Source organism: Ctenocephalides felis, unplaced genomic scaffold (assembly GCF_003426905.1).
Source record: "Ctenocephalides felis isolate EL2017-DRISC unplaced genomic scaffold, ASM342690v1 CF-g0.4_SCAFFOLD_00845, whole genome shotgun sequence".
In the NCBI taxonomy this organism is placed as follows: domain Eukaryota; kingdom Metazoa; phylum Arthropoda; class Insecta; order Siphonaptera; family Pulicidae; genus Ctenocephalides; species Ctenocephalides felis.
Genome location: NW_020536999.1, coordinates 25,501,783 through 25,553,672, shown reverse-complemented (window position 1 = coordinate 25,553,672; position 51,890 = coordinate 25,501,783). Strand labels below are relative to the sequence as shown.

The 51,890-nt window shown below is 28.5% G+C and overlaps 3 protein-coding genes across 5 annotated transcripts; 2 read left to right on the top strand and 1 right to left on the bottom strand.

The window, feature by feature from the left end:
* The first annotated feature begins 6,414 nt into the window (after positions 1 to 6,414).
* On the top strand, positions 6,415 to 33,840 carry LOC113375798 (proton-coupled amino acid transporter-like protein pathetic). Of its 3 annotated transcripts, none has more exons than XM_026615745.1 (6): positions 6,415 to 6,537; positions 25,432 to 25,517; positions 30,898 to 31,038; positions 31,113 to 31,385; positions 31,446 to 31,985; positions 32,065 to 33,840. In XM_026615745.1, the coding sequence occupies exons 1-6, from the start codon at positions 6,493 to 6,495 to the stop codon at positions 32,471 to 32,473; spliced, it is 1,494 nt and encodes a 497-aa protein (XP_026471530.1). In that variant the 5' UTR covers positions 6,415 to 6,492; the 3' UTR covers positions 32,474 to 33,840. The 3 variants fall into 3 exon arrangements, with proteins under 3 accessions (XP_026471530.1, XP_026471538.1, XP_026471536.1); XM_026615753.1 differs by lacking the exon at positions 6,415 to 6,537 and adding an exon at positions 20,777 to 20,936; XM_026615751.1 differs by lacking the exon at positions 6,415 to 6,537 and adding an exon at positions 20,777 to 21,474.
* Positions 33,841 to 35,528: 1,688 nt separating this feature from the next.
* Positions 35,529 to 36,380, top strand: LOC113381005 (putative zinc finger protein 66). Its single transcript, XM_026620009.1, has one exon. It carries the CDS (start codon positions 35,529 to 35,531, stop codon positions 36,378 to 36,380), a length of 852 nt encoding a protein of 283 aa, XP_026475794.1.
* Positions 36,381 to 38,235: 1,855 nt separating this feature from the next.
* Positions 38,236 to 42,395, bottom strand: LOC113373220 (GTP-binding protein 1). Its single transcript, XM_026613526.1, has 12 exons — positions 42,006 to 42,395; positions 41,734 to 41,845; positions 41,470 to 41,650; positions 41,197 to 41,375; positions 40,956 to 41,119; positions 40,608 to 40,846; positions 40,396 to 40,540; positions 39,876 to 40,058; positions 39,656 to 39,791; positions 39,472 to 39,594; positions 39,230 to 39,399; positions 38,236 to 38,819 (listed from the first exon to the last, which is right to left on the bottom strand). The coding sequence occupies exons 1-12, from the start codon at positions 42,114 to 42,116 to the stop codon at positions 38,514 to 38,516; spliced, it is 2,049 nt and encodes a 682-aa protein (XP_026469311.1). The 5' UTR covers positions 42,117 to 42,395; the 3' UTR covers positions 38,236 to 38,513.
* Positions 42,396 to 51,890: the final 9,495 nt, after the last annotated feature.

Here is a 51,890-nt window from a genome sequence, read left to right as displayed (position 1 = left end):
GGTATACTTTCAAATCGTTCTAGAAAATAAAAGATGGGCCTGTGCAGTCAATAGTAAATTGTGATTTACTTACCTTTGGACTAAATCTATTGCATTTTAAACCCTTTGACTGGTGCAAAATATTATATAATCAGTGCAAATATTACTTCATACTAAATAAACTGCGTAGCAAGCAATAAAATGAAATAGGATTCAATGAAGGTTTCTCAGATTTCATTTATCTAAACCCTCATATTTAATTATATTGTTATCTTATTTTTATGTAATCTTATCAGCTTAAGAGAGTCACAGTGGAAAACAACAGATCGCGTTTCCTCGGTAATTCGATGACGACTACGATGACGATTGCTGGCGCAATTCTTGATAAATTATAGTAATAGATATTTAGATATCTAATAATCTTGGGAAGCTCAAATTAAATAATTCTATTTACTGCTTAAAGTTCCTCAGAAAGTCGAGACAACGATTGGTACATTTGTTTATTAAATCTCTTAAAATGATAACTTTTAAACCGTTTGATAGATATACATGATGTTTTTTGGAAAAATTTAAAATCGATAATACTGTACTGTATGTTCCTAAAGCAATTCGGTGTACTTGAAAGTAGACAATAGATCTAAGGCTTAGATTCTAAGCAGACGTTAAGAATATATGTTCATGTATTTATATTATTCTTATAACTTTTAAACCTATGGATTTTTATTTTTGCAATGTGCACAAAGTTAAAAACCGTGTTATATTGCCTGGCACTATTTAGCCAGCTTTAAAGCAACTCGGCATACTTTGAATTTTATCTTGCCAATATATAAAACTTCTTACATATATTTTAGCAGCTTTTGAACCATTCGATGTTTATGACAATGTTTAACGTTACATGATCCTAAAGCGGTTAAAACTACTCTAAAATGGTTTCAGAAAATAAAATACTGCAGAAAAGTAAAAAAAACCAAGTAGTTTGAATATTTCTAAAACAAGTAATTTTTCAAACATTCTACTGATATAAATGATATAATCAGAAACTACGTATAAAAAGAAATTTCATCTACTTTAATTACAGTTTATTGGTACATTTATCTATTATATCTGTTGTACCCTTTATATCGTACATTCGAAGTATGCGCAATATTTCATAAAGATGTTTAAAAGTCAATTATCTACAATAGTGTCTAATATTTCATAGCCCTTTAAAATCCCAATTGAAACTACAATTGAGCAAACCGAGGTGCTTTAAGCGAATTTATGCAATTCTCTATTGTATCTCAAGTACCATTCTTTTGATATGAGTGATACGTTTAGTATATTTGTACGAAATTAAATTATACATATAGTAATGTCTAATGGTATATAATGCCCTACAGCAACTCAGCATACTCTTTCATCTTCCTTGAAAATCCATAACTCATTGAAATGCGCTGTTAACATCTATTGCTTGAATTCATTATTTGTAAATTTGTTTATTAAATCTCTTGTAACTTTTAAATTATTTGATAGATATTATTGGCGTGTTAATATGCATTTATATATTGTTAATTTTTATGATTTGCAATCCGACTCTGTCTTTAATTCGTACCTGTCATTTTAATTCGACCAATTTTTTCCGCAACGATCGGCCGAATAAACTTTCCATGAATGGAGATCACGTTTCGCACAACTCTAATCGCAAATTGCGAAAAAGTTTCTTCTTCGAAATTCTTGAATGAACGAAAATAAAATAATAATAAAAATTAATAATGATGAATGAATAGAGGTGTATTTACATAGGCGTATTATTTAATAAAAATTTCCATAGGTGATTCATATTAATCAGTCAGTAATAGTTTAAGATTTGTTAACGATGTAAGCAAATACAGGCAAGGTTTAGTTTCATGTGCAATTTTAAAGTGTACTGAGCTTCAATATGATCATTTAATGATAGACATTATTATATAGCAATTTGCAATTTCGTTGAACACATCATTTGAATCAATCGAATGTTTTATAAGTAACGGTAATTGCAATAGATAAAAGCTCCCAGTCAAGTAAAAGAACAAAGGTGCATGCCCTGAACGCAAGTTCGTTCAAAATGAATATTCGATTAAAAATTAGAGTATACCGAGTTATGATTCGGTTTTCCAAAGTTGATTTGCAAGTTACAACAGATACATTCAATAAATACATAAATCATTATTTCAAGCACTTGACTATTACTACTATACTATAGACAGTACACATGGCCTATTTGCGCATATCTTAAAAATTCGAATTCGCAATTGAGACGCAAATTGGCAAAATCGTTTACGTCACTCCGGTACGAAAATCAAATTAACAAATACGACCATGTGTTCCTATTATATATTGTTTCGTATGCGAAGAATCCGTATTAAGACTAATGAAGTCGTTCAACCAAGAAATTGGTCTGACAATGACCACTCGAAAACATTTCAATTTAGAGACAAGGACAAACTGAGAAAGGACACATAGAGAAGAAGAAGACATACACCAGAGAAAAGGACACACACGAGAGAAAAGGACATACACATAATATATTTATCCATGTGACCTCCAAGGCCGAACGGCAGAATAGATCATCATCATCATCATCATAAGTTGTTTTTTCGTTTAATCTTATGACCTAAAATGCGCAATTGTTGTCCAATTGGTGGTCCAATTTATGGATCAACCTCAGTCTAAGACAACGTCCTCGAAATTGTCAGACAGGAAGAAACTACCCGTCATACCTTGGTCAAATATTAATAAGAAAATTATATGTCATGGCTTATGAAGTAATTGATAATTTTGATAGCAATAAAATGATCATAAGCCCTAAGACTTGCTGAGGTTGAAGATAACATTATCAAATTTTTATAGGTTTATAAACATAATGTACCCTTCATTTATATATATATATTCATAATTATTATAGACTCATGGAATTGATAGATCAACTTTCATAAATTGTATAGGCTTTTGGTAATGGATAACCTCCCTAAATTTTTATAGGATATGAAAATGTTGGATAACCTCTCTAAATTTTTATAAACTTGTTTTAATTATGGTTAACCAAAAATGTGGATTTTTGTACAATAGTTATATCAGCTATTAAGATAAATTCGATGCGTGTAGGATTAGTATGAAAAGAATAAAAAATAGAGAAATCTTATCTGAGAATAGACGTATTAATTATCATTATTATTAATTAGCACAAAGTCCAGTTACCAACAAAAGATCCTTAGCTATTATCATATACCGATATAGATATATAGATCGAAACCGGTAAATCCGGAATTGTTATATATATATATACATACATATATATATATATATATATATATATATATATATATATATATATACTCATATATAATCTTAAGCAATTAATCTTATTTATACAATATTAAATTATCATAATCGTAACATTTGCATTTTATTGCAAAAATTATAAAAGTTTTCACTTCACGCACCAACGGAGAGGACCTTGAACAAAGAATTATTTCATCATATTTAATCTTTTTGGATCAGAGACACGGATATTGTGGACTTTAGGAAATATTAAATTTCATTCTTGAAGCATATCCTTATGTAACTGTAATAGTTTTATTACGACAAACTTAGTATATATTATTTTTTATAGTATACATTATTCTATAAATAACCAGTGATTATACATGTATATATCCAGTTATATATGTATGTATATATATATATATATATATATATATATTTATCAATGTGTGTGTGATATATAAATGTGTATACATTATACGTTTGTTTGTATTACGGTTTTACACAACACTTGTGTATATATGTGACGTCTTCCATAACTTTCAATTAGATTGCTCTTAAATATATATGTAGTATATATATATATATATATATATATATATATATATATATATATACATATAAACGTTAGTTTTCGGTCAAAACCCAATGGAAAAAAATTCGAGCAAATTTTACAGTCAAACGCGTTGTAAATAAATTATTTTGTAGTCGTAAACCGGTATCAGTATTTATTTGAGGTTTTAGTTATTCACACATTCGGTTATTATGTCATTCATTTAATCATTTAGTCATTGTGTTATATAGAGTTATTCATTTGTTTCCGTCATTCATTAGTCAGTCATTCATCACCTATTTGGTTATTTAGTTATTCAATTACTTTTGTCACTAAAATAAAATATCATCTTTCAGTTAGTCATTTCGTTATTCAGATCTTTCCGTTAATATTAGTTATTTAGTTATTTTATTACTTTAGCCACAAATTCTATATAGCACTCTATTATTCAGATTATTTCATTTTTCAGTCATTTGAATACTCAGTTATATATTTATTAATTTGGTTATATATTACATAGGTTGTTCCCATAATTCATTACTCATTGATTCATTATTCATTATAGTTAATTGCCTGTTATGTTATTCATTTTGTTATTCATCTAACCAAATATTTAACCCTCCCTATATTCAGTTATTCAGTTATTAATAAGTTAATTTTCAAGGACAATCGCATATTTGGTTATTTATTTTTCATTCATTCATCAACACATTCATTTAGTAATTTCATCTGAATCAATATTGAAAAATTTGATTTTTTTGATAATAGATAAAACATGAACATATAAATCATTTAATGAATAAATTATATAAATGAAAGTCATCCCAACAAACCCAACATTATATAAATTAGAGCCATCCCAACAAACTGATGCATTGTGACGCCACATTATCCCTTAGCCCCATTTTTGAATTATTCCAGGGAATTGAACGGAACAAAAACTATTCGATAGAATACGTGTTGATTCCAATACTAATTAGAGACAACCAAGCTATAATTGTCATGTCTTTTAACTTTTTGAATAAGAAACCGTTAATTCTATTCGAGCCGTAGTGTTGGAATTTAAAATTCAAATTTATGTTGTTGTTTTGTTTTGCGAAAGAGTTTCTGGAATTATAATATTAACGATCTTAAGCAAAATGTGTAATGGAGGAGAGAATTTAATTGTAGATTTTGAATTAATTACAGAATATACATCTTGATATATATATATATATATATATATATATATATTTTGTATGATTCTGAATTTGATGTTGACATATGTATTAACAAAGTCTAATAATCGGGCATAACATCAATAAAAAACTTTTTTTTATTGACGTTTTTTATTGATGTTATGCCCGATTATTAGACTTTGTTAATATATATATATATATATATATATATATATATATATATATATATAATCAATTTATTTATATTTTAATAGCAAGTTCATTAGTCTTCTCAGTTTTTTTCGTTTGTTTCCGAGGTAAAGTAGAAAAAAAAACGTTCATTTATTTTGGCATTGGATCGATCTCCGAGGTTCTCTGCATGATTTACACACTCGAATGAACATTGGAACCCTGTGTTATTGAACAGTCATATTCAGATCAGACACACGGACACACATACAAATGAATGGACCCCAATAAGCTAGGTGAAGAAGGGCTGAGACCCCTAGATTCAAAATCCTATAGATTGTTCACTAATTGTAAGTCGTTTTGGCCGTTTCTTCGCTCTTGTGGCCTCCGTAATAAATGCTTCTTGAATTAGTTTTTTCTTGATTATATATTTATTATCTACAATTGAAGTAGATATAACTGAATATGTCAAAAAGTAATTCAAAGTATAGCATAAAAAATTTAATATGAACTTTATTCAAATGTGTCTACTATGAGAGCAAATACTAAAATTAATATCAATGTTAAAACTTTGCAAGCAGCATAACATCATGAAAGCGAATGCTAAGGTAATAATAATATTTTGAAGAACCTCAAAAAGATCCAGAGCTTGTTCTATTACATCTCATCTCGAGTATGTCATATCCCGAAGTATTCATAATAAAACGACTGATACTAAAACCGATGGATCTCCTGAGTAACAAACAATTTTATACAGATCCCCGGCTGCAGGGCGAGTTTTTCGAATCGAAATCCGAAGGGTCAGCAAAAAAGAGAGTGCAAATGCCGGACATGTGCGAAAATTATCAATAAGTCTAGACGAGAAGGGATCTGTGGGGTAAATGTACAGGGTGTCTCGAAAGAAATTTGTTTTATGGAATTATTTAGGAACAAGAGTAAAAGTTGATCCTTATATAAAAGTTGTATAAATTTATATCCAACGGTAACACCACTAACCGAGTGTTATCACTAATTACATCAGTACGCCACTGGTCCCCACACTGACACCACAATACCACTACACCAGCGCCAGCGCACGTGCAACACATTTGTTTACACGCACACACCTCCATCGAAACTCTTCGGAGTGGTGCGTACCCGCCGCGAGTTCGAAGCTCGCACATTCTTGTACAAACCGCCGAACGAAAAGGTACTAAAAAAATCCAAGATAACAACATTAAAAAATTCGTTTTAAATTTTCAAAAAGTCATTTACAGTCAGTGTGCTCTGGTGCGGTAGAAAAAATCAATTTTGGATTTTTTTTAGTGGTTAAAAAGTGTGAATTTTGGAAAAATGCATAATCACGGACCGAACGAGCGGCTCACGCCGGGTTACAAGGTAAGAGGGTGCCGTGGTGCACGCGGTGCAGTTTTATCGATTTTTTTGAAAAAAATATTTTGAGGGGGTTGTGCGCGAAATTGGATGGATTTGCCACTATGTGCTTATTATCACAATAAATACTAAAATTTGATAAATTGATGAATTATTTTTTTAAATTACATTTGACTGTATGTGTTTTTGTTACAAAAAATCCAGGACGTACCATTTGTATTACAATGTTCGATTTTTATATTTGCTATTATAATAAACACATTGGAGAAAAACATATTTAAATTTATGATTTAGGCCAAACTGTGCGGCTAACACAGCTCTTTCAATGAATCACTGTACTTTGTCGATGGAATTTTTTTAAATTTTAAACTCTTATCAATTTTAGTATTTGCATGATAGATGCATTAATATATAACATATCTAATTTATATATTGTGATACAAACGGGTGTCATGGAAAGCTCAGAAATATTACAACAAATTAAAATGTTGGATTTTTACAGCCCCGCACAAACACTTATTTTATGAAATCCTTTATTACTATAATTTTCTAAAAAAGCTCTTTGATTTCATTATTTGTCTGAATAATATATGTAATATATGGATAAATTTATTAAGTTTTTGATAAAACCTATAAGTTTTAGTACTTATAATAAGACACACTTTGAGGAACTAAATATCAAAATCATGAAGTTATAGGAAAAACGGTGTGCTTGAAAATGGATAATAAGAATCTCAAGTATAATATATCATTATATCTATTATAATTCAAAATTTTGTAAAAAAACTAAATTTTACTACTTGCTATCATAATAGAATTTAACTTTATAACACTTACGCGCTTGTTATGTAAAATCCACAATTAATCAAAGCTCTGTTAAAAAATCGCCCTAACAGCCCCTTTTTTTAAATTATACTATAGCTTATTAAATGTGATATTCAATGGTATGGTTGATTAGAGTTTACACCTGTAGCACATTTTGATAAAACCCTGTTTAACAGAAAACTTCATTGGAAAACGATTTTTTGATTTGTGTTATAATAGATACTTTAAGGAATAATATATCAAAATTGCAAGCTTGAGCTTCTAGCACACGTATTTATTACAAAACTAAAAGATTTGAGTTTGTAGTACAATCTATACGTACCATTTATACTAAAGAATATGTAAAAATCTCCAAAGACAGAGATTAAAGAATTACATTAGGCAAATACTAAAAAACAAATAAAATCTTTATTTATTCTTGAATTTATTTATCGCTTATTTATATTCTTATCTATGTGGCATACGAATTAAATGTGTTACGCATATTTAATTAACCGCACGGTAAAACCATTTAAAAAATTTAAATTCCCATTTAATTTACAACTAAATCTATTGTTTTTAAATTATTCCACATTCGTAATTAAACTAGTGGTGTATGGCCTAAGGCGAAATCGCCGTTGAATAAAATTAATATTAATAATAATATAAACTACATTTTAGAATCTTGAAAGTTGCATCATTTATATGCATGGTAAAAAACCTAGCACGAAATATAGAGCTTAATTTTAATTGAAGAATTGCATTTAGTCTTGCACTTAAAATGATTTGTTAAGTTTTAATTTTATTTATTCGTACGATTCGCTTAAGTAAAAATGTGGTATTCCAGAAAAGAAACAACCCTACTGACTTTCACACTTTTCATTTAATTTAAATCTCCGAACGATATGCGAGAAACAAAAAGGACTCTGCTGACAAAAAAATCTAAATTACCATGGACTCTACAAACTTCTGCACTTCTAGTCCATGTCTCCAAAACATAAAAATAAAACTTCATTTAAATCTTAAATTACAAGAAGTAGAAATAAAATCTTTTGTCTACAATTAATTTTCTAAAAATCCTCACATGCCGGTACGGAACCCAGAGTTCATGTAAAAGCTTTTCTTTTTATTGATTTCTGTTTTATTGTCTCACGTGAGACTTTACGATGGAAAATTTATTAATTTTATAGCTCAATAAAATTTATTATGACTCAAAATGTTAATTAACTTTATTATATATCGTTATAAAAGATAATTTGTCTAATTACACATTTAAATCGTGAAGTCGATACGTTCTGTACAGCTATTTGCAAATGATCAATGACATTGTTAAGTACATCTTCTATTAACAGCACGTCCTGTAGATCTCTTTAAAAAGGACATCCAACGGTAGATTACATGTTTACATCATACTTGCTGTCAAAATAAACATTTTAAAATATAATTTATTATAAGTTAGAAAGTCGTAGCACAAATAGAGCGTCCTTCATCAATCTCTTTGTAAAAAGCCATAAAACAAAATTTTTATATATTTTGTAAATTTGCAACTATAGAAACTATTTTTAGTGTTTGGCAAATTGGCACAGGACCCAAAAATGTGACATTGAATACATACATATTATACTAACATACATATATGTATATATGTATTTATTTTTATAAAAAAAATTCCTATCGACAATTTTGATAATTTTCATCCACACATTTACAACATGTGGACATACGTCTTTCTAAATTGTTTGAACAGATGTTACGAATCTTGTGTAACTAATTTCTTATAATATATATATATATATATATATATATATATATATAAGCATGATATTAATCACTTACAAGTTTTACAAATAATTTATCAATTTATTAAAAAAACATTGTATGTTTAGATTAAAATATTTTTATTTATGTAGTATTTTGATAAAAACTGTCATAATACAAATGTTGTTAAAAAACTTATCGATTTTATCATTTGTTGTCATATTAGAAGCTTTAAGGTATAACATATTCGAATTACAAGTATGTAGAACAAAAGAAGCGTCCTATAGAGTTCCTTGAAAGCTCATTACACCCTCCACCAGTTAAGTACTAATATACACTGTGATTGGGTTTCCTTTCCAGTTTGATAAAAAACCATTAAACTTGGATTTTTTTTCAAGTGACCCATTGATTTCAGTACTTGTTATTAAAGTAGATCTGTGTAGATATTACTATATAATTTTAAGATTGTAGTGCAGACTGTGCGTCCTACAAAGCTCTTTAAATAAAAATAAAGGCTTTAGTACAAACGGTGTCCTGTAAAGTTCTTTCGTTCGGTATATTAAATATTATCCACATTAAGCATTATAAATATCTATGTGGTATATATTTAACCAAAATACCACATAAACCACATGTATTATCTGAACGTTTCAATGTTACAAGTCTTTGCTTAATAACACAAACGTTTGTTCTTCATACAAAGTTTAACATTGAGAGACGGCAAAGTTACATATTTGCGAAGAAGATTAAGTGCGAAAAATCTCACAGTAAATCAAATATTTACTGCGCCGAAGGCAGGTCCATGACGTACCGTTGCACATATTCATAAACAAAGCCAGAGTTACAAAACCCAAAGGTAATTGATGGAATTCTTTATAAATCGAAAATATTTTAAAGGACTCGTCACTTTTTCATTTCTCCAATTATAAAGTTGTAGTACAAACAGTGGGCCCTGCTGAGCTCGATGGTTCTCTTCCACATGTACACAACTAAGTTCGATAAATCAATCGAGTTTTTAATGGAAATCTCTAGTGAAGGCAGGTCCAAGGTATACATCTACCTAAACAGCATACTTCGGAAATTCATTAATAGCTGATAGGGTTCCGCACCCAATATTTTAGATACGTATCTTTACACAGAAATATAATAATATTTTATATGATACATGTAGTTTCCTGGAAATTTGTATATGTACATATAAACGAGTGTATGTATACTTATATATTATCTAATCAATAGTTCAATTTCCTCTTTTTTATCGCGAAAATTCTAAAATAGTAAGTTATCACCAGTTAAAAATCGCACGTTCGTGTTATTTTTGTCGCAAAATGCCAATTGAATATTTGGTTCGTAAACCAAGAGGAGAAAATAATGAAAATTTCAAGGAGCTCTGCAGGACATGCTGATTGTACTATAAACTTGTAATTTGGATATATTATTTCGGGAAATATTTATTACAGCAACAAACAATAAAACTAATAAGTTTTCTCGTAAAATTTTGAAATATGAGAGTTTATATTTAAATCAAACTAGTGTTCCTTACTGTACTTTATGAGACTTATTTAATGCATTCTACAGGACTCACCATATGTACTAAAACTTTGTTACTTTTACAAATTATAAATATCTATTATAATAAGTATCTAAATTATAAATAGAAAAGTTAGGAGTTATAAGAGATTTTATCAAATTTTTTGTCATATGTAAAAAGGTTATGAACGATAATCATCGCTATAAATATTTATGAATTTTTAACAAATACTAAAATTGATTTATCATTTAATACAAATTCAAGTTGTAAATATTTTTAACAAGTTAATCATTGTCTGAATTGCTTCGACCGAGTTTTTCGGTGTTCTACAGGACACCACAGTTTATAATTCGAGTACATTATATCTCACAGTATCTGTTATACAACTAATACTAAAAAGATAATATTGTTAACAAAATTCAAAGCTTTTTTATCATGCCTCTCATAAGTAAAACCTTTATCTTAAATTGACAAATTAGTATCTTTTTGTATTTGATAGCAGCTCTGATACATCTCTGTACCCAGTATTTACCTATAATTATATAAAAACATAAAAATACTGCATAATCTTGCATTTCCAGTATTAGCTTTGAATCAGTCATCTTTTTATCTTTGCTTTTTATCTTGGAAATCTTGGAATTTGCACCTATTCATAAAATATATGACACGGTTTATTGAATGAATCATATCTATGCCAAAAAAATTGTTATCAGACCGTTTTACTATTTATGGTAAATACCTGCATTTATAGTAATTCAGAGATGCATTTAATTTAATTTAATAATTTCTTTGTAAATGATTCGATTGACTGATCTGTTCAGAACATTAGTATACATTAAATCTATAATTCGATATAATCATAAACTGCAAACAATTGAAGATTTTCAAAAAGAGTCACGGTCTATATACTCGTATATTGGAACTGCAAACCTGGCCGAAGGTACATTTACCAATCTTATCTTTCGTAACTTTTAAACCATGCGATTAATGTAACAATAATTTTTTATACATTTGTTTATAATTAAATATGAATCAATTTTGTCTAACACATCAAGATCGTCCAAAAAATCGGTATACTCATAAATGGCGTTAGAAAACAAAAAGCTTCAGAGGTATTTGAACTATGTGCATGATATGAAGAAATACCAAATATATGGTTACAATTGTCCATTATATTTTTCATAACTTTTGAAATATTTGATTTCAACGTACATAAATAAATAATCTACAACTTTGTATAACACCACAAATCCCTATGACCACTCATCATTCTCATAACGTGTATTAGTATATATCCGTGTATGTCAGCGTACCGGTGTGTGAAAAAGTTCAAAAAAAGTCTCGGGTTAATGAATTGATTTGAATTTCGCAAAAAAAGTTCATACGATTGCGAATATGTGTATCATAAGTTGGTCATAAGACTTTTGTATGTCGTCATAGCACATGACTCAAGAGAAGACACACACAGACACAGGGCCAATTGTATCCACGAGGAAGACTATATTTAGTTGTAATTTCGCACGCGAATTTTTTTCCATTCACATCCACGTATTGAATTTTTCAATACATATATTTATATATACAAATTAAAATTCATACCTAGTTTTATTGATATATGAGTCATACACACATGTCTTTTTTTATTTGATCTATGGAATTAATTTAGTGTCAATAGTTTAAAAACCGTACATAATTTGATAAAGTTCATGATAACTCGAAATATTTATATTGTCAATATAAATATTTGTTGTAATAAAATATACTTTAAGGTATAACATATCCATAGTAGTAAGAAATGTGCCTCCTGTACATACCTTGAAAAACTCATTACCAACTTCATCAGTTAAAGAGACAATTCAGCAGACTGCACCGTTTGGTAATTCAGCGTTTGCACTCAATATTTTGATAAAAATATTTTTAAACCAAATTTTCATTAGGTAATTAATTAATTATTACTTTTTATTAAAATACACATTTACAAAAAACGTGTTTAAATTTTGAAGGTATAATGTAATTAATTGTAACAACTTGTCAACATTCTCTGGTAAATGTAATTATATATAAAGTGCAGAATGATATTAAAATTGAAAAAAAAATTTTTTTGAGGGTATAATGCAAACTTTATTTTAAAGTGCATATTTTATATGGTGGCTCCAAGAGCTTTTAATAACGCGTATTTGTGTACAAAAACCAACTTTGACACAAACAGGCAGTATTGATACTCATCCTGACCAAAAGCTGTACTGTTAAAACATGAATCTGAAGTCTAAATATTAAATTCCGATTTTTTTCTTGATCTACTGGAAAGTTCCCAAATACATTGTCTACGATTGAAATTTTCCATCACCAAAGTTTCATGTTTATTGACGAAAGACGCTCATAAGCAAGAAGAGGGCGATCGAAGAAATTCTTCACGAATCATAACCATAAACAAGGATGATCGAGGACAATAGAACAATAGTTGTCATCAAATTTTACCAGTTTGGATATCATTGTGTTTATTTTAGGAAAGTTACAGGAACTGTAACTGTCAGCAAGGTGTCAAATTCATTTTTTGGAAATATTAGACACATGATATCCTAGGTTGAAGATACTTCGATAAAGAATAATTCTTTCAAGCATGTGTAATCGTTTTTGGAACTATATCTTAAGGGGCACAGGAAGCTATGGGTTTTTCAACGAGCTCTACAGGACACACTCTTTGTGTTAGCGTCTTCTAATTCGGCTATATTATACCTCAAAGTATTACGACAAATATTGATGGGTTTTATAGCAAAATTTTGTGTTTTTGTCGACTATGCAATAGCATATTTTTATGGAGCTCTGTTGAACGCACCGTTTGCTCATGTGCTTGTCTATTTTAGTAACAAATACTAAAATCAATGGTCAAATTATTCAAAATCAATGTTATAATTTTTTTTATCAAACTGCACATACGTATATTTATTATATAAGTTAAATATTAATGAGTTTTTCAACGAGCTCTACAGGAAGCACATGTCTGTATCCTAGACGTGAATGGATACAAATACTAATCATAACCTCAATAAAGAAAGTAATGACTTGTTCAATGGCACAACGTTTTATAATAAATATTGCAAAAAATGCCATAAGTAATGATCACAGACACAGGTACAAATGTGTGCGAGTAATTTTCATATTTCCATTTGTACGTTTTTACATAATGTTATTTATATATTTTATTTTCCTCGTTCAAGGTCCTTTTGATAAGCGAATATATTTCTTTATGCGTCGTCTATACGGAACAAATGTATCGAATGGCAGATCGATTGTTGCAAAATTATTTATAATTTATTCAGTTGCATAAATAATGCAAAATGTTCTTCTTTTTGTTGAAAAGGTCAGGAAGTCATGTGAGGAATAGAATATATACATATATTTGTTAAATATTTATAATTTTACTTGACTTGACGACGTCATGTACTTTGCATGCAATTGTTTCTCATGTAATGGAAATGAATACATTTAGTTTTAAAATAGACATATTAGAGTATTAAATATTTAAATTACAAATAGTTCCAAAAATCTCCCAATAATTTACCAATTTTATCCTGAGTTAATTTTTTCATTATATTTTGAATTATCTTACATTTCTAAATCTTGTTAAAAATTACACTATTTTGTATTATGGTTGGTAATAAAATACTAAAATTACAACATGATGATCTAAAAATCTAAAATCAATCCACAATTTTATTTCAAGCTATCAAAGTTCGAAGTATGTTCAAACGGTGCCATCTGAAAGTTTGTCTATAATTTTGAAAACAATTTGCAATTTTTATTATTTCGTGTTATAGTAGATAGTTTGAAGTACAAAATACTAAAATTGCAAGGTCGTCACTATTTTCAGCATGGTTTTATTATTTAAATTATAATTTCGCGTGCACGTAATTATTAATTGTGACTCAGAGTTAGATATATAATTAATGGCGGAAAGAAAATTATATATATATATATATATATATATATATTAATAATTTGTTGTTTTTGAATATGCTCTGTGGGCTTGACAGAAAACCTGAAGAGAGACAAACGTTGTTCTCAAAAAGTTTTTAGTTAAATTAATTTTTTTTATTCATCTTTATATTTTGTTTCATTCATACCCATGTCTATCTTTGTTTAATGAATAAAGAAAAATCTAACTCAAAAGACAAAATACAAAATAGTAAGGGAAGGGAAAATTCAATCCAAGAAATCTAAAATCTAAGAAATAAGATTTCTTGTTAACTTTGTTCAAAATATATATTTTTTACATATTGTTATAACATATTCATAAGCCTTGTATAAATGATTATGTTGTTTCGTATAACATATTTCTGACAATAAAAGTCTTTTCTGTAAATAAGACAATAAAAGTCATTTTGGTGTTTACAGCTATTGTTTTCAACCTATTTTTATGACTGGCACAACCGTCCTGAGGGTGTTGTGACACTCGTCTTTTTTGTATGAATTGATTTTATGACTAATCAATCGTATTTAAGGACAGTATTTCAGTATTTTCACGTAGACAAATACTCGAATTGCCATTTAATTTACTTTTGTCCCAGCCTTCTGGTAATTTAACAAAATAATTGCTGATCAGAAAAGTGGCACAACCGTACCCAGTCTCCACTACAGTGTAAAAATAATTTTTATATATATATATAATACAAAAACAATGTATATGTGTACATATGTATGCGTGTGTGTAAATTTTATGTATTTTTCATCGTTTCAAAGTAATATGAATATCTAACGGAGATGGACATAAAATAGAAATTAGATTTCTCTTTTGAAGACCCACAGAGATGCATTTCTTTAAAAATTAATTGTTTTATAAAAAATCTTAAATAAAATATTTTTGCAATATGCTTGCAAAAAAGTTGGTTCAATATAAAATAAATAGAGTTGTTGATTCTAATGATACTTTGATATTTATTTATCCTTAATTTATATTATCATGATTCTTGTCATATAGATAAATTCATTGATGATTTGTTGAATCAGTCATTGTGTGTTAAATTAAAAAAAAATTGACTAGAAATTTAAAAAAAGTCAAAAATCGATCCAAATTAGTTTTGGATAAACGGGAAAAAACTATTCATGAACGAGCCTTGTAACGTATATAGGCAGTGGCGTGTGTCAGGAAGACACACTTATCACCTTTTCATGTAGCATACAGACGTAAATGTTTATATCTAATATTATATCAAAATATTACCTGGTTCGGCCCTGCATCGATCCGTGTGCCATCACGCGGTTCTAATTTCGGTCCAATTCCGTACAAATGCATCCGCGCGCATACAGAATCGTGTGTGCTTTATTATCTATCATCTATTCATTCTATTTTAGTTTAGCACATAAAATTAGATACATTCAGATGATAATGGACATTCAGAGATATCTTTTGGAAAAGAACAAGGAATCGAGGTCTTTTTTTAGTCTTTTGGCGAGGGAAGTACTTTTACGTATGCTTAGATTTTTGCTTGGGTCTCAATAATAATGATACCGGTCCAAACAGACCATCGAAAGGCAACATTGTTGGAAGGATCTATCAATTAAGATGATCTTTCTTCGTTTCCTTTAATTGGGGTCATTCCTACTCCTTATTTCTATCTATGAGGTCTGTGAAGACATTTTTGCAAATATGCTGATGGCGTACCAAACAACCCCTTTGTCAACTTCTCTTTCGTTAGTGTATCTTGTATAATCAATAATACATGTGTTAAGATTTGTAATACGAACTTTTCTCATAAATTTATTAAAGAAAGAAAGGGTTGGTGAACTTGAAAAATTTCCTAGGATTTCATTTATGTTTCTTATTATTAATTTTGTAAAGAGCTTTCTAAGACTTTTCAGTACCGAGTACACATAATCTCACTATATATAAATATGCATTTGTTATATATTTGCCATATATATAACGTAACATTGTAACTTTCACAATTTATGATGTATTCACATTTTGCCTACAAATAAATTTGCGCTCATGTTACGTTTAATAAGATGCACATAAATACCATAAACTACGACACGACATGACAATATATTCATATATAATACATAATTATATATGTATATTAAAATTTAGTCAGAAATCTGACAGAAAATTTCTAAATGAAAAACATTATTATATTTCCACAATTGTTTTCACGTTCTAATTTAATCTCATGGAGTTTGTGGAATCTTTAAAACCTATTCCAAAAAAACAAGTTTTCTAAATGATCTTATATGCCGAAAACCCTCAAACTTGTCGAAAACATCAAAATTATAAAAAATTTGAAGAACTCTTTGATTTTGTTATTGAACCAATTGTCCCTGAATATATTATACAGTTTTTTATATGAAGTCAGAGAGGATAAAACAAAAATTATCTACTATTATCTTTAACATCTATTCCCCAGCTCCCTTTCTACTATATTTTCTTTAAATGCGTATGCGTTATTTATATTCATACATTATCTACACACCGTCAGCGATGTATTGAATGACCGGCGCGCAAAAACCGGTTACAACCAGATCTGTTAGTGTTTCTCAAAGTTTCTCCACATCCATACAAACACACAGTTTGTTCGATCAGTTTTTGATCTGTTCGAATCGGACGAGCTTTTAAGATTTTAGGGCGATTTAAGAAAAAATCATCCTTGTGGCCATGCGTGAACATAAGGGATTCAAGGGACTCTGAATCTAATTCAGAAATGATAATCTCTATAACAGTGGTCAGGGAACCGGGGTAAAGTACCAGAGATGTGGTAAAGATGGAATTTTTTGGGGGTAATAAGTATGTATTTTTAATTGATATTTACTGTATTTGCTACGTAGTTGTCCGTATGAGGGTAATCTCTCTTCGCCATGGGGGTAATATGAAACGAGACAAACATATTTTGGGTTAATGATTCTAAAGTTTTCCGACCGCTGCTCTATAGTATCCATGACGTCAGCAAATACTAAAATTGAAGATTTTTTTATTACCACGATATATGAACAATTGTTTAGGTAATTACAAAAAGCCTCGATTTATATGATTAAACAAGAGGTTAATTGTTAAATTAATTGTAGGCGTACTATTTGTACTACAATGCTTGCTTGCAGCTAATATAACAACAAATACTATAATTAATAAATCTTTCGATCCTTTATAATTTTTCAGAAAAATATATATCATACGTTTTGAAGCTTTGTGCAAGTTTATTTGCGATTCGAGTATTGTGATTAGATAATCCGGCGTTTGAAAATTTTCCGCTTTTCATTTTTGCACGAATATTATTATTATTGATAACTCACACATACACACACATTATATATATAACGTTAATTATAACATTCTATTTTTTTTAAAAAAAATACTCACTTTCAAACATAAGCATATGCAATTTACAATTCAAATCTAAAAAAAGCACTACCATTATCATGTTAGTTTGTATAAAGAAATTGTCATGAACGTACGCGAGTTGTAATTTTTAGGCGAGTTTGTATGATGGAACTGCTTTTTGTGGACGCTACCAGTAATTCTTCATAAGAGCCCGTTTGTTAATCTAGTGATCGATTTTTAAGATTTTTGGACCATCCCCTTTCCCTTAATGATACTTTGTGATATTTAAAATTAGCCCCCACCCCAACCCAACATCACATGTAATTTCAATATCTAGAGAAAATCGCGAAGTTTTTGAAAAGGATAATGGATTTATTTTTCAATTCAGGTAAACACTAAATACAAGTTATATTTTACTAGATCCTCCCCTCCCCACTATGATATCATGTGATTTTTTGTCAAACCCATAGATAAAAGAAGAAGTAAAACCCCTACCTCACTTATAAGTCTGTCGTGGTGATTAATGGACCTTCCCCAAGTTTGAATAGAATAATCCTTTTATCATTTTGTATGAAATGATACAAATATCATTTCTACCGATTATAAATGATCATTTCTACGTATGCACCTGAACTTCACAAAATTTGTATGAAGGAGTCGCTCTGTACGTAGTATGTACACGAGCTTCTTCTCTCAATAAGTTTTCATGAGAGAATCGCTATGTACGCACACTAGTTGTAATCTGGATGTTATTTTGTATATAGAATCTTACAAAAGTTCCAGGTGTTCAAAAATAACTTGTGGAAGTACCGTGTACTACAATCTTGTAATTTGGGCATGTGAATCTTTAAAGAATGTGTTACGACAACAATTACTAAAATCAATAAGTCTTCTAATTTTTGCACAATAAAGGCCATATTTGGTTCAAGAAGCCGCTTGAATTGCAATGTTGCAAATTTAGTATTTCTCACATATCAATTATGAGATTTTTTTTAAATTACGGTGCTTTTTTTAATCATTAGATTTTTACAAACCGGTTTGAAATTACTTGCAAATTTAAGTTACCAAATTCTAATCAATATCTATTTATCTATCGATTCGTCGCGGTGGATGAGTTCAGTGACATATGTCGTTGTTTTCTATCGCAGAAGTAGCAGAAGAAGAGGATTTATTTAATGTGAATACAAAATGCGCATGTGAAACGACAATCTAAATATAAACTAGATATTAACATACAAGTTGCCTAAATGTCCACGTGGAATCTGAAAACATTAGGGTTAGGTCACATAGATAATATTCAAGGTTGTAATTCAAATCCTGCGAGAGTCATAATTTAAATTCTGCTCAAAAATTATCAATTTTAGTATTTGATTGATTATCAACATACTTTTTTTGAAAATAGTAACGCGCACTAACAATGAGTGCCAGACGCCACATAGTATTTAATTACAGTTTCATGTTCAGTTTTAGCCTTATGTGCAATTTGATTACTTACTCATCACATTCCTTTCGATAGTTTTAACTGGATTTTTTCAGAAAATGTTCCACGACACAGACTAGAATCGTATTCAAGATAGTAATAGAAACCTATAGTCTGTCAAGGCAGACGAACTTGATTACTATGATTTCATTAATTGAATTTCGCGAAACTAAACATTTGGTTATCTAATTTACTGATCGATTGATGATTTTTTGCAGAAAAAATATTTAGTGAATAATAAAAGATCCAATTGATATTAGAATCATATAGGACTCTCGTGTTCTTGTTAACTTCCTTTAGGGTAAGTTATAGTAATGGGCCAAAAATCGAAAATGAATTTTTTTTACATATCTTTACACTTGAGAGGTTTGGCATGTGTTGACGGAACAATGGTTTTTGGAGAATAAAAAAAATTTTTGAACAATTTTTTTTGAATATCGAAAAAAATTTGGATTTTAATTTTGATTCTAGCTAATATACTTGAAATAAATAATTTTAACTTTAGAATTAAGTTTATAACCATGGCATTGAACGGCTCAGAAGAAAACGTCCCCTTTTCGATATTCTTCAGTAATATGTATAATTTCTCGTAAGCTTAATTAAATATTTCCACAACAGAACTACATTTATAAGCTAGACATATCCAACATCGAATTGGATTACCAATGTGACCTTTCGACCCTTTTTCTTTATTTAATATACCATCAAAATTACTGAATGTTGTATAAGAACGACAGATTGTAATTCGCAAATGTAAATAAAAAAAAAGAATTCAGTTTATATAATTCTTAAAATTTTTTTTTTTTTTTTTTTTTTTTTGTAACAATTTATTTTTGTTAATCAAGACTTTAATGTCTTAGAATTATGAGACAAGATTCTTCATTCTACTCCCCTTCGAAGTGGATCAAGTTTTGTTAATTTACTTTTCATGTAATTTCATGTACAATTTATAAAAGCTTTTATATTTTGTCTATAAAATACGAACAATGAAATTTACAGTATTTATAATAATATATTTGAAAACATTTAATATTTTTCGAATATTTTATTACAGTACGGGAAGTACCATACACCACTAGTTAAAGTTTTATAATTTTTTAAAAAATGGTCAAACCCAAGTTTTTGTACAAAATTTTACACGGTGGAGTAAAAACTATAGACTTTTATGTAACAATAATTAATGAAATTTTGCGGAACAAAATGGCAATCAACCAGAATCATGTGATATGTATTTGTTTCAAGTTCCAAAAAACATGAAACTTGTTTTTTAAACTATCTGCGTCTCTCATTTATCTACTAAATTCTTCGAGACAAGTGACAGTGTACATAAAATGTAAATTTAGAATTTCGATCTCCCGTCCTCCCGTCCATTCTATATTTTCGTCTCGTCTCATCTCTCTCAGCGACGGCGACAGCGACAAGATTTTGAGTTTTAGTGCAAGCGCGAACACCAGACGCGGTACACCACCGCCACCACCAAAAAGGATAAAAATTAAACCGCCACCGAGTAATCGATACAAGTAATAATCATACACGCGCCTCCTAATAATCATTCGTAACACACTAACAATAAGTATCAGCACCACCATTAATAATATAAACCACCACAACCCCACACCCCAAAAGATACGTCCCATTATATCCATCATAATAACCGATGACATTTTTGCATCATAATTCAAAAACCGTAAATTCACAACCGTAACAAATCAAGAGGACCGAAAATTTGTGCACCACCATACTGCCATCATCAACAAAACCACATTTTTGCACCACCATTCTAAACCACCTAATAGAACAAACCACATACTCACACCTTGACATTCATTCTCACCATAATATACATCCCTAATAATCTACCACCCCACTAATTATTGATACCGCCATCATTTGCCACCGCTAAATAATTGTCACCACCACAATTCAGGAAAATTTATGAAACTTTATCCCAAAAAGCTGCAGTTGAATTTTCGTGACGCGTGAAGTGTAAAATAGTGTTTTTGGTTACGTAATATTTTTGTGGATCATTTTCGGATACTTTATTTTTAACACGAGCAGGTGAATAGGATACATATAATATATTGTACTATATATAGTACAATGGTATAAATAGTTTAAATAAATACATTGATTTGAAAGCAATTTTTTTGATTTGGGCTTTGTACCCGAAATCTTATATATGTCCAAAAAGCTCAAGGCGCACCGTTTGTATAACGAATTTGCAAAACGACAAATAATAAGGTTTGCAGGATACAGTCTCATTATTGCAGTTTGTACTACAGTCTCATTATTTCTCAAAGTGTATATTATTTTGACATATAATAAAATCAAAGTGTTTTTTTTTTCAAATTTTTGAGTACTAAAGGATTTTGCAAAACAAGTGCATGTGTATAGTGTGAAAACGTTGACCGTTGAACGATATAATTGAGATCTACAGGACGTACCGTTTGTACTAAAATGTTGCAATTTAAATATATTATTCTTCAAAGTGTGTATTATATGGACTTATTTAAAATATAAGTTTTCCTGCAAAATTTTGAGTTAAAACTAAAGATTCTGCTAAAGTTTGGACTTGACCTGTTTTGTATGTAAATATTGTACGTATTTAGCTAGCTGCACAGGGCACACAGTTTGAACTACAATTTTTAAATTTCGTTTTTATAAAAAATCTATTAAACTAAAACAACTGAAGTTTCTTTGAATTTATAAACTGTGCACTAAAATAATTTACAACATTTGATATTGAACACCACTCTGGATATTTGCACAAATTCTTCATAATCATTTATTTTTTGCAAGGTCTGTTAAATAATAGAAACACAGGCGGACAGACGGACGGAAAGTTCTTATTTAACACTTAACACTTACAATGCGTATTAGAAGTTTCAGTAATTGGTGTTAAAAACTATTATTGATTTTGTAATTAAAATTTATTTCTCTAGTCGGGAAACAAATATCACGTGGAAATTGTTGACGAAACGTATAATATATACATTAATAATATATACATATACATACACACACACACATATATGTATAAATAATATGCACTATTTTCTTCCTTTTTTCACATTCTTTTTACAGTTACGCATATAGCATAGTTTACTCAATTTTTTTACAACTCAAAATTTTTGTAAAAAGTCACCAATTTCATTATTTATGGTCGTAACAACATATCTAAATTTCATCATTACAGTACAAATGGTACGTTCTGCAGAGCTCATTAAAAATGTTATCCGTCACTACATTATTATTGCCTTTTCGCCTCTTATTGTTAGCTAGATTTGGGGAAAATAGTAATTGTTTTACGTTCTGTAAAGCTTCTTGAAAATATATTTATTTAGTGATCCAAATCCAAAATGATATTTAAGAAATCCCTTAAAGTAGTATTTGTCATCATAGTAGACACTTTGAGGAATATAGTAGCCAGTAATCATCAAGTTGTAGTACCAGCAGTGCTTTCTGCAGAGTTCTTTGAATAAGAACAATGACAATCTCATGTATAATATGTAATTGTCAAGTGACTCTATTTATTATCTCTTATAATTTAAAAAATTGCAAAGTATACCAATTATTTGTTGCCATAATAGATGGTACATCTTGTAGAGCTCAAAATTAGGACGTATTTAAGTAGGTATCGTTTTTGCCAACATATGCAATAAAAATATTATAAATATTTGTTATAAAAATCATTCACAATACTAATTCCGTTGTAATAAAAGTTTTGGAGTACCACATATTAAAATTACAAGTTTGCACCACAAACCATACGTCCAAAAGCTCATTGAAAGCTTCATTGAGATTTTAGTTGGACCATCTACATTTTTTTATGCCGTTTAATAATAAAGTATTTGATTAATTAATATTAATGACGCATTAGACATACATGTTCAAATTGAAATAAAAAATTAATGCTGTGCATTTAAGTATGATTAATCATATTTAATAGCCAGTTGAGGTTCAATTAATTTGTGCATTTATTTATTATATTTATTGTAACGAATGAAATATGAAAAATTTAGAACCGTTTGAATGATCTATAATAATAATATGTAACGCTATAAAAGTTCCAACTAAGTCTAATATCGACAGTTTTAGAACCGCTGAGTAGGAACCGCAGAAGTTTTACGATCGCAAATAATCGTTTAGCAAAATATCGATTGCTATAAATTCGTGGAAGATTTTTTTTACGATCGATTCAACGATCGATAATAATTATGCATTCTTTATTTCATAACGTTTTTTGCTAAGCGTTAAATTACACAATTTCAGAGAATTGGAATAGATTATATTATGGGAATTGATTTTTCTGCAATACTAACTAATTAGATTGCCTTGAGGGCAGATTTATGTAATTCTCCTAGTGAAAAAAGCACAGGTGGATCACATTTCTAATAATTTTACAGAATTCAGTGCTTGTACTACTACCTTTTCATGTTATTTCTCGAAGTGTCTATATCCACAAATAATAAATTCAATATGTTTTTAGAAAAAAGAGTGAATTAAAATTTAATAAAACAAGTATGTATGTGCGGGTGTGAACGCTAAAATAACATGCCTTAATATTTTTGAGCTCTGCAGGACATACCATATGCTCAATTGTGATACAATTCACATATGTTACTCCACTTACTATCTATTTTGATATCAAGTGCTAAAATTAATACAATTTTTAACAAAAACCTTATTTTTACTTTAATTTTTGTTTTGTTTTATTTATCATAGCATCTATACGATAAGTACATTTAGCTACACGTATAGACAATTTAAAAAGATGGCGTGTGAAGGATAACTTTCTTATTTATATTTCATGAATATTGTGTATAACACATTTCTAATATATTTGTTATAAAAATTAGTACCAAAATTATTGATTTATTAAACAAAATTAAAAACCTCATAATATAATATGTGTATAAAGAATTTTAAAGCAATATGCACTCTACAAGTATTTTGTTGTAATTTCTCTCTGGAAGTATTTTTTGCTCCACGCCAGTGGATACATGCTTATGTAAAAAAAATAAAAAAATATTTTAAAGTGCAAGACTGAAATGTCGATCATCTTTGATAAATTAATTATTAATTTCATTCATCTAATGAATTTGTTTATAGAACAGGAAGTTCTAAAAATTTGTCTTAAGGCACTTCAGGCCTTTAGATTTTTTGCAAGGTCAGAACAAAAAATTAAGAAAAAACCTTGGCAGTCACGATTCCATTAAAATTCGTAAAGTAAATTTAACACGTCGATTTATAAACAATCATCTGCTTACAGCCCCGTTGAAACGATTCAATTAAAGTTAAGTGCAGAATTAACGCACTTAATAATGCTAATTGTGAATAATTCATATTGAATTTGCAATGTTTAAGTGATTCTAAATTTAATTTAACACCAAGGAGGAGTGACGACAACGAAAATAAATTCGTAAACAAATCTTAATTGTTATTATTGCGTTTGTAAATTGCATAAACAAATTTTGCAGCGTGATTAAATAGAGATTCTTGAAAGATTTTTCTGATCTTATGTTTCTACAATCTCCAGATACAGAGGGGCTTAATCATATTGACTTAATGCATTCTTGAATATTATTATTATTTTTAGTGCAGTTTGCTAAAATCGTTTAAATGTTTGTACTTTTGTTATAGAAATTATAAATTTGATTACCTAAAACCTAAGACGTCGATCTACTTTTACACTCATACCTGTAAATTCTTTTATTACTATATATTTTGTAAATTTTGCAACTTTATCATTAGTCGTAATAACAGAGTCTTCAACAAATGATAAATTAAAATTTCAAGTAGTATAAATTTCAAGGTTGTAGTACAAATGGTATGCCCTGTAAAGCTCATTGAAAGTATCATTAACCTTTTCAATGAGTTAAGAATAAATCCACAGATTCAACTTCAAATTTCAATCCATAAATTAATTTACATATAAATGTTTCTCAGTCTTTAATTTATTTTAATTTGCATATGAATGCTTGTCAATCTTTAATTATCGATTATCTTTTCCAGAAAACACAATTGCGACCGATGATCGCCGAATACAATCCAAAAAAACAAGGCGTAAAAACGGAGCTTTCGGACCTTGTGATGGTGAAGTAAGTTCTCCAAAATATTTTTTCTAAAATAAAACACAAGCCCCCTTATCACAACAAAAACAACATAAATGCAACAAATCTGCAGCTTTTTTTGTGCTAATCCGTGTTGCATCATCATCAGCTAAAAAAAACATTTTTTTCTTTCTAATCACCATTAAATTTTTCTCCATAAACATAATTATTTTTCTTAATATTAGAAACAAAAAAAATGTGGCAGAAATTTCAGAAAATGTCCTTGTAATGAACGATTTGTTTAGCTTTTGATGTAATGATGTTTATTCAAGGGTCGTATCCGAAATTTTTGTCTGTGCAAAAACACGCAAAAGTATTATTTTTCTAAAAAATATACATTACGGGTTTTTGTATTTTTTTAAATTTAGACACAATGATATATGAGTTTTTTATATTTGTAGCACAGCTCGTTTTACTTGAATTAACGCAAATAAAAAATTAAATTTATTTTATTGATTAAATTAATTAAATCTAACCATGTTGCATCGATTTGTTTATGAATTACGTTATACATAATTTATAATAATTTAGCTTTTATTGATCTAAATATTAGTAACACGAGCTGCCAATTTTAATTCCAAACTATTTGATTTTTTTTTGCAAATCTGCTGATCAGGTTACAAAATCGAAAAAAAAAATTCTTAATTTTTTTAGTCATAGTTAATTTTTTATAATTTTATAATTTTTAACTTACATTGTTTTAATTTTCGAAAAACCATTCCATACGTTTTGCTAAAATTCGTATTTTTATTATAAACTCAATTACAATTTATTATAATTTTGTAAGTTTTTCATAAATTTATATAATTACTTTTTGCAAAATTTGTTACTTTCTTATAATTTTCTCATATTTTTATTAAGTTTTATACTTATTATCATAATTTTCTATTTACATTTCAAAAAAAAAAATATTTCCATTTCATTTATATATTTCTTATTCTTATTTATAAAAAAGTTATAAAAATCCCATCAATTGCAAAAATCTAAACCAAATTAAAAATGATAATTACCATTTTATGAATTATTTTTGAGAAACCTAGATTTTGTATTTATTTTTTCGACTTTTATCAAAGTTTGATTTTATTATAAAAACTTTTATTTAGTCAGCTGGTTTTGTAGTTATGTTAAACAAATAAAACAAAAATTTTAAAAAATTATATAGGATTATCGTTAATAAATAACTAATTCAATTTTGTTTTATTATTAATCGGAATATTAAATAATTAAATAATTAAAAAAACTCATGTATCGTTGCCATTTTCTTATACCATACATATCATTTATACTAAAGTTTTATAACGCGAATAAAATAAATGAAAAAAGCATTCGATCATTACTTCTTTTACACAAGTGTATTTATAATTTTGCGTACTATTTATAATACAACTGCTTTAATATTTTATTCGCGATATAAAACACAAGTTTATTTCTATATCATATGCATCCATAATATGTCAATTCTTTTGTCATAGATTAAAAAAAAATACGTGAAGATTTTTTTAAAATTCTGTAGGGATGATTTTTTTAAATAAAAAAATGGAAAAGATCGCGAATTTGTTTTTGTTTATTTTTCACACGCGATTGGTTTGTGTCCCACGTGACAATTTTTTTTTTGACTTGGAGAGATATTTTTTGGGTTTTCTGCGAGGCCATAAGTATTATTTCAGAAATATTAAAAATTTCTTAAATTAAAACAATCTTGTGTTCCAAAAATTATAAAATTTTCATTCACAGTTGCCTAATACCATACAATCCAAAACCTTATTCAAAACATATATCTAGGATATTTTATTTGAGAATTCCTAGAGTCCTAGAGTTTGATCAAATCTAAAAAATCCAAGAATTCATTGAAATCCTAAAATTCCATCAAATTCCCGACTTACATGAAATACAAGATTTCCATAAAATTTTATAAAACTTTATTATTTCATCAAATCCAAGATTTGGAGACTTCAAAGATACCGTAAAAATCTAATTCGATTTCTATAAAAAATATCATTTCAAATGCAAGACTCCATAAAATTTAAGAGGCAAATTCTATAAAACCCAGAAATTCCAAAAATCAAAGAATTCCAGAAAGCTTAAAACAAATTTAAGTTCCTTAAACCGAGAACATCCAACAGATATCTCCAAACTAATTTGCAATTTTTTGCCTATTTTTCTATTTTATTTCACTTTAAAAAAATTGCAAAGTTGTCTCGCAGGATACAAAACCTTCGCCAAAATATAAAAATTAAAAAAAAAACAAAAGAAAAAAATTTATCGAAGCAGTTTCTGAAGCAGTAACACGAACGAAGACACAACGACAACAGCAAGATGGCTAGAAAGCAAATTTGCCGTCAGAAAGAAATGCGAGCAAAAAGGTTTTTTTTTTCAAAAAAAAAACAGGCCGCAGCAAAAAATTTCTGACGCAAATTAAAAATTTGAACGAGGAGAAGAGGATAAATGAACGAACGAAAGAACGAAAAGATCCGGTATCTAAATCTAGACTATATATATATAAATATAGTTAAATATTCTTCCTTTTCTTCTTCAATATTAGTATTATAATTAGTCGATAGTATTATTCGTTTTATTTTATTTAGATTCTTTTCCGATTGCCCGATTGCAGGAGACAAAACCAAAAGTGTTTTCATGATACTAACAATCAATAAACTATCGGCGATGAACATACCCTGTAGACTCTTGGATATATAGTATTAATATTATTATTGGTCCGGAATAGAATTCTCAGATCATGAATATTTTTTGTTTTTTTTTTCAATTTCGCAAAAAATTGCATTTCTATTCCATCTGTCTGTGATCTGAAATAATAATAATATCTGTGCCTCTGTATTCCTTTGGGTTACTTTGCGAAATAGATAAAAGTTGAAACGATGAAAAGAAAATATATATGGCGGAGAAAATTATATGTTTACGTCGACGACGAAGTCGATATGTAAAAATATGTCATGAAAATTTATATATATATATATATATATATATATATATAATCTTATGTTAGATAATTTAAAAAAAGTCTTACGTGAGACAAACATATTTACTCTCCATTCAAAAATCGCGCGTCATATAAAAAAATTATTTATGCGTCTGAAAAGTCTTTAATTCTCACTGGGACATGATAAATAAAATAATATTACTTGAAACAAATCTTATTGAGATATAAATAAATGAGTTCGTTCTATACTGAATATCTCACGTGAGATAATAAAAATAATCGGCGGCATCCGAGTGGAAAGGGTTCAACTTCATCACTAGACATAAATAATATACATTAAAAAATCTTACTTAAGAAATGAAATATACTATTTGAATACAATAAAAATCGCACATAACTTACTAAAAATCTGTGAAACATTAAAAATTATATGAGATATAGATTGTGGATTTGATTGTATGTTATAGTCTCACATGAGACTATAAATGTGTATAATAAAAACATCTAAATTGAAATATAAAGAAATAACGTATACACGTTCGAAATAAATAAGTTAGATATGATTTTAAAAAAATCGCTGAAACCTCACATGAGATAAATAAAAAAATCTTTATCACGTATCTTTTTCGGTGCAAGATCACCTGCGTCATACGCTTTCATCGCTTTTGATTTTATTTTTTGTGAATCGCAACATTCGCCAATTTCGAATATAAAAAATAAACTTCGTTTCTTATATTTTTGCAACAATAACTCATTATTTCTTATCTCTGACATTTTGTTTCCATTGACGTTTTATGCAAAACAATTTTCGTTTCGGCCAAGTAAGTACTCAGGAAGATTGCGCAAGCGATTTATTAATAAGCTCGCGAATTTTTGGCAAGTTCGCAATTTGCGAATTATTTTGTTTTGTTGTTATTTTCGAGTCAAGTGGCGACCACGATTCGAATCTACGTAATAATATGTTTATTTATAAATATATTTCGAAAGCTACGTAATATCCAAAAGAAGGACATGCTTGAGTACATCGCGCCGAAACGTATTTTATCCACTGAGAAAAATCTCACTTGAAGTATAATCACATCTGATCATTACTTTACATCTAGATGAGACACCAAAATACTTATCTAGTTTCATTAGTGAATTTCCTTCTACAACGTGTTATATTAACAATAGGATGGATAAAGTCTTCAAAAAACACAAGCAAAATACTTTTACGAAACCCACAGTGTCGAAGTTAGAATCATAAGTTATTACTTGTATTAAAAAATCTGCAAATTATTTTAGGTCCAGAAATAAAATATTCCAGAAGTAAAAATTTTACCATAACTGGCGATCTGTATCATGAAAACGCATTTTGTTTTGTTTTTTATTTTTTCAAAAAAGAATATTTATAAGTTTCATTTCATTTCCTTTAAATTCGTGCCTAAAATAAATAAGTCCTAAGTAATTATCCTGATATCATCTTTAACTTAAGTAGCCTTAGGAAGCAAATTATTTTTAGTTATCATTCATACTTTGTAGTGCAAATTAATAAATTCATTTTAACAATAGAATAGAGAAATTAGTTTGATTCGAATTGTTTTAATAAATTTATTGCTTTGTTGTTATTTATTAATATTAGATAATTAAATTTAGATAAAATAGTCAATTTAGTCAAAACTAATCATGTTTGAGGCCACTACTGAGATTAGCTAGCCATTAGTTAAGTATGACAGGTTTAAGTATCCTTTAATTTACTGGAAGATCTTAGTCCTAAATTTTAAGGTCAATATAATCATTATTTTATGAATTAGTTTTGGTTAAATTGCCTAACAAACCACTTTTCTCCAATAAAAAATGGAAGATGAAAATTAGAACAAAAAGTGATGTGACTTTTAATTAGAGGATAGAACCTGATGACGATAAAGCAAAATTCAATCAATTTCAAGTGCAGGTTCCATCCACTAATCTTGAATATTTGTAACACATCCTATGTCGATTTCTGATCTTCAATTTCTATTTTGTTGACATAAAGCATTTTTTGTTCGTTTTCTTTTGATTTGGTGAAAACGCAAAACGATTCAAATTTCAAATCCTAGAGACATTGGAAATAGATTTAAGGCTAGTCGTTGTGTGTCAACTTCTGGATTTGTGAAAAAAACATCGCTGTGCGTTTTCAGAAAAATCCTCGATTAATTTTAATTGTGTGTGAAAATTTATCAACAGCCTGACATCCTAAAATATGCTAAAGATTGAACCCTGCTGCTCTTTCAGCAAATTTTACTCAACTCAACATCCTAAAGTAAGATTATTCTGCTTACAACAATTTTACCATTTTACCAAATTTCACATATATTCATTTCAAAACACAATTTTTTAATATTTTTGTAAAAAAAATCTTTTCATTACATTAACCCGTTCCGTGCCTGCCGGGACGAATTTTTTTTATAGATACAAATGCGAACAGAACGATGTCCCGATTACAACAGTGGCGGGTTCCACCCTTCCGCTGGTGGAGATGCCAACCCATGCGGATGAGGAAGAAGGGGATTACGATCCGTTCGAGCACCGGAAATTGGCTCATCCTACATCGTAAGTTATGGATTTTGAATTTTTTCGAAACCTAACCTATTTGAACCTATTTAACCGTATTTGTTATTCCCCAGGGATCTGGACACACTAATCCATCTGCTAAAAGGCTCCCTAGGCAGTGGCATCCTGGCGATGCCTTTGGCTTTCCTCAACGCTGGTCTATGGTTCGGTCTATGCGCCACATTCATCGTCGGCGGTATTTGTACGTACTGCGTCCACATTCTTGTGAAATGCGCTCACATCCTGTGCAGGAGGACCCAGGTTCCTGCACTCGGATTTGCTGAAGTCGCCGAAGTTGCCTTTCTGGCTGGCCCAGAGGCTGTTCATAAATTTTCGCGACTGGCTAGGTAAGAGAGTAATAATATATCGAGGTAGGAGAGAAATTGATGTTGGTCTTATGTTTTCAGGGCTATGATAAATATGTTCCTGGTGATAGATCTTCTAGGATGTTGCTGTGTTTATATAGTCTTCGTCTCGACAAATATCAAACAAGTAGTTGATTATTATGCCGATGGTAACCTGGATCTTCGCGTCTATATGGCGATGCTACTGCCAATTTTGATAGTCATGAATTTAGTCCGTAATTTAAAATATCTATCGCCTTTCTCTATGATTGCTAACGGTCTAATGGCAACTAGTATTGGTATCACATTCTACTATATAACTCAAGATTTGCCAGCTGTCGAAGACCGGCCGGTGTTCTCTCAGTTTCATCAATTACCATTGTTCTTTGGTACCGTGATCTTCGCTTTGGAAGGTATCGGTGTAGTTATGCCTTTGGAAAACAACATGAAGACACCAACTCACTTTATTGGATGTCCTGGAGTGTTGAACATTGGCATGTTTTTCGTCGTCTCCTTGTACGCGGTTACTGGATTTTTAGGATATCTCAAATACGGCAATGATACACAAGGCAGCATCACTTTGAATTTACCCAAAGACGAAGTGTAAGTACAGTGAAAATACGATATGTCCAAAATGGTTCTAATATTTGCATTTATTTCAAATTATCATCCATATCCTTAGACTTGCTCAATCTGTGAAAGTGATGATCGCCGTAGCAATCCTGCTGACCTATAGTTTGCAGTTCTACGTCCCTATGGAAGTCATTTGGAAGAACGTCAAACACCGTTTTGGTGCCAAAAAGAACGTCGCCGAATACACTTTGAGAGTAATCCTTGTGACTGCTACAGTGGCAATCGCAGCAGCCATCCCCAATCTTGGACCATTCATCTCCTTAATCGGTGCCGTCTGTCTGTCTACATTAGGACTGATGTTCCCCGCCATCATTGAGCTGGTGACGTATTGGGAACGCCCAGGATTGGGTGTCTACAATTGGCGTTTGTGGAAGAATGGTTTCTTGATATGTTTCGGCATTCTGGGTTTCGTCACGGGCACCTATGTCAGTATACAAGAGATAATCGAGGCTCACTAACCTCGCATGATGACTGACGACTTGCCAGAGGGGAACTCTATTTTTTTCGTTCGGTAGTTGTGATTTTATTTACACTTTTTATAATGGTTCTTTCGGCAAATTCGCTGGTCGAAGATACGTCTATTTTAATAGATGAGGTGAGACGAGTGGATCTAGTTAGAGTTTTTTTACTTCTCGTCAAAAGATCCTTATGCTGCTCTTTCTAGTTCGTAATGAAAACATTGTAGTCAACAATTGTAATACTATATTATATTTACGTTAAATAGTTATAACCAGAGGTATGAATATTTATATTTGTAAGTTACGAAAATAAAAAATTCGCAAAAAAATGAATAAAAGAAAAAAATCAATAGAAATATCCAAGTCATAAATTTATATAGTTTAACGTCAAAAAAGATCCAAACCATTCAAGGGGATTGTCTATTGGTCGTGTGAGACGTTTTTTTCACGGTGAGAAACAAGCAAACTGGTTGTGGGTCTCAAATATAACGTGAATGTAAATTATTATTATCTCATACAAACAATTTAAATGAGATATCTCTAGATTCTTGTGCAACTAATGGACGTCCCCCAATAAACTAAAAAAAAAAACAGCCACTGGTTATGCTACAGACAGACCTTCGGCCTTCATCATATTTATAAATCTTTATATATATATGATATGTAAAAAATCATATATCTCACCTTGCTCGATGCAAATATCCAATATAGAACCGAAAAAAATTAAAAAAAAAAAAACTTGGCTAAGTTTTATTTAGCTGCCTATCGATAAATAATGTTGACACTGTGATTCGCTTTCGTTGTGTAGAAACGAAGGTGATAAACTAATAAAGAATTTATTAAAAAAAAATAATTATAAATAGGTACACAGAGTATTTGCCAAAATTATTGTTTTTTAGGTATAATCTTGTGTATTGAATACAATAGGCTGGTTCTGGGATAAGCTTGATCTCTAACTCACAGAGAACAAAATAACTTGAATTAAAGACAGCATCGAGATTAATCTGTTACTTGAAACAATGCATCAAGCTTATCCCAAAATAAGTGTATTGATTTTATTTTTATATAGATATAAATTTAGGTCTTAAGATTTAGGGTAAAAAAATATTTGAAAAAAAAAACAAGACGCTGATTTGTAAGTTATACGAAACTCAAAAAAATAGCTTTTCATAAAACCAAAGTATGAAAAAAACCGTTAATACATATCACAAAATAAATAAAGCGAGCTAAAACTAAACAAATTTAGTTTTATAAAGATGCTCATATTATATATAATGAAATTTAAATAGATTACTATGCCTTGAGATATAAAAAAGTATCAAAATATAATTCATTGAGAGAGTGAAATATAAAAAACATAACCCGAGTAACACACAAATGTATGTATTCAAATTTCTTTTGCTGAGGTTTTCAATTGCCATTGATACATATCATTGAAGATCAAATAAATAATTAATATAGATCCTTGAAATTTTTATATTATCGGGAAATACTCATGACTTTGGTTTATCTCTTCTATAACATCTGATCAAGTATTAAAAACTTGAATGAAAAATAGATATATTTATCTACCTCAAAATATTTCAAACAAATTTTAGTAACAATGCATTTTTACAGTTGAAAAATTATTTATACTATATTTATGTTTGATTCTCACACAAGAAACGTATGACTGACAATCATAGTTTTAAGTTTAAAAGACAACATGTGTATATATATATATATATATATATATATATGCATATATATCTTGTTAAAAAAAATATTGTAGATGATTTACGATGATGCTGTGAAAACTATATTCTTAATTTTTTTTAATTTAAATTATTTAAAAATCTTCAATCTTCGATATTCATCATTAAAATCACAACACAAATAGTTTTAATTTCAAAAAAATAAATAATTTTTCATATCATACTTTTCTAGATTTATTTCATGTAAAAAAATCATATATATATATATATATATATATATATATATATATATATAAATATATAAATATTTAATTAACTGTTTATTAACTTAATTCTATATGAATATATGTAGAAGCAAGATTTTTGCATATTCGAAAAGTAAATCATCTAAATTCAGGAAAACGGCAGCTATATCTTTTCTTTGAGCAAAAAAATAGAGTTCAGTAAAACAATTTTATCATTCTCGCACATTTCATGCAATCTCACAGACATTTTAACATGATCGCTAAAGTGATTGAATATTTTAAATTAATTTTAAATTATTGTTATCAGTTTTATATTGACAAAAAGTATTAAATAAAAATAAATAAAAATCAAAAATATGTGTCTATTATAACAACAAATACCATTATTCCATTCTCACTAGCATAACTTTACACTTGGGTTTATTGTGAAGAATTTTACAGGACACCTTACAGTATATGTCTGGCTTTAATTTTAAGATCTCTAAATTAAATTAGATATTAAATTCTTTGGTTTGTCTATTACTAAAACAATTAATAAAATTGATAAGTGTGTCAACGAGATTTTGGGTTAACTAGGGATTTAAAAAAAAAGTTTTTAATTTGATATTTTGAAATAGTAGTAAAAATTCAAAAGTTGAAATAAAAATTGAGAAAAGTGGTTTCGAAAAAGTTTTAAAACTTGAAAAAAAAATGAGATTTATAAAAATTCGAGCCATATTTTGCAGTTTTTAGAAACTTAGAAACGTTCTCGAACATTTATCATAATAATTATCACAAATATCATAATAATTTTATATATACATTAATGTATCACAATACTATATACTATATCTTTATAATATAATTTTTATATTTTAAAATATAAATTTAAATTTAGCGGTCGTTTTGTAAAAATATAGTGTCTCTATGGTTCTGCCGCAACAAGAGTCACGTGGTCACTTGTTTGTCCCAAATTCTTACCAAATGTTCTATGCTTGCGAAAAGTCAAAATGAAAAGTTAGGTTAGGATTTAGTTGTATATTTATAACTGTTATAATTATAACTAATTTTTATTATAATTAATGTGCAAAAACCAAGTATAGTTATATAAGGTATTAGTTTATTATTTTGTTAAAAATGAACGACAATACAATTTTAATACAAAGGATAACAGTGGAATCTAATGATAATTTATCAGAAAACGATTTTGAGATAAAAACGGAACCTCTTGATGAATGTAGCGAGCAAATACTATATTCCAGCACTGTCGTCAAAGAAGAATATTCAAATGTGGAAATAAAGATAAAACTAGAACCTGACTGCGAAATCGACATTAAAGATGTGATTTCAGAAGCGGAATCCCCAGATCGTCAACAGGTGATCAAAGGCGAAGAAGTCGACGTCTTAGACACAAAACAATCACTTGATCAATATAAGGCATTATTCACCCCCGATATGTTCCTGACCTCAAACCACCTAAGAAAACGTGACCAGCGCATACACGTATGCAACATTTGCGACCAGAAATTTAACAGACTCTTCCTTCTTGATTTGCACTTAAAGGCCCACAGACGACGCACGTCCTACCAATGTATTTACTGTGACAGAGATTTTTTAAAACCTAGTTGCCTCACCACCCACATGAAAGTCCATGAAGACAGTAGGAACTACAAATGTGAAATATGTGATTATCGATTTGAAAAAGAGTCAACTTTAAAAAATCATATGCGAGTGCATGTAAAAGAGAATACTCTCAAATGCGACGTGTGCAATAAAACTTTTAGGAGTAAGAGTAATTTGAATCGACATAAGATTTTTCATGTTGTTAAAGAAAGGAAGAGGTTGGCTGCTCTGGAAGCACGGAAAAATGGGCAAGAAGTGGAAAAAAGATTTAAGTGTGATAAGTGCGATAAACGGTATAGAGCTAGAAGAGATTTGAATAACCACCAAGAAAAGATACACAACGGGGAGCAAAACACTGATAAGTAAACAACAATGGAAATAGTTTAATCTAAATTCATTTAGTTGACACTTTAACTGTGATGATCCTTAGAGGTTTGCTTATTTGATATTTTAATTTTAGCGAGTTGCTATATTTTTATGTTTATTTTAATGCTATATTTTTATGTTTATTTTAAGTAATCAGAACTCATATAATGAATAAATGTACTCTTTGTGTGATGTAAATTGAGAGATTCATAGTTTTATGAATGATATACATATAAAATTAGTTTTAAATATAACATTTAGAATATACATAAGAAATTGTATAAAATTTTTTGTAATAAATATTCTATAGCAAGCAAGTCTCGTCTGAATAAAAAATTATATATGTAACATAATATTACAATAAGTTTTTCAAAAATGTAGACTGGTGTTTTATTTCATTTTACACATAGTTAAATTTGTGTTTATAGTTTTGCATTTACGGCCTTAGCTGTTATAAACCAAAAACAAATTAGGATAAGATCAGATTACTTATTTTCAACATAAATGCATTACTATAAAAAACAATACTTATTTGAAATTCAATATTAACTCACCTAGTAAACAACAGGAATTTTGCACAACACTTTTTAATTTGATTAAAAGTTATATTTCACAGTTATAAATGCTAATAAATATAATTCTACTTTACACAAAAAAAAATCACTCTGATACTGAAAAAATTTAAATATAAATAAATGTTAACAAGTACATGCTGTTAGAACTTTATGCAACACTGCCCAATTTACGAAAAAGTTATTAAAATTTGATATATTCAAAAGCATTATTCAGACTAATTCAATTCAATTTCTATTTATTTCAATACAAATTTAATCTTTTTAATAAAAAAAAATTAACAAACAGACATATCACTTGTCAAAAAACGAGTCAGCCATTTCCGTATACAGACGTACCAACGCACAACGGAATCTATATGAAGTTTTTCATATCCATTTTAATCATTTTATTAATATTTATATATTTTGTTTTTTTTACTATTTACTACATATGCTCACACTAATTTGTGTTTCATATAACTATAATAGTAATGAAATATATTATACAAACATGCTGACCTACTTAACATACAAATCTGAGCAGTTGTGAAGAATTTAATTGCAAAAACATCAGCTGGATAAAATCAGCCTAGACAATATTAGAATATGATATATACACATCAAAATCAGTACACTTTTCTAAATTCTATAGATAATTACTTTTTAAAAACTTATGCATTTACAAGTATTCATCAATAAAACCTATTCTTGTCTCAAGGAACTTCATATTTACAAATATTATAATGTTTCAGCTGCATAGATCTACATACTCATGGAGATACATATATAATATAATTTAAGTACTAGATTTAAAATTCATATATTTATTCAATATTATACATTCATTATATGTATTTATATATTTGTGCTTTTGTGTAACATCGAATGAATTATTTAAGTAATTTGTAATTATGTAAGTGTTTATCACATATATCTTATAGAAAAATATATAGTTATTGATTAATATTATTACAACTTAAAAACCCGGCTTAGAATAGATCCTTATATATATATATATATATATATATATATACAAGTTTTTGTTTTATATAATAATCTAAACATATAATTATATCTTTTACATTTCATATTTGATTTATTACAATGAACATATTAAATCATTGAAAAAGTTTTCAACAAATTCAGAGCTTTGCAAACAATGTAAACTCAATTCATCATGGATATGTGTAATTTCTAAAAACAATTTTACAAATTCGAGATCTCTGTGTAGTCAAGTTCAATTTCATAATTAATATATATCATAATTAAATCATAAAATTGGTTAAAATGTCCATGTTTTATATTTTTCATTCAATTTCATTCATGCAGTACTGCGTACAATGTTTTGAATATTTTTTTTTTGAGTTTTACCTTTTATGAATATTTTTCTTTTGGTAGAATTGCTTAGTAATGAGATCCTGAATGAGTTTGTTGTTAAAAACAATAGTTGAAAAGCCTGTTCTATGAAAAATCTCTTTTGTTTAAATATTATCCTATATCGACTCAAATTTTTATGAAAAACTATTTAAAACAGCAAATTAAATGTATTAAGATAAAATATATATATATGTCTATTATCTCATTGTACTTTCGTCCCCCTCGTGACATTATTAACATTCACTGTACTGTTTGTACAAGCTGCAGCAGTCCCTGTTTGTTGTTTATTTTCATGTATCAAATTCTGTGTATTTTGTCCCAAAACATTCCCAGGATTATTATTAGCACTAGTCGATTGGGAATTGGTAGTATTTGCTGAGACCGGCGCTCTGCCTCTGTTGCCCCTTCTCGTTCGGGACTTTTTGGTTTGCCTCTGGTGATGATTTGACAAATCCCTCTTGTCTGATTGAATGTCGAATGTCGAATCTGTTGATGTTACGTCCGACGCCTGAAATGGTAAAAAAAATGTGAACCACATTTATGCTTTATACTTTTTTGCATCATATTATTTTGCTATACTACTTATAATGCAGTGTAATGGGTAATGCTTTTATTTGCTAAATTTGTTGTAAAATTTAAATGGCTTCTCCAACCTGTACATAGTTGTTCACAAATTTCTACAAAATTTGTATACCTTAAAATCTAAAAAAAACAATTCATGCTCTTCTTTCATTAATTTCTTATATCTTTTACTGTGAACCATTGAATTAATATGAATGAGTTACAAGACAGAAATGTTTAGGAATAAACTGTTACAAATATACCAAAAAACAAAAAATCCTATGCAACACAACTTAATTCAAGCAATGTAAGTATAAATGCATCACATTTAAAAAATCATCTATCAATCATACTAACTTGTGGCAAAGCTTCATTAAGATTCTCCTTCTGCTGAGTCTTTTGAGATGTCCTTGCTTGCATTTTATTAGGTTTTGCTCTGTTCTGTAACATACTATGGGTCGTTGGCAATAACTTCAAAACATTACCCACCGCTTTTGTTCTGCCTTCACGAAAAACCATCCTCTGCCCTAAAGAATCACATTTCAATTAACAAGAATAAGAAAAATTAAAATCAAGCACTTTATATTTTGATGTGTTACCTGGTTTAATGTATTCAGGATGTTTGATGAATTTGAATCGAACCAAAGCTTTGTCTCCGGTTCGTAAACAATCCTGGGACATTGTTAAAATTGAAGCAGTTTGTCGAATGCTACCACAATGAACTAGAATAAAAAATTCAATTGTGCATCATATAAACCTAAATTTTATTTGTAAGGCTATTACCCATTGCTTGATATCTAGAACTGATTGTTGTTGGATGATGAAGCACCAAAATTTCACCTTCAAACTCCCAACAGGCCTGTGGTTGTAACTTAGGTGAAACCATCACCATTCCTTTACGAATTTGGTTTCTTTTAATCTGCACAAAAAATTCATTTTTATATAAACAATTGAGAATTAAATCCAAGCCATCATATTACATAAAATGACAAGTCTTATATACTTTTTTTAATGCAAAACTAGCTGTTTGCCCTCCTCGAACTTCCTTGACAGCCATCCTCTTACGATGAATACTTTTTACTGCAATTGGTTGGAAATGACCAATTGGATCAGGACCCAATAATAATACATCGTTTAATCGAATGACACCTTGCAGAGTTGTACCGGAAACAACTGTTCCAACACCCTAAAAAAAAATAAGTTTATAGATGGATAGATACTTTATTCAAATTCAATATTTACAATTTAAGTCAATACAATTATTATTTTTATCACAATACTATAAAATAACTAAACTAATATCAGTTATGTTCATAAACAACTCTATGATTAACCTAATGAAATTAATATTTATCTTGAATATATATATATATATATATATATATATATATATATATATAGATTTATATATATATATATATATAGATTATATATATATATATATATATATATATATATATATACATATATTAATAATTAATTAATATACATTTTTAGATGTATGTTTATATTATATAACTCACAGGTACTGAGTATGTATCATCAATTTGAAATTCAGCAGGCTCATCATCATGCGAAGGCATCCTTGTTGTCAGTAAATTCAGAAACATTTTTAATAAATCCAAATTTTCTCCGTTGACATTAGATACTTGGAAAATCGGACACAGCCTGAAAAATACACAAAAAATAGTACACATTTTAATAGGCACACTCTTAATAAATTTCTTTCACATACCTCTCCGAGACAAAATTAGTGGCACTCAAAACCACATCATCTGGTGCCTTTACCATAACCGGTACCTTCCTGCAACCTGGTGACTTTAATATTCTAACTAATAGTTTTAAGTTGTCCTGAAGAATATTCGGGGGGCACATGTCTATTTTTGTAACGACTACAAACACTGGAACAGATAAAGCTAGAGCTAGCCCCAAGTGCTCTTTTGTCATACCGACAATACCAGCATTTGCACCAATCTATAAGAATAAAAAATATTCCTATTGGGCCACTGTGCTATTTATTTACTAAATTTCTCGCAACCTGCAAAATGGTTATTATAATATAAGTGGATAATTTATTCCTTACCATAAGCATTCCAAAATCAGGTGCATGTCCTGTCATGCCAAAAACAGTAGTTTTGAGGTATCTTTCATGACCGGCCAAGTCAATAAATGTAATAATCTTTGCTGATTTTTCACAAATTTTTACCCAGTCCAAAGCTCCATGATCAGGTTTATTAACAACATTACCTAGAACAAAAAACACATCATGAAACAAGATATTACATAAAATTTAATACAGAAACATTTATATTATTTTTGCAGACCTATGCTATCAAAACCAAGTATGTCATTCCCTACAGAACTGGTACGTCCACTTTCCATTTCATGCTTGTGTCTAAAAAGTCTCTGTCGAGCATGGCCTCTGCCATTGTCTAGTTCTCCATGTGTTAAGACACCTAATAATGTTGATTTACCAGCATCCACATTTCCTACAACAGCAACTCTAAACAACATACAAAAAAATGAATATTATTTATTGTATTATTGCATTTGTTATATATAAATAATTTAGCATTATAAGCATTTTATTTATTAACCTTATTTCCATAAAATCAGACTGGTCCAGCCGTTTCCTAATCAAGTATTGTCCTGTGGTTCCTGATTCAGCTTTGCGCTGCCTCAATTCCACACAATCTGCATCAATTGTTTCCGATAGTGATTGCAGAGTAGCTAAAGAAGCACAGTATTCTTCAGGTTGTAAACCACTGTCACTACCATCTAAAAAAATAAACACATGTATCGAATATATAATACAAGTTTTAAAATATTGATTGAAGGTGAATGACATTTTACAAACAGACCTTCTCCAATCCCAATATCATAAATAGTTTCTCCCCTGCCATCCTCAATTCTATCTTTAAGCCTTTGCAGCAAAAGCTCATACTGTTCCTCAGATGGACTCACCAAAACATCCTAAATAGAAAGTTCAAATAAAAAACAAATATATATATATATATATATATATATATATATATATATATATATATATATATATATATATATATATATATGTACATATATATGCATGTATATAATAGATTGCTTGTGATTTGATTCATTATAAAACATTTACCTTAGCCCGAATGATCGAATAATCAATTGTGGGCATTGCAGCAACTGTCTGTGCAATGGGACTGGACATATTTTCCATTTTTTTGCCTGCTGTTACTTTTAAATCATCCATTGTTTATATTTATTTACATTTCTTGACGACTTTACAATTTTTTTGAAATTAAATATTATTTTATGAATTTAAAGACAAATCCATAATCTATTTTTTTTTTATTTTAATATTTTTCACACGAGTGCAGTTTAATATTGTTTCTTTATCTTAACCATATTGAGTTTAAAAATAACTTTTGTCAATTTTAAACGAATTGCATCATAATTGTGCAACAAGGATCACAAACGAATGATTCATTTTTCATTCAACTATTATTCTTTTGAATTGTTTAGTCGTCGGCTTTTTACATATTAATTTAAATTAATAAATATGTTCAACAAAGAATAAATAATTTGCTGTCAAATATGTTTCCATTTGTTGTTTTTTGACAAATCGTGCCAACAATATGCTTGTGTGTAACCAAATCTGGCAACAATACGAAATAGCGGGAAATTTGAAAATGATATGAAGGAAATTATTTAAAAATTTAAATATAATATAAATCAAATTAACGTATATTCATGTATAAACATTGATTTTATCAAATAAATACATACAATTATAATAAAAAAACAAATATTGGGACAATATAAAAATAGAAGTAATTCAAATACTTGAAGTAAATTGTATGATTGCTTTAAAAAAAAGATTATTTTGCACATATATCAATTTATTGTATTAAAATATTTATTTACATATCTACAACTTTCTATTGAATTTCAAAAAACATTTGGTCTAAAATTTTATTTGCATTATATTTATTTTTAAAAATCATTTTATTTATTGGCAGCACTGTCATGGTGACTGTTGGTTAATGTGGGCTGATGGTTGAAAACAACAAATTAAAATTTACATTTAAATTTACTAAATATTTATCTGTTTATGTATTGTAAAATGAATTGTTTTACACAATTAAATACACAATTTGCCCAATTTGTTAATTAGAAAAGTGTTTGCCTGAACCTGATGGAAAAAAACAAAGTTAGAAAAAATGTTTAATAAAACCAAACAAATTAAAAGGTAGTGACATTAAATTTCATAATATATTTATAATATTGATTTATATAATAAGAGATCATCTTTAACTATAGTTTAAATATTATCTGTGCATAAATAATTTCAAAATTTTATAAAACTTTTGTATGGAACTACAATACTATTTTCAGCTATACTTAATACTTCATTTTCATTTTATTTACTAACAGTTTGTGATCAAATACTTAAAATAATATTTATTCACAATACATAAAATAGTATTTAATCACAAACTGTTAGTAAATAAAATAACTAATTGAACTATAGTTCAATTACAATAGTATTTACATGCACATATATTTACAATATCTAAAACATAAAACAAACAGACTAATTATATTAAAATGTTTATCAGCTATAATGATTAATATTAGACAAACGACCAAATTGATTAATACTATACAAATTTAATTTTTTCTTTGACAGTATGTGAATCGTTATTAATAGATCGAACTAAACTTTTTAGCAAGTTAACTCGCACTTTTCAATTGAAGTAACACTCCCACTAACTTTCTTTAATGCATTATAAATAGGAATGGAATCATGATGACACTGGGTAAGTTTATATTCATCAACCACATCTTAATTATTATTCACAATTTTCTTTATTATCTATTTATTTGAATTATTGTTTTTAATGTTGATTCCTCAAACGTGTTATTATTATAATCATGATCTGAGAAGCACTACTATGAATAAATAAACTATAACTTTCTAGCAGGGTTACTCGAGCCCCTCGAGGAATTTAACACTGTCACTAATAGTCTTCGATGTATTATATATAAGAATATGTTCATAATTTTCTAACATGATTCCATTGATAAGTCTAATCTCCATCAACCACATCTTAACTACTGTTCATGAATAATGTCATAATTTTCTTCGCTGTTCATTCACTTCGATCTTTGGCATCAATGGTAAATTCTCCAGAGTCGATAAGATTTTATTATGAACATGGTTGCTATCATTTGAGGAGCATGAAGAAAATGAAGACAATGCTTCGTTGAAACTATTACTTCTTTGAGTCTCATTACTTTTTCTAAAATAAATTGCATAAATAATTAATATAATTGTATAAACATATTATAAATATAAATCGCAAAGTTGTTATGAAAATAAATACAACTAAAAGAAATAACTCATGTCTGAATGTTATCTTTCTTCTCACCTAGAACGATCCACCTTTAATGTTTTCTGGAATTCCTCAATAGTTACAGAACCCATAAAAACATCTTCTTCGTCACTTGAATCCATTTTTCTATTATAAACTCTATATATAATTTTCGTATAAAATGAAAACTGTAATGGAATTGGATTCTGTATAAATAATGTATAAATACATATGCTGTCGAAATGAACGTTGGTGTTGTCCGATTGTTTTAAACTGTAGTGTGGAATTAAAAAGTGTTACCGCATTAGAATTGAACTAGTGGTGTATGTATGTATGAAAAATTTAATCATCCTGGTCGATTTTGATAATTTAATCATCTTGGTCTACCGAGGCATTTTTCAGATTCGAACCTTTATTCTGAACGATACATTTCAGGTTTTTGTTTTCATCCTGAATTAAGTAATTATTGTTTGCATTTATGCTCGTTCAACTTCAATGTTTTTCCTTTATCATATGAAATAATATGTCCAAATTACGAACTGTGCATCCATCTGCCCAGTAGATTACTGGGTTTGCATGGAGGTCTTCGAACACATTTCGATTAAAAGTCTTATATATTTCAAAATTGTGTGAGAAAATCTAACAATTTTATTATATATTGTTAGAACATATTGTTTGAATAAAAACATACTAAAATTATGCCATTGTAGTACAAACGGTGCCATATGTATTGCTCGTTAAAATTGACCGCCGGTACATCAGTGGTACATGTGTGCAGAGAATATGTCTTATAACTAATTTTCAAAAAACCCATCAATTTTAGTGTATGTGGTCATAATAGAATGTTTGCAAAATAAGATATTAAAATCACAACATCGTAGTACAACCTAAGCGGCCTGTAGAGCTCATTAAAAATGATAAAATCAAAATTTTATCTATGATCCATCACTTTATATTCATTCGAAGCGCTCGTCTTCGCCTCAGTCGAAATTTCGATCTCGCGCCGCGCGCATGGCGGAAAATTGAATCCCGTGTTTTATTGTTTTTTTTTAAATAAATCTATTATTTAGATATGTTCAAAATTGTTGCTGTTTTAGTTTTTCCATTCCGATGGATATGAGAATCTTTTTTGTACCCAATTGGGAAATTCTGAAACTTTTTAATATCTATTTGATGAATAATTATCACGATATTTGACGACGAGTAAAACAAATTGGAAAAAAGGTTTTGATTGTGAAAATATTTTTTGTGTGAAAAATTTCAAGGTAAATATATTATTTTATTCTTATACATATATGATTTTGTGCAAATTTGTTGCCAAAAATGAATTGGCCACAGTTCAAAATTTATCTAAATATAATGTTTACGCACTTATTAGATATATTTTTAAGTTTCATATAATACATGATTTATTTCTTGTAACTTCTAAACAGTTTCCTTAATTTCTATAAATTTGTACAAATTGAAGTAAACTTTATTAACCCTCTCGACTCGGATGCCGCCGCTCCTCAATTTCCGAGTGGGAAGGGTTAATAACTCACAGTAATTTGGTGCACATTGAACACAAAAATACTTGAAAATTTACAAATTTAATTTATCCTAGTGTCCTGCATTTCTTTTATACATATTTCATAATTTTTTATTTAAAAATTTTTATATTTTAAATTTAATAGGTGCTTGAACGCTAAATTCGAATACATAAGAATTATATAAAATTCTACATTACTCAAAATTCTGCTAAAAAGCTTTAGTAGATTTCATCATTTTTTATATGATAGATATACTTTGAGGAAAAATGTATTAAAATTACAAGGTTACATTACAAATGATGAGTCCTATACAGCTCATTAAAATAAGGTGTTAATCAATTTTAATATTTTATCACCTTACATGTGGTACACAATTTTCTAAAATCAGTTCTAAACAAAAATTTTGTTAACTCTTATCAGTTTCAGTAATTATCATCATGATAGACACAAAAATTATCCAAAAATCTTATTTCTGCCCAGGGAACTATATGCCCACATTTTATATAACACACAATTTGATTATATCGTTTTATAATATAAAAGCTGTTATAAAATCTAATTTACCAATGTTATTTTTCGCAATAATGAACCTTTTGGATTGTAACAAGTCCCGAATTATACGAAGAAGTATAATATACAATTTCAGTGCAAAATATTGTAAAGCCCGCCATAATTCAAAATTTTGTAATCAATTCTGTTATCATAATAAATAATAGATAGACATCTCGAGGACGGTAGATCCTGCAGAGCTCAAAAATATTAAGACATATTTCGACGTTGATTTAACTTTCTCACCCATACATGCACAGTTTTATTATAAAATCTTAAAAGTATCCAAATTTTGTTAGAAATATTAATTTTATTATTTGTCGTCACAATAGACACTTTGTAGACTAATAGTTATTAGAATTTCAAGGCTTTACAATTAGTACAAACGGAGCGTCCTGCAGATAATAATATTTCAGACTCATTGAAAAGTCAATTATTTTTTAAACAATCTGAAACCTTTTGATAAAACCATTTTTCTGAAACCATTCGATAAATTTGAATGTAACAAATGCATTAATTTATGAATTTCCATTTTGCACATGCAGAATTTACGACCTGATGATAACAGAAACAGAAAATGGGTCAATGACATCGATGACGAAGACGGACAATAAAATGTGATAAATAGAATTGTTTTTACTCGATTTGTGGAAAACCGTTTTGTTTATTTAATTTGTAATATGAAATAATAAATTATTGATGACTCAGACAAAAAATTAACCCAATTGAAAAATTGCAATACATAAACTTAAAAATATTTTTCTCATTTGACTGTTGTTTAATGCAATTGTGTACCGCACCATTTTATTCATTCAAAATGGTTGTATTTGATTAATAATATTTATTATATTAATAATTATTTATTCTGTACTAGATATTTAAAAATCAATGCCATTGTTTTAATAAGTATTATAAATACTAATATATTTGCATTGGATCTAATTAATTGTTTATGACATCATTTTGTCAGGTTAAAAATAATTTAATTTATTCATAAAAAGCTATAATGATCAAAACACGAATTTTTTTACATAGTTTTAATGAAATGCCAAAGTAGTTTTTTTTTAAACCTAAGTCTTAAATTAAAATTTATTTTTTTCAATACGAATTATATTCATATTTTATATTAATATATATTATAAATTATTTAATTTAACAATTTATTAAAAAAATCATATTGTAATATATCAATATTAACAATAAATCTACGAAGTTTGTTTTAATTATTTAAATTAATTAATTGTTGATTCAAACTTGAATTAATTTATTAAAATATTATATTATACAATAAAAATAAGAAAAATTAAATTAAAAATATATAGAACAAATGTAATTTGCGATTACAATTAATTTATAAATAAAATGCTGTTTATTGAAATTTGTGTCCATTAATGTATGAATTAAGCTAATTTTATTATTTTATTTTCTTCATTGCGATTCATAAATTAACTAGTTTATATATTTAATAACAATAAGAGTTATAAACAATTATCATGCGTAGATAGCGTTGTTTGTTTACAATACTTTTTTTTGTCACGATCATTATTTTAATTTCTCGTTCACCTTGGATTTGTATTTGCAAATAAATTATATATATATATATATATATATATATACATATATATATATATATATATAAATATGTACGTGTGTGTGTTTATAAATTATGTTTAAAATCAGAAAAGCAATACCAATCCTAGTGCGTAAAAAGTATTTTTAAATCGTGTATAAATCTTATAACCTTCGATTAATTTGAATGATGAGCCTGAAAAAGTTGTGCAAAATTGTACTACAACAGGAATAAGTCTGTTTAGGAACAAATCGCAAGAAGTAAACTTAAATCTTCGTATTTATAGTTTTGAGGTCCGAAGGCAAAACCTTGAGGAACCCCGATTTCACATAACGTCCTAGAAACATACAAGGATTGAATGGTAGTTTTCTTTAGACATTTCAAACTTTTAACATAATTTTTTAGATAATTAAAAAATATTTATTAATGTCTATACATATGTACTTGCGTCACGATCTTTTTCCTCCTAAACAAATAAAAAGATAGCATTCTAATTAAATAAATACGAACAGAAAAGTCACATGTATTCTGTTAGATAATAAACCGGTTCGAATCGGTAAATCTGGTCTGGTAATTGTCTGATAAATCGATGCAAAAATTTTAGACGCAAAATTATGAAAAACACTATTATGTAATTTTTTTTGAGAAAAATGCAATTATTCAATCAGTCTCGGAAGAAGTCTTCGTCCGTTCGTGACTTTTGTGCAAATATTTGAAAAACACTTAGCGTCGTTTATTTTGCAAATATAATTACAAAAGCAAATAATTAAATTAGATTCTCTCGTGACTCACGAACAATTCATTTCCTAGAAGTAAACCTCTGATCCAATTGGAATAGTTTAAAGAACAAATGCATATGAGTGGTTTGGATTTGTTGCGAAATGTCTTGCACATTTGAATGACTGAACAAACATTTGATTCATATTGATGATACGTTGACTCGTTTGGTTTTTGGTGATAGTTCAACAGTTTTGAGTACAAAAAATTGCAATTTGGCAGAAATTAGAATTTTTGATGAAGGCAGATCAAGCTGTTTCCAGTGCGAAAAGTGGTAACTTGAAACAAAAACATTTTTATCCAAGTTGGCAAAAAATTACAAATTTGGACAATTGGTATCTAAAAATCTATTAATAATCCATTATTACATCATTTTATAAGCCATCGCATAGTCCAAGGTGCAAAAACCTGTCTTATCACGCAAATAAGATAACAAAGCCTAAATCTCCCAATTTTTATAATAAATAATAATAACAACTTGCCATTTATTATCTTTTCTGCCGTTCTATTTTATTCAGTGACGGTCATACCAACACAAATAACAATTCATTTAATACCAATTGCAAAAATGGAATAAGACAATCGACTATCTTATCTTATCTTTGTCTGCGAATGATAAGATATGAATTATAGATATGGTGCTGGGAGTAAATTAGGAAATTCATATTAGTGATTAATTATATTTATGCACTATTCCCAAGGATAAGTTAGTTTTCGCCAGAAAATCCGATTTTCTCTTTATATATATTTTCGACGTTTCAAGTCATTCTAAATCGTTTGAGACCGAAATTTGTAGTTAGCCAAAATTTGACTTTTATCGATTATTTCTCAACAACGACTGCACCGATTTCAAAAATTTAAGATCCAGATGGAACTTGATAAGGACTGGCTTAGATTAATTTTGCAATATGATCAATCGAATCGTTTCTTTATAATTAGCAGATAAGTGCAAATTGCCGATGTTTTCGCCAAAAACTCCGAAAAGTTTTGAAAATGCGAAAACTGTTCAAAGGACATCAGTTGCTAGCTGATTAGTCTTGGGTAAGGATCATCCGAGCCGCCACCGCAACTGTCAGTAAAATGCCACTTACACCTAGTTATATTTATCGTTTTAATATTTTCTGAATAAATAAAAAATAATATAATAATATAATTCTGTCATAAAGAAACAGATGTCGCAGGGATTATATTCGTTGTGACAACATCATTAATTCAACATTCAATGTCAAGTTATTTTGAAACGTTTACAAAACAGGTGTTGGAATAACAAACCACGAACAGGAAATAATTTACAATTTAAATATGTATATATATATATATCAATAAATAATGGGGCCCAATGCACAAAGCCACATTGCGAATTGCGACTCTGGTCCTATGGGCCATTTCAAGAAACTTTACCGGAGAAACCACAGCCGTTAAGCTAATTGATGAAACTCGATAAGGATTTGCTTCGAAGCATTTTGTTAAATTCCAATTATTTCAATTTGGTTTCAATTTTATATATATTAGGTTGTCAAATATCTCCCTTCCGCCTTTTTGTCTTGAATTTGCATTGAATAAAGAGCAAAAAACCTTATATATCACATGTCCAGAACTCCAGATCAAAGTTTACGGAAGACACAATAGAATATTTCTTTATCTTTTAATTATCATTGATAATTAATGATAAGCTCTTGTTTTTTTCTTGTCATATACAAGTATATATATAATATTCGATATGTCTAAAAAAAACCATTCTTACAAAGTTCATTAACAATTTCTACCAACAAAATCAAAATAGATGTCTCTATCGAAAAAGAAATTTATTATTATTATTTTAATTTCTAGCTAATTAGTATTATAACTTATTATGATAATCGGTCGAGCCATTTCTTTGTAAATTGAATGTTGAAATCATTAATTCATTTGTTTGATTTTCACATCATTTCAAATCAAAACGATTGTTGGGTTTAATTTTATTATAATTAAATTTTAATTTTTTGGGACAACCCAATTTTGTACTCAAGGCCAAAGGCGAGCTATTTACGCGATTTTCAAAAAATAGCTGTAGCATATTCTCCTTGAACTAAAATAAATTAGAATCTAAATTAAAATAAAGAATAGTGTATTTTCAAATATTTTTTCAGAAACAAAAGCTTCCACTATAAATGGCCCACCCTCTATATATATATTTACATTTAGGGTGCGGTGGACAGATTTGGGCCACAGGTTGGAGAGGGCCACCCGAATAACCTTAAGACTAGTAACATGTATGTCGAACCGCGCACATATCTATCATATTATGATACTTGCTCAATTTTAAAAAGCATTTGGAGGTTATAAACCTACTCTCGCATTGTACAGAGAAACGCGGTAAGAATTTCGTCGAGAAAGTTTTTAGCGTCGTACGCTTTTAAGCGATTGGTCATTGAATTTTCACGAAAAAAATACAAGAAAATATGCAATATATTATATAGACATATAATCTTTGAAATGCAAAATAATTTTTGCCGATTGTTTTTTTGTGACATTGTGTTTTTGAGGGATGTACATGCAAAAAAGGCGTTTGTTGATACTATTTGTGGACTGACATAGGCAATCAATCAATCTATCAATTATTACCACTTGAGTAATGCCGTTCTTTGCACAGTAAAGTGTTTATAACAATTATTCAAACGTCTAATTTGCTTATTTTTAACACTTAAGTCATCATGACACCTTAAAAAAACAGGGAACTTATGGAAAACAGGGAAAAAAAATAACTTTCAAACCAACCAATTTTATTACTTCTTTTCAGACATTAAATGAACATTTTCACTGAAGTCACTGTTTTTACAATTTCTACTCTTTATTTCGAGTCAACGATTTTAAATTTTGTAAATTTGACAATAGATTCGTAATCAGCATATTTGAGAACTTTTAGGGCAGGAATTTGAAGCATATAACAGCATTTTTTCAGATAAAGATTTGGGTGGCCCACTTCTCCCTACATTTTCGAAAAACACGTTAAATGCACTTTTATTGCCATTTAAAAAAAGAGATACTTCCAAACATAATTGAAAGTATCTGCTATGACAAAAAGTTGCATTTTGGTGTTACCTTACAACTACAAAAAAAAGAAAAAAATTTCATTTTCAACAATTTTACATCCAAAAATACTATAAATAAGTACTATAAATAACATACCGGGTCAACATATGGGGATCAATTACTACAACAATCAATTATTACCCTGTTTCAAT

Coding starts and splice junctions, on each gene's coding strand:
- LOC113375798 (XM_026615745.1), top strand. CDS start 6,493: ATGCATAATCACGGACCGAACGAGCGGCTCACGCCGGGTTACAAG. Junction 25,518..30,897: donor TCGGACCTTGTGATGGTGAA/GTAAGTTCTCCA, acceptor TTTTTTTTATAG/ATACAAATGCGAACAGAACG. Junction 31,386..31,445: donor AAATTTTCGCGACTGGCTAG/GTAAGAGAGTAA, acceptor TTATGTTTTCAG/GGCTATGATAAATATGTTCC.
- LOC113373220 (XM_026613526.1), bottom strand. CDS start 42,116: ATGGATGATTTAAAAGTAACAGCAGGCAAAAAAATGGAAAATATGTCC. Junction 41,846..42,005: donor ATTCGATCATTCGGGCTAAG/GTAAATGTTTTA, acceptor CTTTCTATTTAG/GATGTTTTGGTGAGTCCATC. Junction 41,651..41,733: donor TGATATTGGGATTGGAGAAG/GTCTGTTTGTAA, acceptor TTATTTTTTTAG/ATGGTAGTGACAGTGGTTTA.
- LOC113381005 (XM_026620009.1), top strand. CDS start 35,529: ATGAACGACAATACAATTTTAATACAAAGGATAACAGTGGAATCTAAT.